Source organism: Xyrauchen texanus, chromosome 26, assembly GCF_025860055.1.
Source record: "Xyrauchen texanus isolate HMW12.3.18 chromosome 26, RBS_HiC_50CHRs, whole genome shotgun sequence".
Classification (NCBI taxonomy): domain Eukaryota; kingdom Metazoa; phylum Chordata; class Actinopteri; order Cypriniformes; family Catostomidae; genus Xyrauchen; species Xyrauchen texanus.
In genome coordinates, this window is record NC_068301.1 from 12,849,629 (window position 1) to 12,906,092 (window position 56,464).

At 38.7% G+C, this 56,464-nt stretch overlaps 1 protein-coding gene across 1 annotated transcript; it reads right to left on the minus strand.

Annotated features, from left to right (window-relative positions):
- Positions 1-6,405: 6,405 nt before the first annotated feature.
- On the minus strand, positions 6,406-23,220 carry LOC127619922 (catenin beta-1-like). Its single transcript, XM_052092954.1, has 16 exons — positions 23,044-23,220; positions 15,318-15,365; positions 14,654-14,878; positions 14,037-14,290; positions 13,328-13,566; positions 12,878-13,079; positions 10,645-10,789; positions 10,456-10,559; positions 10,025-10,363; positions 9,758-9,916; positions 8,399-8,518; positions 8,056-8,206; positions 7,810-7,931; positions 7,658-7,718; positions 7,329-7,562; positions 6,406-7,228 (listed from the first exon to the last, which is right to left on the minus strand). The coding sequence occupies exons 2-15, from the start codon at positions 15,328-15,330 to the stop codon at positions 7,357-7,359; spliced, it is 2,340 nt and encodes a 779-aa protein (XP_051948914.1). The 5' UTR covers positions 15,331-15,365; positions 23,044-23,220; the 3' UTR covers positions 6,406-7,228; positions 7,329-7,356.
- Positions 23,221-56,464: the final 33,244 nt, after the last annotated feature.

Genomic DNA, 56,464 nt, shown 5'->3' on the forward strand with positions numbered 1-56,464 from the left:
AGCGTGAGTGCGAGAGTGGCTATAAGTGCTTCTCCTGCTATAAACCCAGGTTGCCAGGCAACACTCCCCTTGCTCTTGTCAGACAGGCTGAATAAGCATGTGTATCACTTTGTGTGTTTATGGGGCTTTACGACCTTTTATACATTGGCAGCAAGCTTACACTTAACATTTAACTACAAACGAATGGTGAATTAGGACTAGGTTTGTTTAGTCAGCTAAATCACTCAAAACAGCTCGGCTGCCTCATAAGAACCATCAGAAAAGAGACTTTAACATTGTAGTTTGAATTAGAATCACAATATGTCTCTCTACTACACTTAATTGTATTTTCGAACACTGTAGCCTTTTATACAAGATTTTAACATTTTCTTTGCACACTTGCTACAATGATTCTAGAGCATTGTGGTTGGTTGCCAGGGCATTGCTATGTGGTTGCTAAAAGGATGTTTAATACTTAGTCCGCATCCACACTAATACGTTTTTGTTCCAAAATGCACTTATTTCGCTACGTCTAAACTCATCCACACTGGAACGGTATTGTGCTGAAATCTGACTCCCCGCCAGATTCTTAAGTCCAAAACATACTATACGCAAGTATGTGAATGAGGTCCCATCTGGCACCGCAAGCTCGATTTCACGCGTTGTTGCGTTCTGAAATGTGTCAGATTGCAATACATAACTTAAAGGTGCTGTAAGCAATTTTAGCCGTTCTACTTCCATGAAACAGAGCCATTGGATCAGCCACACCACCTCTTTCCAAAACTCTGCACTTTAAAGATACCAAATAAGCTTTATTGAGACCAACTTTGTACAGAAATGGCAGAAAAATTGCACCCTCAACTGATAACTGTTACGAGCAATATGGCATAAAAATGTCAGTAAGTCTCAATAATTAACTTCAACTACAACAATATAAGAACACGCAAAATGAGGGACAGGTCAAAAGCGTTAGAGACCACGGCCCGCAGATACAATTTTTGTTTATAAAGTCTAGAACTGTCACAGAAACAGGTGAGATATTTTACAACACTTATTTCAGTAATATAATAAATTTTTTTGCGTACCTTTCCATGAAAAAAAAAATGCTTACAGCACATTTAACGCAGCTATGCATTGCAGTCTCAACGTTGCCATTCAACGACCTTATTAACAGTTATCTTAGATTTTTACAGGAATGACAATGAAGCTGTAAGGGATAGACACACAGTCTTTTTAAGTTTAAGTGTTTTTGGATCATTCCGTGGACAAAACATTGGAAGAACATCTTTGCAAGACCATTGAGTAGACAAAAAACTCCAGACAACATGAGTTGAGAAAAATTTGAAGTGATCTAGGAGCTTTTTAAAGCTTTATACTGTGCATGCCATTGAAGAGATGTAAGTCTATCCCTCAGAGCCTCACTGTCATTCCCATTAAAAATGTCACTATGGCACTACCGGGAATAATGAACAATCTCCATAACATCATACTTTGAGAAACGATGATGTTAGGAAACTGAAAACAGAGGTTTTCAACTTAAACGGATTAGTTAAAATTAATATTTGTGCTTTTTTCGTGGCTTTTGCACTCTAAAGTGAATTAGAATGAACATTTATGCATTTGTCAGATGCTTATATCCAAAGCAACTCATGGTGTATTCAAGGTAACATTTTATCATTTGTGTTCCCTGGGAATCAAAGCCATGATCTTTGCATTACCAGTACCATGGTCTACCAGTTGAGCCACAGAACCCCCTAAAAACATTTCAGATCATATTTGTACTAGAATACCAAATCTTGATCCACAATAGCTCCTCCCACAGCTCATATAGCTCCAGAGGATGAAATCTGAACTGCAATAAACTATTCTCTACATTGACACTTCCCCTTGTCGTCTTCAAAGTGCCAGGGACTGACAGACACTAGATCATGCTCTGTCTATAAGCTTTGATCTCATAGACTCTCTCTCTCTCTCTCTCTTACACACACACACAGACGTCCACACAGGTGTGTTGCCTCGAGGTAAGAGAATATGTGGGAGGGAAGGTCAGTGAGTTCCTGGGCTGTCTCGCTCTCTCCCTATCTCCAGGGCAGATAAAATCTCCTGTACTTTACATTGCCATCCCTCTCTTGGAACAGACATTGTGACCATGTCTCATTGCAAACATGAGTGTGACATTCTACATTTCCAGAATTGACAATAACTTTGTACTGTATACACAGATCAGCCACAACAATAAAACTACCTGCCTAATATTGTGTAGCACCATCTCGTGCTGCCAAAACAGTGGCAACCCGCATCTCAGAATAGCATTCTGAGATTATGTTCTTCTCGCTACAATTGTACAGAGCGGTTATCTGAGTTACCGTAGACTTTGTCAGTTCGAACCAGTCATGCCATTCTCTGTTGACCTCTCTCATCAATAAGTAATTTCCATCATCAGAACTGGCCCACAATGGATGTTTTTGGCACCATTCTGAGTAAATTCTAGAGACTGCTGTGTGTGAAAATCCCAGGAGATCAGACCTCTGTGTTTAGGGCTATCCTTTTATGAAATATTGGAATATAATACACTTTATAATAAAAGTTACATTTTTCATATGTGAGGTATTGTTTATATTATAAAAATTCAAATTTAACTGGAACTAAAACTAAAAGGACTCAATAACGTTTGTCTCAGCCTCAGATACACTCAAAAATCTGAAGTTGCATGCTGTAACAATATATACTGTTAAACATTGATAATAATAATAATAATAATAATATTTCTGACACTTTCAGCTTTCCGTAAGATTCGCCTGGGGTTTTTAAGTGATTTTTGAAGTTAGCAGGATGTAAACAAGCTAAAATATGTGCTAATGAGAAAGAATAGTTGAAGATTTTCCCAGTGTTTGCTAGGTTTATGGCATGAACCAAACCAACCAGCTACAAGGTGAGAGGCATTACAAAGGTTGATTTTAAAGGAATAATACACCCAAAAATGAAAATTCTCTCATCGTTTACTCACCCTCATCCCAGATGTGTATAACTTTCTTCTGCTGAATACAAACAAAGATTTTAAGAAGAATGTCACAGCTCTGTAGGTGTATTTAACGCAAGTGAATGGTGGCCAGAACTTTGAAGTTCCAAAAAGCAAACAAAGGCAGTATAAAAGTAATCCATACCCAGATAGCAAAAAATGTCCGCACGGCTTCGTTTTGCCGCCGTCCCCAAGCTGTCGGCTATAGGTGCGTCTCACTGGCGGGGATGAAGCGTTTGCCGCCGAATTCGTCACGCCCATTATGACTTAAGTGGTTAAATCCATATGTTCTGAAGTGGTATGATAGGTGTGGGTGAGAAACACTGAATGGGATTTTTACTTCTGGAACCAGACTGTTGCGCTCAAGTCCTCCAACACATCTGTATATTACTTTTTATCTTGAGGGTCGTTTCTAAATATTGGGAACTTATTGCATCGGAATGGACAAAGTCATCCTTGTTTCCAATATCTAACCAAGGCACTTTTTCTTGCTTGCGAGCAAATACGCATGAGTGCTGGAGAGTCGGTATTTGGTTTTACCTATACTATAGAAAGGCAGGGATCATTACTTATATACACTCACTGAGCACTTTAATAGGAACAATTGTACACCTACTGTACTTGTAATGTAGATATTTGACAACTGCTATTAGTCAAGCTCAAGCACTAGTAATCCCAAATATGTGACTGTATTCTGAAAATAAGCCCCAAAAATCCCAACCATGGCTTCCCACATATATATGAGCGACTTTGAAAACACAAGCCCATAGTTGCTTCTATTAAGCAGACATGGCAACATTTTCCAAACTCACAAATAAGCCATTGTATATGTTGCCCTGCCCCCTGCCCAAACTGGGCAACTCCATCCACCTTCTTTCTATGTGAAGAGGGGGATGAGTGTGTTTTTGTGGAGGCGGTGAAGGCTGCTCAGCACAAAGAACTCTGGCAACACTTCAAACTGCAACCGCCATTTGGCAAGGCCTCTGTGAAAATTTTCTCTAAGACAAAAAAGAAAAAAAGAGAGAGAGAGAGAGAGAGTTGGAGACGTCCATAAAATTACCTACTTTGAACTGTGTGTTAAAATGCTGATGCATCCCAGCTAATTTAAAGGTATAACAATGTTCTATGCATTCAGATTTAAGCAAACAAAATGTGCACACAGGGCCATGAACTCAGTTATCTATACAATGATATACTCAAACATTGTTGTAATTATTGAGAGAAATCTTGAGATTGTTTTGCTATTGCTCACACTTAAATTGAGTGGTTTTAAAGTAATATTCCAGGTTCAGTACAAGGTATTCTCAATCAACAAAATCTGTGGCGTAATACTGTTTACCTCAAAAATTTTATTTGACTTGGCCCTATTTTTTTTTAAAGCTCAAATCTGGATTACAGTGAGGCACTAACAATGGAAGTATATTGGGCCATTCAGTAAATGTTAAAATACTCAGTTTCTAAAGTATAGCCGCAAGACATAAACAGTGTAGTAACTTGATTTTAGTGTGATAAAAATGCTTATTAACCTTTTGTGTGAAAAGTTATAGCCAATATTATAACTTTGTTTCCATGACGATGTTGTTAACAAACCCTAAAACGACTATAAAAAAAAAAAATCACAATTTATAAAATTTTACAGCTCAAATAATACACGAGTTCTAACAGAAGAATTAATGTAAGTGCTTTTATAAAAATTATAAGCTTCACATTTCTGCCTTTAAACCCTCCAAAAATGGTCTCCATTCACTTCCATTGTAAGGGCCTCACTGTAACTTCGAGGGGGGGAGAGAGATTTTCTCCACAATATGACATCCCCCCAATTCCCAATGCGTAGTGACTCGGCTCAATCCGGACGGCAGAGGACAAATCTCAGTTGCCTCGGTGTCTGAGACCTTCAAACCACCCATCTTATCACATGGCTTGTTGAGCGTAGACCTAGCACATGTGGCGTCCACGCACAACTCACCACGTGCCCCACCGAGAGTGAGAACCACATTATTGCGACCATGAAAAGGTTAACCCAACATGACTCTATCCACCCTAGCGACTGGGCCAATTGTTTGCATAGGAAGCCTAACTGGAGTCACTCAGCACCCCTGGATTCGAACTCATGACTCCAGGAGTGCTAGTCAGCGTCTTTACTTGCTGAGCTACCCAGGCCCCAATTTTTGCTTTTTTTAATGAAAAGGACGAGTCAAAATAATTTGTGGAAATCAACATTATGCCATAAATGCTGTCATAAGAGCTTAACTTGTATTGAACCCAGATTACTCCCCTAACAAGCCCCTAACCAATGTATTAATCTTTGGTGCATTATTCATCCTACATTTAGGATATGCCTTAATTTGCTTGACTTAAGAGAGGAGTTTGCCTTTCCAAGCAATCAGACTGACGATTTTCAACTGGCTGATGATAAAACAGGTGGAAAATCCCATAGATTTACACAGTGAAGGAGGGGCATGAGCCATATAGGAACCAGACATATTTTTTTTTATTTTAACCACCTAGCAGCCTACAACATAGCAACCATATACAAATAAAACAAAAAATGTATATAGCTTATCTCTGAAGTCAGAAGGACTGGCAACTAAGGACAGATGTGTCAACTGAAAGCACATTTAAAACAAAATTAATACATCATATCAGAACTGCCAGCCAGAGTTAATTAAATCCAACTGATCTGAAGCAGTCAAGCCAAAGACATCAATCTAGATAAAGGAACACTCTGATCTGAGGCTCATATGGATCCTATTATTAAAAAAGGGGGCTGATCAGTTAATGCACCCATATGTCTGCACACAAGCACAGATTTCATCTCCTGCCCTCATCCCCACACGCATTCAGTGAACGGAGATCCTCTCTACTCCCCCAAGGGTGATTCACCGAGACGGAATCTTCAACTTTGATTTCACACAGACATGTAAAAAGGTTCAGTGGCTGCAACACACACACACACACACACACACACACACACACACACACACACACACACACACACACACACACACACACACACACACACACACACACACACCACAGTGGAAATGAAGGACAGGTAGTAGAGAAAAGAAACTCAGCTTCAAGCTTGTATGCATCTTAAAACCACATTAGCACTACATTGCACTTACAGCCGATTCCCAGGTCATATTCAACCCATTCTCAATACCCAGTAAAAAATAAAACCCACCTCATTGGAATTTGGGGAACATAATTGTACTGCCTACATAGTTCTTACATTTTCATAAAACTGCAATACAGTAAAGAAACCATTACAAAAATATTTAAAATGTATTTTTAAAGAAAAAACTAAAATGGCTATGAAAAAAAATAAATAAAAAAGTCCCAATAAATATTTTCATGAAATTCAGGTTTAGGTATCACTCAAACACAGAATGGAATAAAAGTATTTTATTGATTAGATATGTCATTATCTATGTTCCCAAAATAAGCCGCACAGGCTAACAATGACGTTGCTTCAATAGAGACTATACCTCCAGATAGCATAGAAAAGATTTGTCTGTGTATACCTCATAAACCCCATCTACCCCCCCATCCACACCCTTTTTGGAACAATAGTGACACTGAAAAGCTTCTTTGCTCACCTTTAAGCATTTGTAAGAATGCATATACTTTTTACTCCCAACAACCACCATTTTAACAACGGATCATATAAAAAGCTACACATTGTTTCACTTTGTCAGATTACATAGGAAGTGAGATTAGTGTTATACACAAGCACATGATAAAGCTCCAGAAACCAAATGGAGGCATGTCAACTACAACTTAACACTACAGAAGGCATACAAAAACATGGAATACAAATTATTGGAAATAATAAAGATCTTCTTTTTTTCTTTTTTTTGAAATAGAGCTCAAGTCAGTACCATGAAAAGGATGATTTAGGGGCAAAAAAGTGAAAAAGAAAAAATGTGTAATAAAATGAAAGGCTAAAAGAATCATAGTTCCATTTTTAAAAAGATATTTTTCATGTGCACTCATCAGCATCTGCATCAAATCCATCTGTACTTGCATTTTTCCATCCAAGGCAAGAAACAAAAAGGGGTCGGAGCAATAAAAGGAGAAGACTTTCATTATTTCCTATAAGAAATATGCCTTTAGTCTGTGACAAGTGTGTTGTGTGTCAGGCATTTTCTGAAACACTAGTCCACCCTCTGGCAAACCTTCCACGACTCTTCAAATATCACAATGCAGATTCATTCAACAATACAGCTGTGGAGAAAAATGGGCATATCATTAATATACATCCAAGAGATCACCTTAACATAATGCAGTGAACATACAAGTACACAATTTTTGAATATTTCCTAACCTTCAATACTTTTACACTGTGTGAGTGTTTAGAGGTCTGTGTCGAACCAGGCCAGCTGATTTGAGTCTGTGGGTGGCAGGCCGTCCATCAGGTCCTGAGCGTGACCCAAGTCAGGCAGTCCCTCCACTGGATACTCTGCTCCAGGATGGTGGCCTACCATCTCATGTTCCAGGATGCCATCCATACCCAGACCATCATGACCATAGCCAGAGTGGAAAGAACGATAGCTAGGGTCTAAGAGACGTGAAATGAAAAATTGAGACTTGTGGGTTTTGAGTTGTGGGTTGAGATATTGAGGTCTACACTTTATTTCAAAATGAATCACTTACCATCTGGTCTGTATCCAAGAGGCTCTCCCTGAGCACCCATATCAAGACCTAGATCACCAGTCTAAAAGTGAAAAATAAAATGGTTTAATGGTTTAAGTTTAAATGAATATAGTATTAGTTTAGTGCCCAAGTGTGAGCACTATTATTCGTACCTCGTTCCAGGCCATAGGCTCTGTTCTGAAGAGAGAGCTGGTGAGTTCCACAGAAAGACGCTTCTTGTAGTCCTGAGGCTTATCCTCGGACATGCGGAACAGCACTGCTGCCGCATATGTGGCTACACAGAACAACATATCGAAGGTAGATTATTCATTTCAAAAGAACTACGATTTTTCAGGCATAATTCTTAATGTGGTGTAATGCTTTATGGTGTTTGTGGTCATTAGGGGGAAGTCACTCACCCACTCCCTCATTTCTAGAGTGCAGCAATTCTGTGAGAGGAGCTGTGGCTCCTTCTGCCTCAATGGCTTCCGCCGACTCCTTATCCTGAGCCAGCTCACAGAGAACTCCTGCGGCTACCCGCTGGATATTCTCAATGGGTGAATACAGCAGCTACAGAGAAAGACAAGAGACCGCACTTAGACGTTTATAAATAATCCCAGGGTATACATGATTAAAGATGCCCATGATATCTTTCATGTATATAGTCACAAGAGGATAGTCCATAAGTGGCAAGTGTGCATGCATCTAGACTCTGGACAAGACAGATGTGTGTGCACTTGTACAACTAAGTGTATATCGTACTTGCACAAACAGAGGAATGGTGTTGAGCCCCCTAATGACAATTCTGTTGTGTACATCTCTGGCCAGGATGTGAAGTGCTCCGGTGCAGCCTTCCACAATCTCCTCCATCCGAACTCCTTCCTGAATATTACAATCACACTATTAGTATAAAATACACATCTGGATTTCCACAATTACTACTAAATTTACAGTTTAAATGCAACTTATTGCACTTCAACAAGTATAATTTAGCTGTCCAGACAACATAAAAAGCCTTCAATATAAAGAGGAATAGTTCACCCTAAAATTTTAATTTGTCCATCATTTACTCACCCCCTCGTGTTTTTCCGAAACCATGTGACTAACCTTTAGTCATGGAACGCATGTTAGCACTTAAATGGTTTATTCCAGGGTTTTTGCAGAAAGCTGCATTCTGAAATGCCATGTAAATGAGAATGCCGATTTCCTTACACTATTTGAGGGATTAAGAGAAAACGGTTTAACACAGCTATGTTTTTCCCAGAGAACGCCGCTTAATGCGGCCGTGTAAACATAAGTCGTTTTGATGGGTCTTTGAAGAGTGCGAATGCATGGGAACAGACCGAATAACAAATGCTATAGGATGGAACCAGCAGGTCACGATGCAAAGAAACCAAAAACTGCAACAACTCTGGAAAAGAGAATGAAATAGCAAAGCTGCATACAGACCAAAACGCATGTGTACGTCGCATGTACGTCGCATGTAAACTGGAACACTGCTTTCTCGAAATAACCCATTTTCTGGTGTCCATATATACATAGTCATTGTTACTTCAGTCACCAATCTCTATTGAATTCTTCTGTCCATGCAACAATGAAAGTAAATGGTCACTGAGGGTAATATTTTGCACTCCATGAAAGAATATCATACAGATTCCAAACAAAATGCAAGTAAATGAAAAGAATCTTCATTTTGAGATGAACTATCCCTTTAAAAACCTAACGCACTCAAATTGTATTTAGCCCCAGGCTCTGTATTTAAGGCAATGGGGCGGTCATTAATATAGGAGATAAGTAAATAAGAACTGGGTCCAGGTCAGTTTTATGATCGGCAGACGGGTTATTCTCAGGGGAAGGAAGTTGGCTGGAGCACTCTCATTTAGAGGTGCATGGAGATGGTCAGGGTGGTGGCATTTGAGGAGATGGCATGTAGAAGGCTGGGCAATCTGGGGTTGTTTGATGGGAAGTGGGACAGATATTTGACCTTTTTGGAGGCCTTTTAAATTTTATATAATTTGGTTCCGCATTTTCTGTTATGCTCATTTAATTTGTTGAATAGAATCAATAAAAATTGTTAAAAAACCAAAAAAAAAAAAACAAAACCAACAGTGTTTTACTCACCACAAACTGTTGCTGTGTGCTGCCCATAGAAGTGCGTCTCTGGGTGTCCTGGTGTGCCCTCACCAGCAGCTGGACCAATCGGGGAATTGCACCTTGCTCTCGTAGTGGTGCATGATTGGCTGGGCAGAGTGCTAGATTACGGATGAGACCGACAGTGGCCTAAAAGAATGTGGAAAGAATTAGGCTAAAGCTATACATGCAAACATGAACTTCTCTTCAAAACAAACTGGGCTTTGGTTTTTGTGTATGAAATTGCATTACACTTACCTTAATCAGTGGCCAGTGTGAGGGTGGGTGCAGCAGTTTAACAACTACAGGCAGGCCATAGTGGAGACGGACCGCGTTCTGGGCCATCTCAGCATCTTGATGTCTGGAGGTAAGATGGCGCAGTGCACAGACAGCAGGCTCTGTGATATCTTCTCTGTCACCGGCTCTGAGAACAGTGCGGACCAGGGCTTCAATCCCACCCACTTGGCAAACCATCATCTTGTTCTTGTAGTTGTTACATGTGAGGTTGGACAGGATGCCAGCTGCACAGGTGACAACGTTAATGTCATCTGAAGCCAGAAGCTGAACCAGAGTGCCAAGAAGTCCCTCCATTCCTTCCTACAACACAAAAGGGAATATGGTCTTTAATAACAAAAACATACCATTTAAAATCTCAATTAAATTTACACCAGGCAACAAGCTTCATGTACCTGCTTGGTGGCAGCATCTGATAAATTTCTGAGTGTCCAAAGGCAGTTCTGTACCAGACGCTGGCTTTGATCAGTCAAGTGAAGGCCAAGAGCCTGCATACCACCTGAAACACCAGCCAGCAAGAGATTACACGGTGACATCACAGGTGCTTGAATACACACACAAAATCGTAACGTGGGTGTACGTACCAGCTTCAACAATGGCAGGTTTGTTACTAGAGCAGACAGACAGCACTTTGAGCACACGGCTTGTGGTCCAGAGCAGTTTCTCATACGTGTAGGCTCTCATGATGTTCACAAGAGCCTGAGGTCCTCCACTGGCCAGGATGATCAACTGAGGCAAGTGAGAAGGCAAATGAATAAAGGAGATCAATACAGTCCATTTGCACTCTTGCACTTAAAGCTGTCATTCTGAGAAACATCTTTTGACTGATAATGTATTTATTTTTGCAAGGTTTCTGAAGGTTTTATGAAGCTAAATTTAAGACTTGGACCTTTTATTGACAATACGTCAATATGTACTCTAAATGTAAATGTCTAGGTAGCACATGAATAGTCAGATTTATATCAACACTTCAAAGTTTAAAAATGCAATTTTCAATAGATCTCCATTACTTTAACTCATTTTACAAAAAGTATCTTAATCTTGAATACCTCTGCTCTCAAAACACCAGAATGTGGAAATAACTTTCACCTTCTGATCAGACCCACTGCATCAGCTATATTCCTCTACAACACAGCTGTGTCACTTACTGACAGTTGAAGCAGCACATACCACCACCTATACCGTATACTCTTCAATGAAAATTCAACAATCTTATGTAAGCTGTGTGGCACAGAAATTAGGCCTAGTCTTCACTCTAAAATAGTGATTTTGTATTAATTTTTTTAAATGAGGGATAAAAAAATAAAATAAAATAGCATTCATACTATTTGACATATCGGATCCTCACATATATTCCACAAGACGTAATAGTAGCTGAATTTACACACGATCCTGTTCAGAAGTTTACATTCCCTTGGTTTTTAATATGGCTTTCTTAATCAATTACTTTTTTTATAATTGTTCCAGAGTCCCTGCTTTGTCCTGAGAAGTGATGTCCACTTTTTTACCTTCCCTTTTCTCACCAATTTGGAATGCCCATTTCCCATTACTTCGTAGGTCCTCATGGTGGCACGGTTACTCCCCTAAATTCGGGTGGCGTAGGACAAGTCTCAGTTGCCTCCGCTACTGCATGCTACTCTCCGCGATCCACGATAACTTGCCACACAGCCCATTGAGTGCGAGAACCACTAATCGCAACCTCAAGGAGGTTACCCCATGTGATCCTCTCCTCCCTAGCAACCGGGCCAATTTGGTTGCTTAGGAGACCTGGCTGGAGTCACACTTCAGGGGTGGTAGTCAGCGGCAATACTCGCTGAGCTACACAGGCCCCCAATGTCCATTTTTTTTAAAAGAACACCCCCCCCCCAACTACTGTGCAATTTAGTTTCTCAGCATCTTATGCACATTTGAGGTCTTCAGTGGCTATATGATGAGATCCAGATTTTGACACTTGGAGCAATTGAGGGACTCATACACAACTATTACAAAAGGGGCAAACAATTATTGATGCACAAGAACCAAGGAGTGCAAACTTTTATTTACACACATCATCCTGTTCAAGAGTAAATCCTGTGTTATTCAGTTTTGAAGGGCAGTACTACATAAATATAATATATTATATGCTATTTGCATACATTCTTTTGTGTGGAAACTTATAAAAACAAAAGGGGTATGAAAACTTCTGGACTTTCATGAGATTTTTCATGATTTAACCACATTTTAGGTTTTTTTATTTCTTTTTTTTAAAATTTACAAATTCCATGTAGTCTATGCCTTTCATACGGTGTCATATTGCTTGTGTAATTATGAAATGACTTATGTCAGGTACACATTGTAACCCAAAATTCAAAATAAATCCCCCACATCAACATACAAGTGCTTATCCTATGTAAAAATTGCAGTGTATCTGTCTGAATGTAACATTGTTAATTGTAATTAACAGTGACAGAAAAATACTCGCTTGCATACAGCATTCACATGTTGCATGAAGAAATGGATTTGCTTCTTTCAGCTGGTTGTTGAAAACTAATACTTGCACTGACTGAATGGACAAAGACTGCGCATTAAGCATGAATCATTGCCATAGTAACCAGATACATTTGGGGATGTCTGGTCACCCTACTTAAATGCAATGAGAAAACAATCCCACATTTAATGCCATGACCTTATGAATTAAAGACTTGTTGCTCTGATTGAAGACCGATTTTTAAAAGCCTTAATATGCGGAAGGGCGAATTAAGATTTTAAGACCTGTGGAACCCTGTTTTCAAACAGATTAATGCAGTAAGTTTTTCCTCTAGTTCTGAACATTTATACCTTGCTCTCCTGGTTGCCATAAGCCAGGATCTGTAAGCAGTCTGTGGTAATGGCCAGAAATTTTACATTGGTCTTGTTGAGCAGGGCCACCATCTTCTGAAGGCCTCCAGCTAGACGAACAGCCATTTTTGCACCTTCCTGATGAAGCAGGAGGTTGTGCAGGGTGGTGATGGCGTAAAAAAGCACGCTGTCCACAGGAGACCTATGAATTGCAATGATCAAGAAACTTCGGTTTAATGGATAGCTGGTGAATGTTAACCTTTAGAACACAAAAAGAATTAAGCTAATAAAAGGGAAACTTCACATTTTAAGTGGTTTCAAAGACATCTTGTGAAAAAGCCCTCTCTCAAGAGCATCCGCTGCCATTAAACTCCATTTATAACCTACATTATACCATTTTAAGCAGAAAAGCCAAGTCAGTTGTCTCCAGAAGCATTTAAGCACCCTTACCCCAGCATCTTGACGAGGGCAGGGATTCCACCTGACTTAAAGATGGCGAGAAGGCCCTCTCTGTGGTGTGATAGGTTGTGCAAGGTGCCGGCAGTGCAGCGGGCAGTCTCTACGTCATTGGTGTTCTGCATGGTCCTCACGACGGCAGACACCATCTGTGGGGAGCGCATAATGGCGTGGCGAGAGGCCTCTTTCTTAGAGAGCTGGTGCACCATCACTGCGGCTTTGTTTACCACCACCTGTACAGGAAGACGAACAGTTGGTTACTAGTCCATTCAGCAGATCCTTTCCATTCGCAGTAGTTCTTCATTACTCTACTGTGAATGGTAATTACTTTAGGTATGGAATGAGACATTCAGAAATGGGGATCTTTCTCAACTACCCATGATCAATAGCCAGGCAACCACAAACTTTTGCAGTTACCATTCAATCACTTGAAATGATGAAAATCCACATTGAAGGTTTTGCTTTTGAAACATTCATTTCCATTTTTTGGCCACTACATTTCTAAAATGTATCTCAAAATACTAAGGTTCTGTATTGCTATAATCAATCTTTTAATCATAATAATTCTTCTGTTTTTAGCTTCAGCCAAACTTTTTCTGCACTGACTGCCCTACAAAAATAATTATATTCATGGATTAACACCTTGGGGAATAAACTAAAATATTTGTATATAAAAGATGTACTAGAATGATAACCTCCTAACCTGGTCCTCATCATTGAGAAGTTTAGTGAGCTCGGGGATGGCTCTGGTGGCCAGCTCAGCATCATCCTGGTAGTTTATGAGATTGACCACGGCATGTTTGAGCATCTGGGAAGGTTCAGCCAGCCTCTGTACGTTGGTTGGGTGCGTAGAGTCAAACTGAGTTGAAGCGATCTGCATGCCCTCATCAAGAGTCTCAGGAAACATGGCAGCACGGACACGCTGGGCACGGGTCATGGCATACTGCCCGTCAAGGTCTAAGAGGAGAAATCGTGATCAAGCACACAGGAAGTAAAAAAATGTCCACTACTGTACGGTTTACACAGAATGTCTGCTACTACTCAGGGATAGTTCTCCCAGATGCTTATCCACATGTCTGGAACACAAAAGTAGATTTCAGACAGCATGACAGCCTCAGTCACCTTTCACTTTTATTTTAAAGAAAAATCATGCAATATAAGTTGGGGACCAAGACTAACATACTGCCTAACATCTCATTTCGAGTTCCACCGATTAAAGAGTCCTACAGGTTCAATCATGAGGGTGAGTGAACAAATTAATTTTGGGGTGAACTAACGCTTTCCTCAAAGTTACATTTTAAAGCATAAACGGTCACATACCTGCCACCTGTTCAGGTGTGAAGGGCTGGTTAAAGCCTTGCTCCCACTCATAGAGAACAGGGTTGTCCAGATCTTCCTCCTCAGGGATGCCCTTCCCTGAGAGCGATGGTGCTGTGGTAGTGGCCCCAGAGTGGATACCTGAATCCAGGTAAGACTGCTGCTGCCAGTGACTTACAGCAGATTTTCGATCATGCTCCATGGCCATATCGAGCTCCATCAGGTCAGCTAAACAGGACACAAAGTAATTCAAAGTTGAATGTTGTACAGGACACCGCTACAGACCAGGGAAAAGTTTGATTTCTTAAGCTTGCCGTTAACTTCACAACTTCAAATGTTCCCTCAGTAAGCTACACCAATGCATTCTAGATGGTTTTGTTCCGCTTTCCAATTAAGTAATATAGTCTTGGCAACTGTATTAGAATTGAAAAACGGTAAGCAAGCCACCTCAAACTGTAACTCGGATAAAGCTACTCCAATTGACCAATTCTTAAACTTTTACATTTGCCCTCCCCCATCTTTTTAATTTTTGGTTATGCCATTCATTTATTTATTGGAATAGCATTTGGTAAATGACCCTGTTCATTATCAGTTCATCTGCATGCCTGTATCTGCGTCATTAGACAAGCATGTTGTAAACCTGACATGGACATTGAGAAATACTCACACTGGGTAGCCATCGTTGTCAATCCCTCAGCCCGAGCGATTTCCAAACCTGTATGTATATATAAAAAAAATAAATCCAATTAGGATTTTAAAAAATCTGTTCAAGCATGCCAGTCAAACATATTCAAGCATAGAACAGTTAAGAAAAAGATTGACTTAAACCCACTATATCATTTGGCTCAGACACCAGCTGTTTTTCAGCTAGAAAGAGGCTTTAATCTACATAATACAGACCCTAAAGGCAGTGTTAACTGTGGGAATCTCCCCTCATTTAGACTGCAGGGTGTCACGCAAGACGACGAGAGAGGGAGATGGGATGGTGAGTCATCATGGCAGTGCCAGTAAAAACATGCCGAGGAGATAGTCAGCCTCATTCATCCAAAGATGAAGAGAACACACAGCATCAAGCACCTCAAATTAAGTGATTAAAACCAAACAGCCAGAGTAGAATAAACCAGCAGAGCCTTTAACTTAATGAAATCAGATTTACTTGTTCCACCATTAGGAAGTCACATTTTCAACCAAAGTTGCTGACTAATATTCCAGGATGATGGAGACGGACCCAAATTACATGAAAAAAAAAAAAAAACAAACATCATCCACAAGCATGAAGCACAATTTGAGAAGCTTCAAATTTTAAGTCACATTTTTAGGTAATCAGTTTGTCATTAAAGCAGTATAATAGGAATGAGTTTAAAAATCACCAAGATTGTGCAGCTGAAAAATTATTTTCTGTCCAACTTCTTATTTATGGGGTGGGGGGCTTCTTCTGCAGTTCAGAGCACTGCAGCAACAGACGGACACCATAATTAGCAAGAAAATTACCAAAAAAACAACATATGTGCCCTAATTGGGTCACGCACACACACACACGGAATGGATTAGGGCTAAATAACCAGATAAGCACTTTCCCTGGATTTATGCATGCATTTATAAACCTACTTTCTGTGGAAGGCCAAATCAGTGGTGGAAATGACATTAATGTTTTTGAAACAAAAATGGCAACCTCCTTTGTCTAGCCAATGCCAATTCCATAGCTTACATTTTATGGATTGTAAATACAATACATATTTTAGGACTTAATGCATACATTTGGCAAAACTACAACTTGATGGAAATTACACCAAATAAATACGCTCACCAACCATTTTATTAAGAACACCTGTACACCTACTTTTTCATGCAATTATGTAATCAGCCAATCATGTGGCAGCAGCACAATGCATAAAATCAATCAGATATGGGTCAGAGCCTTCAGTTAATGCTCACATCAACCATCAGAATGAGGAAAAAATGTGATTGACCGTGGAATGATTGTTGGTGTCATACAGGTAAATTTGAGTATTTCTGTAACTTCTGATCTCCTGGGACATTCACACGCATTTTTCTAGAGTTTACGCAGTATTGTGCCAAAAACAGAAAGTGGAACCCGACGTGGTCTTCTGCCATTGTAGCTCATCCGCCTCAAGGTTTGACGTGTTGTCCGTTCTGAGATGCTATTCTTCTCATTAGAATTGTAAAGTGTTATAGGAGTTGTCAGATTGAACCAGTCTGGCAATTCGCTGTTGACCTCTCTCATTAACAAGGTGTTTCCACTGCATAACTGACGCTCACTGGACGTTTTGTTTTTGACACCATTCAGAGTAAACTAGAGACTGTTGTGCCTGAAAATCCAAGGAGATCAGCAGTTACAGAAATACTCGATCATGCCATGGTTAAAATCGTGGAGATAAATTTCTTCCCCTATTCTGATGGTTGTAAACAAACTGAAGGTCCTGATCCATATGTTTTATTTTATACACTGCACAGCTGCCACATGAGTGGCTTATTAGAAAAAAATAATAAATAAAATCACATGAATAATTAGGTGTACAGGTGTACCCAATTCAAACTCACAGAGCTACCCAGGCCCCCCTTTTGGAGGTATTTTTAGAAGATGATTGTCATCTTTATTGTTAGTAAACATGTTAATACAACTTTAAGTTGGGGCACAAGCTTAATAATCGGTTAAGAGCCAATGATTAATCGTTGCAATAACCGTAGAATAGACGAATAATCGTTCTAATAATTGATAATCAAAATAATCATTAGTTGCAGCCCTAGTGAACGCACAGAGCCTCGGGCTAGGGATGTCAGTTTATGGGGTTGAGTACATATTTAGAAGCGTGAAGAGATGACGCAATAAATGTAAAGCTCCCAAGCATCCAGAAGACAATATAAGTTACCTTAAGCTGGCTTAAAGCAGAGCAGAACCTTCCTGCACAAGCCTTTAGCGCACTGAGCAGCAATTAACTCACATAAATGATTCTTCCCCTTCCTCCCCTCAAAGAAATGAGTAAAAGCTGTTTAAATGATAAACAGCATCAGATTAAACCCTTCTCTCTAAACAGGCTAATTAATAGACCCCAGCTCACAGGCCTGAGGGGAAGTTTCACAGCACAGCATCTAGAAAGTGGGAAAACCACATAAACAAAACCTTGACAGAATCGGTCTTCCTGCCGCAATGGAGAACAACATCAGCCCTCACATCCTGCGGGCCTCACAAGACCTGATATACGTCACAATATCTAGGTTAAATGCACAGTACATGCTGCAACCAATCACTGTGGAAACTGAACTGCTAGCCTAGTTTCCAACTAAACTACCTATTCAGAAAGACAGTAAGCAGTATCAATGTGGTTAATCACAGCACAAACGTCATCCAAATGCTGATTTGGCGATGTGGAAAGGAAGAGAATCATGCAGCAGGGGAGATCAGTGCAAGATAGCATGTTCACAATTTGGACAAGTGTTACATATGCACTCCAGAGCTCTTCAGCCAAATTGCAACCCCCTGCAACTAGGTTAAGTGTTGGTTCTCAGCTGGATGAGCATCCTGGCAGTCTGAGAGCATAAATGGCTGACTGATTAAAACAAATATTCCAGGTTTAATAGCAAAGCTCAAATCGACAGCATTTAGCACAATGACGTCCAATTAAAATTAAAGATAAAAATCCACATTCGAATGCTAAATTGAGCACTGAAATTTTGGATGTGTGCCAATAACTGATGATGATGATTTGGCACAAGCTTACACAGAAAGAGACATAATGATTGAAAGGCACCCAGAGGTGGAGGTCTTCAGCAGTTGTGTCTTGACTATGCCTTGCGCTCTTATCAGAATCTCGCTGCATAAGCATGAGTGAAGTACATACAACTAAATTTAATGTAAAACACTGTGGTACCACCAGTATTATGAAGTTAGTCCGTGGTAGTACTATAGCTACTGTGCAAAACGAAGTTAACTAAGAACAATTTATTGGAAGTGCTTTTCTTGCTTTACTTAATATTCAAGCATATGAACAGACTATATCTTTTGACTTTACCATTTTATGCCAATTCGTTAACAGCCATACATGTTCTTTGCAAAAAATAATACAACAACGCTGATTGGTGTATATTAATTCACTTAATCTTCTTGTGGTCTTAAGACAACTTCAATGACAAAAAAAACAATCAGATGTCTTGTAGACTTTTCCCTCTACCAGGAATAATGTCTTTGGTAATTACAGTGGACAATTCACATTAAATTTCTCAACCCGGTTGACAAGTCAATTTAAGTCAAGTAAATTTATTTGTATAGCGCCTTTCACAACACACATCGTTTCAAAGCAGCTTTACAGATTATCAGCATTAACGGACGATAAAACTGTAATGTCTATAAAGTCGATTAATCATCATTGTGTAATTTAGATAAAATACGATTTTTAATAGCGTTTAAAAATAAATTATAATTGTATTAATAACCCCAGTGAGCAAGCTGTAGGCGACTGTGGCAAGGAACACAAAACTCCATAAGATGTAAATTAATGGAGAAAAATAACCTTGGGAGAAACCAGACTCACTGTGCGGGCCAGTTCCCCTCTGGCTAACATTATGAATGTAATGCAAATATTAATTATGTATAGGTAAAATCATGGTTTAAAATTATTAAACTAAGTGTTAAGGGTCAGTGATTAAACATTGATTGTGTTTGAACTGTAAGATTAATGACCAAAGTCTTTGAAGTCCATCTTGATTAATTGGAGAAGTTTACATAGATGCAATTGTCCTTGTTAATTGGCTGATGAAGGCTTTTGTTGGCAATAGTTAGTCTAAGCATTTCATTTCAAGAAATCCCCATCCACTGAAAAGGTCTCAGTGTAACCTTGATTTTTTTTTTTTTTTTTAATGAAAAGGAGGGACGACTTGAAATTATTTTGTGTGGTAATAAACATTATTCCACAAATGCTGTCAATTGAGCTCCAATTGTACTGAACCCAGAATATTCCTTTAACAGCTTGCCATAGAAATGCAGAATCCCTGTGTTATACATTTGGTACCTTACACTATTCCAAAGTGCTACTGTAAACAATTCTAAAATAACCATTTCCAACCTGCGACATTCCTTAATAAAAGCTGAATTCACATACAGGTAATTACAGGAAGCTTCACTTATGATAACATCCTGGAGTCAGCACTGGACATTCCAGTGTGTATGAGTGTCTGTATGAGACAAGATACAGCACTTCAAATGCTGGCCGGCACTAAAAGACTCCACTAGCGGGAAATGCAGCACTGTGAAGCCAAGCCAATGTTAATAAATTAGGCTTTTTATGGATGTATGTGAAGGGAGAGGGTCCAAATCGTGAGCAAACAGAGGTAGCTGTGGTAGTTTATGAACTAATGCATGTGCAACCCTCTACAGTGGTGAGTCTGACCTGGAATTAATTTACTAGAATGGCTCTTACCACACAAACACTAAGGGTAGTCAGACACAAAGACCCAGGGCTTTCCATGTGGCACCAGTTAGCATTATATACTGGATCTCAGGAGGTTAGTACTCAGACAAATCACCTGATTATGGAACATATTTGAAAACGGGAACTTTCAAAGTAAAACGCAGAAGGCAGCCTGATTAGCCCCCCCCTTAAATGGGTTTTAAAAGGTTTACTTGCTTTTTCCTGTTAACACAAAAGGAGATGATGCTGCATAGGGCAAGCAAGTTTCTTGATTTGAATAAGGTTTGTGAATCCACTTCCCATGCAGAGTACATTTACATTTATGCATTTGGCAGACGCTTTTATCCAAAGCGACTTACAGTGCACTTATTACAGGGACAATCCCCCGGAGCAACCTGCTCCGGGCCCAACAGTGGCATCTTGGTGGTGCTGGGGCTTGAACCCCCGACCTTATGGTCAGTAACCCTGAGCCTCAACCACTGAGCCACCACTGCCCCATCAGAGTAGCACCATATTAATTTGTCTCTTCAATGGGTTGTACCGTTTTAAGCATGTTAATCGTTCAGCTGATGAATTTTTAAAAACACATTCAGTAAACCAAAAACTCCATAAAAAGGTGCAAATTAGATTAGCTTTGAACAGTGCATGCCATTGAGGAGACATCCAAACGAATCAGTTTTCATTTAAGAACTCCCGTTTTCAGTTACCTAAATTTTCATTTTCCAAAGTGCAAAGAATAGTGTGCGTTTTCATAGGCCACCTCCATTTGCAGTTTCCTTATGTCAAAAAGGCACAGTTAACTTAGTGTATATAAACTTCTGACCTACTGGAATTGTGATGGTCATTTACAAGCGAAATATTATGTCTGTAAACAATTGTCGGGAAAAACGACTTGTGTTATGCACAAAGTATATGTCCCAAACGACTTGCCAAAAATATAATTTGCTATAATTAAATCTGTGGAGTGGTTGAAAAATGAGTTTTAATGACTTCACCCTAAGTGTATGTACACTTTTGACTTCAACTGTACAGGAGTGCCAAAACAAAATCTCTCTCTTGCATGTCATCAAGTGCATGGAGAACAAATGTTTTTAAGAATGATGTCATCACACACACAATTTTTTATTGATAAAAGGCCATTTGAACGGAAACAGGCAGAAGACATTTTTAAACATTTTCATTTTGTCGATAAACAAAAAAAAAAAAAAGTGCAAGAAGTGGATGGAAACTAGGTTATTGAGAAACAGCTATTTAAACTGAAAATGTATTGGTGTGGACATGGCCCATGTTAACCCCCTTACAGCATTGTGTTCATTTCAGTCAAAATATTTATACAAATTATGCTACTCTAAATTAGGCCTATTAGCCAATGTAAACCTAAGCAGTTACCTTGAATTAAATACTCTTTAAGCCATCTCATCTACAAAAAAAAAAAAAAAAAAAAGTATAGCTTCAACAATGAAACTGCTTCGTTGCTTTTGGTGTAGCTAGAGTCAACATGCACCTCAAATCCATATACTTTAAATAAACCATTGCACGTTTTCGCAACGCAATTTAAAGGTTCAAATTCATAAACGTATCAAGTTTTAAAAAGTTATTTCATTAAACATCTATGTTTTCTGAGTAGTATGGGAAAATGTGTTTTTAAACAGACTACTGTGGGTATTTCCCGCAAAGGTACGCAACCGCAGCATAACTCGGAGTCAGACGAGCCACAAACACACTCGTGGAAAAGTTTCGACCTCTTCAGTTTCCAGAGCGCACGCTGCAGTCGGACTTAAGCTCCGCCCACACTTGACGGAGAAACGCTGAACTGAAGTCAGTTGTGGTGCGTCTCTCAAGGTGGGCACATATGAATAAAGTGTGAGAAACAGCTGTTCTGGGAGCAAGGAGAAACCCGAGCCCCCCTGAACGCACGGAGGAATTCGGCCATCGGGAATGGGGCCTTTGTTTAGAGGAAGAGCAATGCTCAATAGTTTAAAAACCTTGAAGCAAACTTCCCTATCGAATGACACAATTATAGTCAAAATATATCTGACCAACTATAACATAAAAAATCTAGGAGACTTAGATTGCGTGTCCAAACACTCACAACTGTATAAACAAGTTCTGGATAACCACGTAGCAAAAGTATGGAGAGCACTGCTATTAGGCTCGGCAAAACATAAATTAACTAATACACTAGGAGTACTTTTAAATAAAATGACAAACATAATACAAGCAATTTACAAGAGTAGGCTTAAATTTAAATTAAGTTCGCAAATAAACTTAAACTCTAAACACATATTACAGCACCGTTTCAATTTAGAGTAAAGACATCTAAAATGTTTCTTCATTTTGGTTTATTGATTAAAAATGATTCATTTATGTCTGACACACATTTACCCTTGATTGTCTCTAATATTACAGACTACACGCAGTTAATGGGCTAAAATAATGTTTTTTTGGCAAATGCTCGTAAGAGACAAAATCAAATGTTTATCAGCTGGGAATTAATAAGTACTTGAACTACAAACTGTTGAAGTAGAGGAAAACTCAACCATAGATAATGTAGTTAAGATAAGTCAATGTAAGATGTTGGAACAAGATACTAATGTGGAAAATTACGTGGTATGGTGTAACATTTGACTAATATTCTAGATTATCTATTCTAGGTTCGCTGTTAGCGCGAACCACTGAACGGAATAAAAGGTAACGTTAGCTAACCGTTAGCCAATGTTTGCCAAGATGCTTTAAACAACAAGATTTAGTGTGTGCCGTGCACATACTTGCGATTTAGATAAACGCATTGGAAAACAAATAGCAAAAGCGTAAAACTAACGTACACTTTAATCAAAGGATGTTTAAATGTCCAGTTCGCAGAAAGTTGATCCAACCCCAAGTCTTACAACGAAAACCCTGGGAAAATCCTCCCGATGCTCCCATCAAACTACCTGGAGTTTCATCATTCCACATGCATAACCTTACCTGAAATTAAAACGGCGAATCCTTTTTTTTCTGGAGGGAGAAGCCTGACCAACGTCTCGATATCCCAATGGGAATTAAACAGCCAAACCAGCCGGTGAGACTCCCGGACGGGTAAGCTGTTGTCCTGCGTGTAGTTGGCCTAAACCTTCCGCTCTGCTGTTTATCTAGATTTTAAAATGGCGTTGATCAGACACAGTTCTTATACTAGGAATCCGGTTCATGTATCCTACCGCACCCAAAAAACTAGAGCACATTAGCGGCACAGCTTAGGATGAAGCCAATATTTATTACTGTAAGTACAATGCAAAAAGTTATAGAAAATATTTTGCTAGTATATTTAGATGACATTGTTTTAAGACTGTATTTTTTCTTTATGCGACACCGGGTATGTTGTGTGCGCGGAGCAATATGACAGATACAGGAAGGGCGAGGTGCGTCCATTAGGTTGGAATGTGGGTGTTTTGAATTGAATGTCGGGAGAAGCTAAAATACAAAGGTAACATTTGTTTACGGGATTCAGGATATGTTGTTTCTGCTGCAGGATGATTTCCAGGATAAATAGTCCCTTAGTTGCACAGCTGATTGTATTTCATAACTATATCGCTTGTAACACTTTTGCTCTCTATCATTTATTATTTGTTGAATCATTATCTAACAAGTTTGTTTCTGTCACTTTTCACTGTCTTAGTTTTGCTCATTAAAACTAACCTACTTCATAATCCATGACGTTACTTTTTGCAGTATTTTTGTTTGTTTTTTGTGGTTGATAAGAGGTGTCAAAACAATCTTTCAGCTGTTCAGTATTTTATTTTATATAAATAACTAAATTTAAAAAAATAATTTTCCTTTTAGTTGAACAAAAATTATGATTTTTTTTTGGTAACACTTTACAATAAGGTTTCATTTGTTAACATTTTTTAACATGAAATAACAATGAACAATACATCATTTTTAAAATCTTGATTAATGTTAATTTCAACATATAGTAATAGGCCTACATTTTTAATATCAAACGTCATATATATTAGCATTAGCTAATGCACAAAGAACTAACATGGACAATTGTATTTTTATTAACTAACATTAACAAAGATTACTAAATGCTGTTAACAATATTTAGTTAATTGTTTGTTCATTATAGGCCTACCTAATGCATTTGTTTTTTTTTTGTTTTTTTGACAAATTAAAGTTTTCCTCTACACTGGGGCAATAGTCAATTTTCAAATTGCAATTTAGCTTTGAAAATAATCCAATTTACTATTCACAGCAATTTATAAATCCGACATGGAAAACTGTACAAAAGGAATGAATGAATCAAAAAAGAATTCAATGTTATACAATTTTCCATATTTATTTTCTTTTATTAATCAGAGATAAACATTAAGTAACACTCCATCTAAATAACCAATAAAATGCTTAAAACAATAAAAACAGTATATATAAACGGTAAACAAGAAAAAAAGTTATCACACCCTTGTTTAGCATTTTTGTCCTAAAAAGTAAGCATTACATTTTTTTTTTAACAAACAATTTAATGCTGAAAAATGTCAGTAAATACACACACACAAACTTGTTTTTATATCATTGTGTGGACTGTCCATAGACTTTAATTAATTGTATAGATTTTTTACAGGTCAAACGATAATCTCTATCCCTAACCCTACCCCTAAACCTAAACCTCACAGAAACCTTTTAGCATTTTTACATAAAAAAAAAACATCATTTAGTACGTTTACTAAGCAATTACTCTCATGGGGACCGCTGGCTGGGCGATCTCAGGTTTTACTATCCATGTGGGGTCCCCACAAGTAAATATACATGTACACAGATGCGCCACACACACACGCACACGGGACATGTTGGTGCAGCTATCATTATGAGGACTCTCCACAGACATAATTATTTTTATACTGTATGAACTATAGATTTTATCCCTTTACTCTAACACAACTTCTAAACCTAAACCTCACAAAAAACTATCTGTATTTTTACATTTTCAAAAAAACATTGTCTAGTATGTTTTTTAAGTGGTTTGAATTATGGGGACACTAGAAATGTCTTCGTAAAACCACATTTATAGCATATTACCCTTGTAATTACCAGTTTGTAACTTAATGTTCTCATAAACCACCCAAACACACACACACACACACACACACACAGGCTACAGTAAATGACACATTTCAAAGGTATATTTTATACAGCCATATTTAACAGTGAATGGAAAATATTCATCGTATTAATAGGAAGGTTCAGACTTTATTAATAGCCAAAGAACTGGTTGTAGAACAATATTGAAAAAGGATGCATCTTACTAGATCCACACATTTTTGATATATTATAGTTTTATTACAGATGCATAGATACATAATTTGTGTTATTATTACATTATTAATACTGACCCAGAGGGCATGTAATATCCAGTATATGGTGAGTAAATGTATATGACTTTGGCTTATTCATTAATTTGACTTCCCAAATGGGTCAGACACTGCGTGTGTTTTCATTTCACCCTCCAATGGTAATTGTGTGTGCACATTTTGGGGAGTGGCTATAAGTGCATGTGAATGGTGGGAGTGCCCTTAACCAGTTAAAGTGCTTTGTGCCGCCTTTCATCAGGCCAACACCCATGACCTGGTCCCAAAACAGACAGGATATGTTATCTCTTATATTTTGGGCCTGTTGACCTTAATTAAAAACAACAAAAACACTGAAAATAAATTGAGTTAAGTGACGAATAGCATTAAATGATCAAAGTCAGGGTAGGTAATTACAGGATTGTAAGAATCATTCCAGTTTAAAAATCTAATCATTACCATAATTTGTTTTTAAATAAAATGAAAAAAATTATTTAAATTCGGTTGTATTAGCTGTAATAAAATTTTAAATATATAAATTAAATTGTACATACAGTTTCACAATAATTACGCTAGTGTCCATTTGTTTTTATTTCACTGTTAGGTGCTCCTCACACCCAGTTCATGTTGAGAGAAGAATGTCAGGTTTCAGGAAGTCAATGAAACTCAACCAGTCAGATTTTATTAACCATCTCCTGCAGTGCAATAGCTGCCAACACACCATTCCCCAATAGAGACAGCAAAATTCACTGACCTATACAGAATCTGTTTGGAAGTTAATAAAACATGTCTGTCTTTATCCTCAACACTACTTTCACAAACAGATTTAAAACAAGATCTTAGAGATATATTTTCTTTGTTACATCTTACAATTTTGCCTCTGGGATTTTAAGGCAACGCACAACAACAGTTTGGATTGGAATGGATCTTTTTTCTTTTTTTCCTTTTCAGGATTAAACTAAAATTATCAAATTAATTTAGGATCCTCATCAATTTAATTATAATCTACAATTCTAAATCAAATAATTGTGTCAGTTCTAAATCAAATAATTGTGTAAGTAAATGCCATGACAAAAAGCAGCATTAATTTTCACTTTATATGCAATAGATTATAGTAATTGCTGCAACAACATACATAAACCTAAAACAAACTAATTTGTTTATAATAAAGTGACTTAAAAGTCAAATCATGTAAATACATTATTTGTGTACCTCTAAAGATATAAGATATATTTAAGTATTTAAGACAAATGATATATACTGTACAATATACAATGTTATTAAATGTTAAAGAGAAGTATTATCACAGACTGACATGTATTTATTCTCATATATTCTTTTACATAATACAGATTACACAGCTACGCATCAACACCTCAGTCTGTAGAGGAAATCAGTGAGACAGAGGCCTTTGTAATGAGGATTAGCTACCAAAGATTGATTGCAGATGCTCTACAAAAAAAAGAAAAGAAAATTATCCATATTTATGTCATTCTTGTTTCACCTTATATCGCATTTACATTATGAACAAACCTTTTCACAAATCATCTTAATACTGCCTCCATATCTTGGTGTGCTTTCAAAAAAACAGATTTTTTTTTGTAGAGATCCCCTTAAAAACCAGAGCACACCTAGAAGAAAATCAATCGACTCTCATCTTGTCACCTTAAAAGGTGGAAATGCTGTGTGCGTGTAAGCAGTTGAACAAATGCACAGCATTAGCCGCCTCGTATTGCAGCTTTGAGCATCCTCTATTTTACTAATCTCTTAGATGCAGTTGGTACAAACATCACTCTAATGTAACATTACATCATCTGCACACGTTCACCCAATGTAGGGAATTTTAATGAGAAAATAAATGGAGTTTGGACTAAAATCTCTCTCTCTCCCTCCCTCTCTTTTCTTGCATGTATCAGAATATTCTGCAACTAAGCAGAGATTCTTGATGTAGGTGAAAATTTTATGCACTATGGAGACACTATGCTTTCTTTTCTAACTGATTTCAGTTATGCACTGCTTGACTGCTCCCCTATGGTCCTTTCCTGTCACTTTCTTCTCTCATCCTCTCCTCTGATCTCATTTATTCCTTCTGCTCTTGCTCCATTATTCTTTTGCTCATCCTCAGTATGCAGACATTGACAAACATATATTTACTGTTCTCTCTAAATAAGGACATACCACAAACGTCTAATATTTTTACATATAGCTAATTACTAGACTAACCCTAACACCCTAACCCTTCCTCTTTTTAAAATAATAATAATAATAAACAGTATTTGCGCAATTTAAGAATCGATTTTCCGTGCAATTCAGGACATCCCTGGATGTCCCCAAAGAGAGGTTTTGTTAGTTTTAGCTCACTTTTAAACTCAAAGGCTCTCAAAAAAGTCATCCTAAATATATAAGTCTTATGTCTTTACATCACATGCAAACTCTGTCAGGATCCATTATGATGATCTAAATTCAATTGATTTGTCATTTTTGATTTCTTAAGCACAAACTGCATTCCAAAAAATATTGCATATCCGTTGAACTTTTAAGTGTGTAATCTGTTGAGTGTGATTCTGGATGAGGCATTTTCATGACTGATTTCTAACCCATATTGCAAAACATAAGGAATGAGCAATTATTTCAACCAGAACCAGAAAAGTCAAAAAGAATTAGAGCAAAGTCTTACCCAAAGCCATTTGCAACTTCCTCCACTCTTGATGGATCAGACTGAAAATTAGTAAACTTGTTAAAATTATCTTTTTAGTACACAATCAACAAATGACAGAGGGTTCTTCGCTTTCACTGTTCGAATCCATTTCTGATTTCATCTCTCATTTCTCCTGGGATAGAAGGGGCATATGTGTGCTCCAGGAGGGGTGGGTTGGTGGGGGTGTCACCCTGAAATTTTAAGCCTGGTTTTCTAAACTCTTTTTGTGGGGGAAAGACACCACAATCTGGGCCTCTTCTCCACAGGAGCCATTAGGCATGGTTTGGTGGCCAGGATGAAAAGAGTACAAGGACTTATTTTTTTGTGCTCTTCGGCAAATAGCCGAATCCTAGAGCTTTGGTTATTTTTCGAGACGTGAAGGGGTTTCGGTTGGCATCACAGCTCTTCAAATAAACAGCGGGACATTTGGCCAGAAAAGTATGGAGGATTGTGCTTAAATAGGAGTCTGTGCGAAAGTGTATATGTATATCTACATAATTTTTTATTCAGAGGTCTCTTTTCATTATGTTTGTCGTCACATAGGCACAAACTCAAAATTCGTACTCTCCCCAGATCCATAATAGTAGGCCTCTTACTGTGTGTTTTACATTGTGTTTTGTGTTGCTCTAAAACAACCTTTATAATTGAAAAAATAATAATAATAATTCTTCCATATCACAGAAATGCAAATAAAAAAATGCTCAGTTTGCTCTTTCTGTTACCAGACAAAAACAGAACATATGAATGAAATCTACATCTTTATACATCAGTATAACCCACATTTATGGCACTATTTGAGATGAATAGTTAGAAACAGAAGAATTGAAAAATTGTTAGGAAGGTTTGAACAACAGGAACCGAATTTCAGAGTAATCAAATATGGGTGATATACATATGTGACACAGTGTAGCATTCGCTGTGTCTAAGTCAACATTTGTGGCTCCTTGACCCATAATAAACAGTCTTGCACAGCAAATACATTAGAAATGACACACTTTTAGTAGTGTAGGCTTTATGCAATTTACAGTAAATCTTGTCTTCACACCCTGTGGTTTTGTGAAATATATCTTCTTACCAGTGAAACTTGTAATGAATTGACATGCTTGTCTGTTTTTTCTCACTGCAATAAGTCATAAACGGTTATGTAGGCCTAAGTAATTAAAAGCATACAAGAATTAATTTCCAGGAAGAGTTTTGGTAAATGAGGGTAAATGTGCACAAGGAAGAGACTGTAAAAGCTGTTTTCAAAAACAAAGCTAACTAAAACCCACAGAAAATGTTTTTGGAGACAAAATTCTCTCAATTTCGCATCCTTGTCCACATCTATTATCATATTCTTGCAGGATCAATTCAAGAAAAAAAGCAATGTTCGTAAAAATATGTCTATGTATATATCTGTCATCGTATACTGACTTTGTTACCAATAAAAAGGTCTTCTCCCTCTGAGCACCATCTACACATGTACACATGATGTATTTGTTACAATGGAGATGTCATTTGTATGGCTCTCACAAAACTTGTCTATATGCGTCTAGATATTTTCCTTCATTATTTGAGAAATAGGACATCATCCTGGCTGTGACAGATGCGGTGCTTTGCACTATTTATGGACTCTAATAAAGGACGGATGTATTTTTACAACTCTTCTTCTTGGAAAAAGCAAATAAAACCTAAATATTTCTGAGCTGCACAATGTATGAGTTGTATCACATGTACATAGCATATGATTCAAGCTGCACAAAAAACATGGCATACAGTATAAGAAGGACACATATACGCACAGGTTTGTATTACCTTTTATGTATCTAAAGGCTTACTCCAAAGATCAGAGAGCTTGCATGGAATGCTAAACAGATTATATTGGGAATTATCCATCACTGTTTAATGTGTGTATTGATTAAAGACAGCAGGGGGGTAAAACTAAAAACTGATAACACACGCATAAACACACAGTCCTCGCACACACTTATACATATTGATATGCTGTCGTCTCAACCTGCTTGTTTCTGTGTACACACACATGATTTCTTAGATTGTTTATCTTGCTGGACTGACAACCTTTATAGCGTCAGCTTTGGCAGAAAAATGAGTGGAAAATAGGTGAGAATTTATGTTGATGCCTTTTCAAATTTCGTTCTTCTCTTTAAGAATATCCCAATTAGCTTCTAAGATGTCCTTGAACACAACAACATTTGCCTCATTGTATATCAAAAGAGACACAACATCCATTTTGCTGTCTGACGTAATAGATGAACAACAGAAAATAGGCACTACGTTAATGTTTAGCATGGGACTATTCAAATAGAGCTGCGTTTTTAAATGAATCTTAAATTGTATATTTCAAACGGATTGCATAACCGGTGGTCAGTTTTTTATGTTTTTTTTTTTTTAGTAATTGGATTACATTTACTGACTTTCAAATAAGTTAATTACTTTTAATTACATTACTTGGGTTAGACATATTTCTAAAATTATATTATGTAAAATTATGTATGTGTAGAATACATCTAAAACATTAATTAGGTTAATATGGTTGCATTTTGTGCATGCCATATAGGAGCAATCAAATTTACCTTCACATTGCAAAATGTTTCAGGTGAAATACAATCATCTCAACAGGAATCTCTGCGATCTGGAATTTTGTGCAATGGACTTCTGGAGGGGAAAAATTTCTCATCGCGCATTTCACGTGGAGTTTAGGTTTGGTAAACTTTGAAAAACAAATTTTCCACGTTGACCAAGGAAGTTGCTTGGTTTGGCAGTGACCTCTGTGTGGGCGGTGCTTCGTACACAGTCACACTGAATATTCATGATGGAAAAGGATACAATTTTAGCAGCGAGTTTCTTTTTAACTTCACTCCCCCAGAAAAGAAATGCAGCATTAAAAAGAGTCTGCTTAGCAATTCTTTTTTTTGCTGGTTTCACATATGCTTCACATCCACCCATACCTTCTTCACCCATGGATAGGTAAATGTGCTATTATTTTTACATACATAACATAATTTGTACGCAGTTTAGCAAAAAAACTAAACTTTTTCTGTGAAGTGTTTTAGAAAGTAACTTAAAAGTAATTACAATTGCAATAACTTTTTCTGTTGAAGTAATCAGTAAAGAAAGTAATTGTAATTAGTCATTTGTAATTATTTACTTTTTTAAGTATCTTACCCAACACTGCCTGTGGTACAAATTGAGCAAAATTACTTTAATTATTCTGCTGGTAATTATATTTCAAATTAAAGGCTTTGTGTCTTTTGCATGCCACCACAGTTTCAGTCTCCCCTGTGCATCTGTAATAGGGTAGTTAATCGCCCGAAAAAAACCAAACAGTTTCTGATTCGCTAGAACATTCATTTGATGTGGGATCTAGTGCATGATTCAGAGCTGTATAGGCATAGTACAGTGTGTGCTTTCATTTCAGATGTTCACAAATGAGGGAATTGTAGAGACCCAAGTTATAATATTTATGAATGTAGAATTTATATATATTTGCAAAGACTCAATATTGCCTATGTAGCAATGTATTAGATGAAATTCTCTTAGAATTTTGGATTCGGGTTATCTTTTTCTTTTTTCATTTCTAGGCTTATTCAAAATGGTTTTATTAGGTTTGAATTAGGAGGATATCTAAACCAATTATAATGGAAGTGATTAAAAACTATCTCAGATATACTCTGTCCACAAGCATTCAAATGATTCCAGAGGTGCTCTCTGTCAAACAGAAATGGAGGACGTCAAGTGGAAGATAATGCCATTTTTGAAGATAAACACCAATTTATTCCTTTGAAATATAAAATGTTCAGTTTTATCACACACTTCTAAAAATGCTTTTAAATGTATGCTTTGTCTTGTAAATTGACGAGCAATTTTAGAACAATGTACAATAGAACAATACACAGTTTCAAACAAGGCAAAATTATGCACATTATGTATGTGCATTAAAATCTGTAATTATATATTGTGTAAAAATTTTATTTGTATATTTAAAGCACAAATCATATATGCAGTGTTCCTGAATATTTTAAACAAATTCTTAATAGTGGCCATTTTCAGTTTCATATGGGAGTACATACAGCGAATGGGTGTAATAGAAAGTAGATATGAAACAATCAGTTAAAAGATACGTATTTATTAACTGCAGTAAATTATACATCTCATGTGTAAACAAAGTAACCATGAAAAACAGTAACAGAAAATCTTAACAGAAATTAGCTTTTTAAAACCACATTTGAGCTCTGAAAGCAAACAGGGTTTAAGGTGGTATAATTTTCTGACACAGACCAAAAAATTATTGTTATATGGAAATAAAATAATAAATTGATCAACAGCAAATCAGAAATCCCATTGAAATTACTGGACTGAAATTATGTTGTTCTGAATGAGATCAACAGCTTAATACGCGTAGCTCCTATTTAGGCCTATGTTTGAGTGAATCTGTCTAATTCCAGTGTTCACATCCTTTTACAAGGGATAATAACCATCAAGTTGTCTTTCATCTAATAACACATTGCACTTCTCACCTAATCTACTAAAGCTCTGTAATCATCCTAAACGGATATACTGCAACATGCACTGAAACAACCCATTTATGCCCTCGCTGGTTCTAAATCTACAACAGTGCTAAGATATTAAAACGCATTAATCACAATTTGCAATCACCAATGCAGTAACAATCTGTTAGGTTAAGATTCCCTTTTATACATTATCTCATCAGTTACTTCTGAAATGCATTTTTCCCTTGTGTTTTCAGTTTTTAGATCATAGATTTGAGTTTATGCAATTTCAAATAATTAGCCTGCATTCAAACCCATATTCTAATTCTCTGATTAGGTGGTAAATCAATTTAAATCTGATTTAGTTGCTGGTAGACCCACGCTGACTATTATGGCATTTTGAGCATTGATTACTGCCAAACCAAACATCACGACCTCTTCACTATGACTGAGCATGGATTTGAAGTCAACACTAGCACAAAGAAGAATTTAAAAGCCATGAATACCAGTTATGACCAAATATTTAGAAGAAACATTTCTAAAACCAACCTTCACACCTAAAATTTCACATACCTCCACAGACATTCTTCTCCTGTGCAGAAATATATCTTATTCCCAGCTAGTTTTCATATGGATGAACATTTTGCTTGTTGATTAACTCAGACTGGAAACTCCATGCTTGATTTATGTTTAGATGCCAAAGGAGAGAAAAATATGTTTAAGAAAACTTACAGAAAATGAATAAGGAGACTAAGAGCATGTTGAGTCCTCTGTGGCTTTGTTAGAAGAAAGTGAGGCTGGTTCACTGAAGATTTAGCTTTTCTTTCTTGAAATAAGTGGCAGCAGGAGCTCCAAGGCCCCCCAACTGTGCACAGCATGAACTTGGAGTTGGGAAAGCCAAAGACGGACTTGCTTAGCACAGAGAATGATAGAGCATTCATTTAATATTACTTTAAAAGAAATACAAATAAAAAGATCTGTCTCTGAAATATTTAGGCCAACTCAATATTTCATGCCAACCAATACGGGAGTTAGCCATTATACCACAGGAACAGTCCTAAAGATAAAGACACAACCACATCATTTTATAAACAATATTTCATACCCTTTATAATCGACAATTCAATTATCAAAAGGCAATGTGATCTCAAATACCAGTACATTAAATAATGCACTATAGTGCATCTAACAGTACATTTGAAAAGTAGCACTGACAGTAAAAAGTAAAGTGATGACTAACAGTTGAATTAGGTCAATATCCCAAAAATCTAAATAAAACCCAAAATCAACCTTAATATTTCATATTGGGGGGGTCTTTAGTGGCTTTCTGTTAAGCTTTGACTGATATTAAACTTTACAGGTCAAGGTGATTTGTGTGGTAACACTTTTTACAGTATCTGTTATGCACAGAGTTGGGAGGGTTACTTTTAATATGTATTCCACTACAGATTACAGAATAAATGGTGTAAAATGTATTTTGTAGCGTATTCCGATTACTCAAGGTCAGCAATGTATTCTAAATACTCTGGATTACTTCTTCAGCACTGGTAGATTGATTCACTTGTTTTGACTATAAAAACTCTGCCAGTACAGTAAGACAAAATACACATGTTAAAAATACAATCTCTGAAAAACATAAATATTGTATACAGTGCTGCTTCTAAAAAAAAGAAGGTAAGCCAAATGTATCTTGTTTTAAGGATTTAAGTGTTTTTGTCAAGTTTTCCTATAAAATGATCTAAACAGTCTTAAAATGTCATTTATTTACTTGTCAAGCAACATGAGATAGGATATTTTTTATTTTTTTTTAAGATAAATCTGACAAAATATGACTTAAAACAAGAAAAAAAAAAGATTTGCCAATGGGGTACGCAAAATAAACTTGTTTTTCCTTTAAATTAGTTTATTTTGCTTACACCGTTGGCATTTTTTTTTCTTGTTCTAGGCATAAATATTACAAAATGTGATTAGATTTCTCTCAAAACAACATTAAAATTTAATGTTAGATTGCTTTACAAGCAAATAAACAACTTTTTAAGAATGTTAAGATATATTTACTTGAAAACAAGACAAAACTACTTATAAATAACCATTTTAAGTGTGCCCTAATATGAAAAGTCTTACTAGAGAAAAAAATAAATATGATCCAAGGTGGATTTTCTGGATAATAATATGATCGTGCCTGTTAACATGTTCATGTAAAATGGCTAGAAATAGCATTTTTAGCTTAGCATAAAGCTAAATGTTCACATACCAATTTACACAATGTTTATTTCTAATCTGCTGCTCCTAACTTACTTCAGACTTAATTCTCTGTCAGCTCATATAAATATAACACATCTTAAGAAAGTGTTTCACAGGGGGCCTGGGTGGCTCAGCAAGTAAAGATACTGACTACCACACCTGGAGGATCCAGGGCTTGCTCAGTGACTCCAGTCAGGCTTCCCTGGGTAGAGTCACGTTGGGTTAACCTCCTCGTGGTCACTATAATGTGGTTCTCGCTCTCGGTGGGGCACGTGGCAAGTTGTGTTTGGATAGTGGGATGCCTCTACACGTACTGGTCATACCTGACTTATCTACGGAGGCAACTGAGATTGAGGCGAGTCACTACGCCATCACAAGGACTTATAGCGCATTGGAATTGGGTATGCCCTTTGGATCATATCATTTAGATAAATGTTTTCCAACTAAATAGACTAGGCTAGATATTAAACGAAACAATAAAATGCTAAGTAATCTCTTCAGTAGTCAAAATCATTATTTAATATAACTATTCTGATTACCAATTATTTAAATTGTAACTGTAGTTGAATACAGTTACTATTATTTTGTATTTTAAATACATTATTCCATTACATGTATACTGTAACTCCCCAACCCTGGTTGCACATTACATGCTACTACTATTAGTGACTGTAATGACTACTGCTATATAGCATAATGACTATAACTTTAACATGTAACATCTACTAATGTGGTAACATTTAAAATAATCTGGCTTAAAGGGATAGTTCACCCAAAAATGAAAATTCACTCCTCAATTACTCACCCTCATGCCATCCAAGATGAGTCTGACTTTCTTTTTTCTGCTGAACACAAATGAAGAATATATATCTGCTCTGTAGGTCCATTCAATGCAAGTGCATGATGCCCAGAAATAAAAATAAAAAAACGTATAAAAAGTTCTGGCACCATTCACGTGCATTGGACCTGTAGCGGACCTCGTCTCACACCACAAAGGAATCACTGTCACCTCTGTCTTTTGAGGACCACGTCTGCAGTTTATTAAAGACAGGACAGGAATTACACATACACACACCCTCAGTTCTGCAATCTTTCTGTCTTGCTCAAGTCCATAGCTGTTCTGAACTAGAGCAACATCCAATTGGTGAAACAGTACGAAATCGGAATGACGTCACTTCTCTTTTTTTTAAAGCAAAAATATTATTTTAAAACAACTGCATATGCATGTTCTTCCCGTTCTCTTATAAAGATAATGTATACAGAACAAGAGAAATACACAATAAAAACATTTTCACTTAAACGATCTTAAAGTTTGTTGGAATGGTCACAAAAAAGTACACTACATTCTCCCCTACTAAATTTCATAAAACTTTAAGGCTGTAGGTGATTTATTTTCCTTTATAGGGGAAACCTGACTCCAGTCATTCAAATGAATAGCAAAGATACTTTGCTTGGTAGAAATATGCCCTTATACATATAACCATACACCTCCAAATAAAGTACTTCTCAAATCCTATTAAAGCTCTCTAATCACTTGACCAGCATCACTTGACATGGCAACTGATTCTGCTTGAACACTCTGGCTGCTCACAGACTCTTGGATAATTTCCTAATTTCTGTTGCTTGCTCGATCTTGCTCTAACTCAGATATACTGTTCTCACCATCAATGGAATGCTCACTGTCAGAGTTCATATCATCTGAATCATGTTTGTCTCCAGAACTTCCAGTGTGTTCACTTATTTGTCTAGTAGAAAGAACCATTTATTTTGTTTAACTTGCAGAGACTGAATTCTTAGACTCTGTGAACTACTTTGGTCTTCTGTCTGACATTTTTCCTCTTCCGAGACAACATATAAGACTGTAGATTCAACTTCTGGTTCTTCCACAGGAAGAAAATTGACTGGAAGGAGGAAGTTACGATGGACTACATTACAGATCTTTGTGGTTGGGTTCTTAACCCAGTAGATGGGCAATGATGGATCTTTCCATATTACTACATGAACTGCTGAGTTCCACGCATCTGCTAATTTCCCTTTCCCTCTTTGCTTTTTGTTTGCCAGGAGTACATGGTCTCCGACATCCAGTGGGGTACCCTTGGATCTTTTGTTGTACTCATGCATCTGCTCCCTCTGGGCATCAGTAGTGTTGACTTTAGCAATATGCACAGTTTGTCTGAGGTCTTTCTGCATACATCTGACATACTCATGTAGGTCAGAACATCATTGTTTCTGAGGGCCCTTCCAAACATGACATCTATAGGTAACCTGGAAATTCTTCCAGACGTTAAGTAGAACGGCACAAACCCTGTTGTTTCATGAGTAGTACAATAATAGGAAAATGTGATTGTCTGAATTATCTATGGCCATCTCTCCTTCGCTCGAGGAGGCAAAGAGCAGATCATATTGCCAAGTGTGTGATTAAATCTTTCAGTCTGCCCATTACCCATAGGATGGTGTGGCTTGATATTGGGCCTTTTGTACACCAGACACTAGCAATAACTCAGCAATCAATTTCAAGTCAAGTCAAGTCAAGTGGTTTTTATTGTCGTTTCAACCATATACAGTTAGTACAGTACACAGCAAAATTAGACAACGTTCCTCCAGGACCATGGTGCTACATAAAAACAACAAAGGACCAACACAGGACCACATGAGACAACACAATGAAATAAAATACCTATATAAAATGCCTATATATACCTATATACCTATATAAAGTGCACGTGCAAACATGTGCAAAGTACGGGACAGTACAACAAATTACTGACAATGACCAGGACAATAGACACAGCGCCGACCAGTACTCAGTAGTGCAAAAAGATGACAGTTTCTAAAAATGTAAACATAACATACTATGAGATAGTGTTCTATGCACATAGCAGTTATTGAGGTAGCAGACAGTTATAAAGTGACAGTAATTAAAGTGCAACTCAGGACACGTGTGTGTGTGTGTCAAACCAGTCTCTGAGTATTGAGGAGTCTGATGGCTTGGGGAAGAAGCTGTTACACAGTCTGGCCGTGATGGCCCGAATGCTTGGTACCTCTTGCCAGACGGCAAGAGGGTAAAGAGTTTGTGTGAGGGTGTGTGGGGTCAGTCCACAATGCTGGTTGCTTTATGGATACAGTGTTTTTTGTAAATGTCTTTGATGGAGGGAAGAGAGACCCCAATGATCTTCTCAGCTGTCCTCACTATCCTCTGCAGAGCTTTGCGGTCCGAAACGGTGCAAGTCCCAAACCAGGCAGTGATGCAGCTGCTCAGGATGCTCTCAATAGTCCCTCTATAGAATGTAGTGAGGATGGGGGGTGGGAGATGTTCTTTCCTCAGCCTTCGAAGAAAGTAGAGAAATTTGCTCTGAAAGTTGGCACCTTTGTCCAAATGTATTCTCTGTGGAAAGCCATACACACAGAAAACATTATTCCACAATTTTTGAGCCACTACCTTGGCTGTCTGGTTAGGACAGAGGAATGCATGGGCCAGTTTTGTGAAATGGTCTGTTATAACAAGCACATCAACACTCTCCCCATGTGTTCCCTCTGCTGACCAGAAGTCTATGCATAAAAGCTTGAGTGGTCTGCTTGTTCTGATGGACTCAATTGGGTCTCTGGCCTCAGGTTCCTGAGTCTTTCCAACCACAAATCGTTTGCAGTGTGAGACATACTTTTTGACATCTGTATCCATACCGGACCAGAAAAACCTCTGACCTGCTCTGTCCCTGATGACCTACATCATCATGGGTTCCTCTTAGAGCAGCAGTTCTCAATGAGTATGGAAGTACAAGCTGATTCTTAATTTTATCGACCCGGTCCTTGGACCTGCGGTACAAAATTCCATCCTTTACTTCAAGAATTTAACCATTGTTTCCACAGTTGCATTACTGATGCAGTCTCGTTATCTCTCTCCCAACGTGATGGTCACAATGGGACACAGCTTGGGACACAATCGGATTGCCTTCTTGTTTCATTCTTATCTCTTCCACAGAGAAAACTGGAAGAGTGCTAGCACATCAACAGATACAATTTTGGCTCTGAATTAGATTGATATTATGGATCGGACAGCTGGTCTCCCAATCTACACAAGACTCAAAGACAACTTTTCACTCCTTCATTGCTATCTAGACTCAAGTTTTCAACTTCAGAACCTTTCACACTGTTTTTACCCATTCGAATCTGTACATTCACTGACAAACAGAATGTTTCCTGGATAGACTCAAAGGTCACATGCTTATCTTTGGCCTCTAGGGCATCACAGAACTCCAACGCTCTGGCAAAAGGTTGTTGGCTCAAAAGATCTGCAGGGACATTCTGAGTACCAGGTATGTATCTCAGGTCAAAATCAAAAGGGTCGAGTTTAGATACTCATCTTTGCTCGCAGGCATCTAATTTTGGCTTTGACATTATATATGTTAGGGGATTGTGGGCAGTTTATCACAAACTGCCCACTTCAGTGCATAGAACTCTAACCTATGAGCAGGGTAACAGGACTGGGATCTTGAAAGGGCCTTACTTATGAAAGCTACTGGTCTAGGCTTCTTCTTACCTTCTGGAATCTGACTTAGGACTCCACCTAAACCATTCATGGACATGTCGGTAGATAGGAGAGGCCTTTTGTAATCTGGGTGAGCAAGAATAACAATGTGAGCAAGTGCATGTTTTATCTTCTCCACTGCCATGTCACATTCCACAGTCCAGTCCTCAGGATTTAAATGCCTAGGTTTTGAAATTAAGAGAGTGCCTGGTCCACATTTCCTCCTAACCTTCTGTCCAGCAGTCAATTTAAACAGTGGGTTTGCTAGATCCGAGATTCCCTCAATGAAATGGGAATAATAATTTGTCATTCCTAGAAAGATTTCATTCTTGTTGGTGAGTCTTTCCATCTGCTTTCATTAGATCTGTGGGCTTGATCTCACTGATTGCTGACACTTTTGTTGGATCAGTCATTATCCCACTCTCAGTTACAATATATCCTAAAATCTTGACAGTTTTTCTCAAGAAGTAACACTTTTTTGTGCCAATTTCAGGTTATGCTCTTTAAATCGGGAATACACCATCTCAAGGCGGAATATTTGTGGTCTTCTTCATGGATTAGAATATTATAGAAGCCCGATGTTTAATCCATATTGCTAAAAGAACAGTTTCCTCCTAATGCCACAAGTGAATCCACTTGATGTGGTAATTGTTATGCATCTTTCTCCGTTCTTTTGTTTAGCCACCTAAAGTCTGTGCATATTCTTAACTCTCCAGAAGGTTTCCATACTAAGACTAAGGGTGAGGCCCATTCACTGTTAGATTTTCGGATGATACCACGCTCCTCCATCTCATTCATTGTCTTCCTTAATTTCTGGTAGTAGGCTGGTGGGACCCTTCGTTAAGGTAAACGGAACGGCTTCTCATCCTGGAGTCATATCCGATGAACAGTGTTCTTTACTTCTCCACAATCTAACTCGTCACGAGAGAAAGTACCTTCATATCTCACTATAAGGTCAGCCAGCTGTCTCTTCCAGTAATCACTAACTTCACAAGAAGTTATCAACTTCAGTCAGTCCCAATTCCCACAATTTCACTGTGTAATCCATCTGCCTATCACTTCCCCTGTTAAACTCATGAACTTGAACAGCGGATACTCTTTGCTTCCTTCTGTGAGGTCTATTTCTTATAGTGCCAGGCATGGATTCACTTGAGCTATTTTTGTGTTACGCCGTAACACAACAGGCCGATCGAGCATATTGATCACTCTCATAGGAATCTACTTGTTGCCCTACAGTGCGAGCTATCGTTATATATCTCGGTGCTGAATGGAAAGATGAGGGTTCAAGCATTACAGTGCTTCCAACAGACAAAGGCACTTCCTCTTTTAACCTTCTCCAGACCAAATGCTCATGTAGTGGCTCCTGTGTCACACATTGTATCAGAACAACCGTGCCAACTCTCTGTGGTATCTTGTCTCCATGCCAACGGTCAACATAAGAGAGTACACTCAGGAGGGGTTCATGACTATTCTTTTGAACTGGCTGAGATGCACTTTTTCAAGACCACTCGGTTTTCTTCACCTGCTGAGTTACATGTCTTATGACATGTGATCCAACTATCATGTCATCTGTTTGGCCTGGAACCACTAGAAATTTAATTGTCATTTTGCATTTGAACATATCCACATTCAACTTCTATGTGCACTTCGGCTTTGTCTCGTTCCCTCCACACCCAGTAAGAACTTTTTTGTGGGTTTGCTCGAGTCTGCGCAGATCAAATTACATTCTTTAAGGCAGCATTCAGCTCATTCACTTAATGTGCAGGTTACAGATCTGCTATCCACGAGGGCTAATAATTCTACCTTTCCTTCGACCAAAGCTGGAGCATAGAACAGGTCATCTTCGTCATTAATTCTCTGGTAAGTAGATTTTGAAGTCGCACGTTGGGACTTTGCTGAAACATACATATCTCGCTTGCACTGTCTGACTTTCAACACAGATGGTCACTAGCTGTTGCATAAACATACAATGGATTTTCTAGGGTCTTTAATTGTAGGGTGCCTGCGCTGTTCCCCATGCAGTGCAGGCTTTCTAGTTTAAAAAACGCTCAGACTCAGTGGCTTCCATGGCTGTTACTTGTTTCACTTGTTTTCTTTCAGGTCATTCAAAACCTCTTTGTCCTGACTTGTAACACCTAAAACACAGCCCCTCCTTAAAGAAGTGAGTTTTTGTTGAATGATCACAAGCCTTACATATTTTACAGGGGCCTGAAGAGTCCCCAGACGAGACTTTAACCTGTTCCTTCTGCTCCTTTCCCTTTTGTGAGATAAGGAACTGTTCCAGAAGAGACACTGCTCTATTGAGGAGGGCTGAATCCAAACCACTTGGCTGATTACTGCCAGTGACCTGTTGTTGTGTCATGCACTAGGCACTGAGGGGTTTTTATTACCCTTTTTCACTCTATCTACTCTTACAGACGGCTTGTCTCTGTGGTGACTGTCAATTAGTGCTTGAACTTCACATGCATTCCAACGTTCTTGCGGTTTGCTTCGAAGGGCTGTGTACAGACTAGGTTCAGGGCAATGTCTTACGAACATCATTATCACTTTGTTGTCTTTCCTTGTCTTTCCTTTTCTTTTTAGCCACTCATCAGCTCGATGGCTTTGTTAAGTCTGATCCAGTACTCTAAGCCACTCTCTGACTGCTTTGGTAAGGTCTCTGTGACAGTGCGGAGCGCAGGGCCAGGTCGTGATTACTATACACGAGAGGGATAAAGGCCGACTGCAGATGGTGGTGCGTTAGAGAGAGTGATTGTTTACGGGCAGCTGACCATCATGTGTGTGTTTAAGTTTTTCATTAAACTATTATTTATATTGTCAAGCCGGTTCTCGCCTCCTCCTTTCCCTTAATCCCTTTACAGTGTCATTAAAGTCTCTCAAAGTTGTTGTGGAGGAAATTGTATCTCCCAAATGTTGTCTCAGAATCGAAAAGGAATTTTGCTATTTATGCCTTGTATATTTCTGCTGCTAGTTGAATGGCATACAGGAGTATCTACCGTACTTTGCTCTAGCATACTATTCAACTGAGCCCCCCTCCCCATTCCAGTAGAATACCCATGTGAACTAGAAATGCCCCCAGTACTCAAACAGGTGTTACATTTGCAGTATTAACATTTGCATACAACATTTGTTCTTGTGTTTTGTTGTGTGTAAACCTGTAACTTTTCATATTTAAGTCACACTGCTTATCAACCCCCAAGGTTCTGCTACTGGCAATCTGCGAGAGCTGATCTCCTTGATCCGGTTCACGGCACCAATTTTGAAGTGGACCTTGTCTCACACCACAAAGGAATCACCAACACCACTGTCTTTGGTGGACCACATCTGCAGTTTGAAGGGTGAGGGTCAAAATCCCTTGGCTCTTCAGATATATCAATACATATATATATCCTTTTATATCAATATCTATCTATATTCTGTTGCTTAACTTCTTTAATAAAGTGATGAATTAACTATATGCATGATCACATAATCAATTCTATTTTCTTATGCATAACTGAAATATACTTTGAATCATATGTGTGTTGGAATGTTAACTAGTGTCTTTTAAGGAACATTCCAGAGTCTCTCTCTCTGTCCTGCCCGTAGTCTGAAGGTCCTTTGGGGATAAGCTTAGCTGTGATGAGAAGGGGCAGGGAGAATGTTAAACATATGTTCTGTGTTTGATCGTTACTTTTATATGATTAAGTATCTGGTTTAAAGTCCTATGCAATACTACCTGAATAGTAGAAGTGTGATTTTCTCTTATTATTTCTTTAGGGAAGAAAGGTATGTTATTTCTACCCCTCTCCTCTGCCTGAGGAGTGAAAATTTTATCTCTCTTGTTTTGGCTTAAATGACCTGATAATGTGTGCTCTGGCTCTCCTGTGCCCAGAGAAAAACTGTTGTTCGTCAGTGTTTTGTGTGTGCGTTTGACCTTCTACCTAGGTTTTGCACCCAGGGAGGCACACCAGGCCGACTCGAAGACGCCCGTGATCATCTGTGAGGTCACTTCAGATGTAAATCTCGGGCTCTGACGACAAGTGCGCTGATTAATGTTGATAGGCCGCATAGCTCTCTATATGTTGTGACTTTATGTTCTTTTAGCCAATCAGGAGTAAAATAATGGAATGTACGTCCTTGCAAATGGTATAATTGATGTAAGATTTTGTGTAAGGTATGAGTTAGCTTTCGATCTCCTCGTGAGACTTTGCCAAAAGCTCTACCAATTTCACTGCAAACTATTCTTCAGTAAATTTTGGATTATTTAATTGAACTTCTTGACTCCTGGTTTTCTTTCTCCATATCTGGTCTGGGTCATAACTGTTATACTCCTAACAAGTTTATTAAAGACAGGACAGGAATTACACATACACACAACTTCTGCAATCTCTCTGTCTCACTCAAGTCCATAGCTGTTCTGAACTAGAGCAACATCCAATTGGTGAAACAGCATGTAAGCAGCATGACGTCACTTCTCTTTTTTTAAAGCAAAATTATTATTTAAAACAACTGCATATGCATGTTCTTCCCGTTCTCTTATAAAGATAATTTATACAGAATAACAGAAATACACAAGAAAAACATTTTCACTTAAATCAACTTAAAGTTTGTTGGAATGGTCACAAAAGTCCGAGCTGAGATATTTTTCTAAAAATCTTTGTTTGTGTTCTACGGAATGAAGAAAGTACTGTGTACAATATAATAGAAAAGCTATTTCACTGTAGCACATGGTCAGACTGTCACATTCTATCTCAGACTGAAAGGGGCAATGAAAGGACCAGTGCAGTTTACACACCGGCTAAACCAACATGAACAAAAGCGCACGCACACACACACACACACACACACACACGTTGTGTTTCCATGTTTTATGGGGACTTTCCATAGACATAATGGTTTTTATACTGTACAAACTTTATATTCTATCCCCTAAACCTAACCCTACCCCTACCCCTAAACCTAAACCTCACAGAAAACTTTCTGCATTTTTACATTTTCAAAAAACATAATTTAGTTTTCCTCATGGGGACCAACAAAATGTCCCCACAAGGTCAAAAATTTCGGGTTTTACTATCCTTATGGGGACATTTGGTCCCCACAAAGTGATAAATACACGCTCACACATATACACACACACACACACACACACACACACACACACACACACACAGTCTACAGTGTGCATCCTTGTGTTTGGAACCTAATATCATGTTAATGACCCTGTGCCCAAAGGCTGCCATGAGTGGCCGATCGCTAGCTTTAGAATGAGTGGATTAGGGAAATGCTGTGGTCTCAGTGCTCTGCTAAAGAAGAGCAGGGTCTCAGGACTAAAGGCTTTACCCTGCACACACAAAACCAGACCGGCAATCTCTCTTTCGGCTGTCACTTTGACTCACTGTTGTACAGCTCCACAAAGCTCCGCACCCTCTCCTCACAAAGGAGTCTCTCTTGTTTTCTTTCTCCCTGTAGCGGACGCTCCTGCTTTTGTCCTCCTCTAGCTTCCTTTTTGTTTTCTTTTGTCAGTGAGTCTTTAGATTTTCATTCTTTCTTTGTTAGTTATTGATGTTTTGTACTATATTATGGCCTGTTGCAATATTCATTGCAACGTTACCAAGAAATAATTGTTAATGAGGTAAGTTTCCTCTTTACTTAAATGTGTAAAAAAGTTTTACCCGTAAAGAAGTGAATAGTATTTTTGAAAAATATAATTAAAGTCATGTACACTCACATGAGATGAAGACTCCAGTCATATCAGTAGCCTAATAAAAGCTGATTTATTTTACATGGAGCTGGGCTGCCTCATGGGAGCCACCATGTTTTAATCACAAAACAAATTATTTTATTTTTAGTTAAAAAATGTTAACTGATTCACACATCTAAATAATCTCCTAAATGTAAATCCTCTAGCTTGATTAAGTTTTGTTTTTTGAATCTCATAAAGCTGATTGGCTAGTTCTCACTGACATTTATGTTTTCATAAAAATGAAACAGGTCTCGGTTAATGCAAATTAGCCCTGAATCTAGAGACATATTTATTTTAATAATGCGCTTCAGTAAGAGACATAGGGACCCCAGACAACAGTTTCTTGGCTGTCTGTTATGCCATATGGTTCGATGTATCAAGCTGTCAGTCTTTCTAATGGTAATTTGTTAACCACCTAAAAGAGCTACATACATAGCTTGAAACGAGATAAAAAGTAATACATGGCGCATTTAAATGCACAATCGGTAAGCACGCCTATTTCAACAGGCTATTTATGGCTGTACGAAGACACAGGAAACCAACAATATTGGCCTTTCTTTGGTGACTACTCTCATATGTTTTTAAAAAAGCTGTCTTTGTTGTATCTGCTCAGTTTATTGCAAAGGTTAAAGAATTGTCAAATGTCTTGTGGACTGTATCTTAAAATATCTATGCTGAATTCAGAAGTGATAATTTCCTTTATTGAACAAAAGTAATTGCACTTCATGTAAGTGGTGATACAAATTATATTTAATGTTATTATGACAACAAGAGGACCATAAGAGGAATACTCATATTTTTATATGTAGAATTATCATGCAAATAAGGCAGAATATATTGAATATTGAACAGACAACTGTTTGCTTGTACAGAAAATATTTACTCACCTTCATGTTGTTCCAGACTCATATAACTTAATTTTTTCTTTGGAACACAAATTAGATTTTAGGTAGACAATTTTTCACTATTCACTTTCATTGCATCTTTCATCTTTTTTCCTCACGATAAAAGTGAATGGTGACTGAGGTTAATATTCTGCCTAAAATCCCATTTTGTGTTCCATTTACAATGGCAAAGCCTAATGGATTTGCTGTGAGGTTAAGTAAATGATGACGGGGTTTCCCTTTTAAGCCATAACCAGGAATATGAATAGTAAATGTTTACTGCATACTGCAATATTTGTATATTGGAAGTTCGTTGGAAAATCTTTTGCATTTGCAAAGTAGGGTTGCCACATCGACAAAACAATTTCTATTGCTTGATCCAAGAGATGACTTCAGTAGATATTCGGGTATGTTCGTGCGCGCATGTGTGTGTATGATAGACAGGGACACTGTCTCTTATGTTTCATTATCATTCCTGTTGCAGACTCACCATGAAAGAGCAAAAATCCAGAGATTTATGAGGCAGCTTACCCCCCGCAGAGCACATCATCAATGTTCTGTGTTAACCGGACCAACACACACACACACACACACACACACACACACACACACACACACACACACACACACACACACACGCACACGCACACGCACACACACACACACACACACACACACACATGTTGGTCTACCTATCATTATGAGGACTTTCCATAGACATAATGACTTTTATACTGTACAAACTATAGATTCTATCCTCTAAACCTAACACAACCCCTAAACCTAACCCTCACAGAAAACCTTCTGCATTTTTACATTTTCAATAAAACATTGTTTAGTATGATTTTTAAGCGATTTGAATTATGGGGACACTAGAAATGTCCTCATAAATCACATTTATAGCATAATACCCTTTTTTACAAATTACTAATTTGTAACTTACAAAATTGTCCTCGTAAATCACAAAAACACGCACACACACACACACACACACACACACACACAAACACAAACACACACTGTGCCTTGCTTCGCCCTCATATATACCCAAACCTTCACTTTAGCAAAGATACAGATGCTGTATGATGTTTACACACTGACAGAAAGACAGTGCTGTGATGGTATAGTGAACACTAAATTAAGGCTCAAAATATTCACAAGTGTAAACTGTCACCAAATTGTCAAACTGGATGAATGTGTGTGCAAATGCAATTGTTCGTTTTTCAAATAAAACACATATCAAAGCCTGGTTTCCTGCTGTGCAAGCTAGTTACACTGAGCAGAAAATTAGATGACTTTTTCACAGTCTATACTCTCTTTTCACGACACACATAAATGTACAGTCACATTTTTCATAAATAATTGTGTGTGCAATTTGAGTGACAGTGTAAGCACAGGCAGTACAAATACTAATTAAGTTCCACAGCAGGGGGCGGAGCTGTACCAGCGATTACTTTTGACAAAGAGGAAATTAAACTTACTGCACAAAAACAAAATTTGCATATTTATTCAGAGAGATATGCTATAGATGATTGGGAGAGGACTGTTAAGTGAGGGCTTCGTTTGCCTTAGGAAAATCGCTTTCTGCAAAACAAGTCATTTTATGAAATATAACAAAAAATGTTATATGAAAGCTATTATTTAAATAATTCTGTGGGTATCTCCTTTTCCAACTATTATTTGCAATGGAATATAGATAGTTTTTGATTCTCAAGATTAATATTCTTATTGAAATCCAACTTTTCCAAAATATTTAGGCGATCACAGCATATGCTTTTATGTGCAATAAAGGGTTTACTTAATTCCAAAAGTATCTGTATCCACATGATACACACACACACACACAAGCATGCATGCACGCACGCACGCACGCACGGATGTATGCATGCATATTTAAATAATTTATTTATGTCCAGGACAGGACACAAATATTAGAGGTACAAAACAGAATAGTCAACCCATGGACCAGTTACATCAGTTCTCTTATGATTATGTTCACTTGACATTGCGTCATGCTGACACATATGGGAAAATCCTTTTACGACGACCTAGTTGACACCTTTCTACAATAACGCCAATTCTAAGATTGGCTATGGTGTTTAAGCCCTGCCCTTTTAGGCACAAACTGTCCGGTATACAAGTGGGCATGCAAACACCATTCCTCAGAATTTTCTTCCTTCAAGACTATGGACATCAGTTGAACCAGTTGAAACTGGAGAAACCACTTCCACTGAAATCTACTCAAACAATGTTGGGTCCCATTGAGGCAGATTCCGCCATCGTACTGTTAGGTCTCTTACACATGAGTCATCTCCAGAGCTGGCTCAAGCATCTGGTTCTGCGGCACGCATGGCATCAGGGGTGCAATCACATTGCCGTAACTTGCTACTGTCCAGCTGATCTAGCACCATGGACATCTCCAGCCTTTTACCGTCAGGGTGTTATGCTGGGTCAGGTTTTCAAGCAGAAAGTAGTGACCACGGACACATTCAACGCAGGCTGAGGTGTGTTGTGACAGACGTCTTCCCTTTGGCACCTGGACAGGTGCAAAGAAGGCATGGCACATCAACTGCCTGGAACTGTTAGCTGTTTTTCTATCCCTGAAGGCTTTTAATTCTGAGATACAGAATCACCATGTACTTAAATCGCTGGGGCAGAATTAATTCGCAGTCAATGGTAAGCCTGGTACAGCGCCTCCTCTTGAGGAGACATATGTCCCAGGACGTCTGAATTATGGTGTGGATCTGTTGTCATGTGAAGGAGCAATGCCAGGCAAATGGAGACTTCATCCTCAGACTGTCATGAGGATTTGGGAAATATTTGGCAAAACGGAGATCGATCTATTTGCCTTCACAGAGAATGCCCACTGTACCCGCTTATACTCCAAGTCCCAAGCTCTGCAGGAGTGGACACAATGGCCCACAAATGGCCTGCAAAAAGGAAATATGCATTTCCCCCAGTGTGCCTCCATCACTCTGTCATATGCAAAGTCAGAGAGGACAAAGAATCTATTATATTTGTTGTGCCAAAGTGGCCCAATCAGTCCTGGTTTTCCGCTGGTTGTCCTAGAAATACAGCTGAGGAGGGATCTCCTCTCTCAAGCGCAGGGCACAATCTGACATCTTCAGCCCAAGCTGTGGAACTTGCATGTGTGGCCCCTAAATGGAGCATATTAAACGTGCCAGACTCAGTCGGTTGTGAACACAATTTTACAGGCTAGAGCACAGTCTACCTGCACTTTTATGCACTGAAATGGAATGGAATGTGTATGGAGTGGTGGTGGTGGTGTAGTGGACTAAAGCACATCACTGGTAATCAGAAGGTTGCTGGTTCGATCCCCACAGCCACTACCATTGTGTCCTTGAGCAAGACACTTAATCCAAGTTGCTCCGGGGGAATTGTCCCTGTAATAAGTGCACTGTAAGTCGCTTTGGATAAAAGCGTCTGCCAAATGCATAAATGTAAATGTAAATGTAAATGTGTTCAATAATTGGTGCTCAACGCTCAAAGTTTATGAAGCGACTATATCTGTGTAACAAGCAGCTGAACATGGCTCCTCTATAGGCAAACATTATTTGATCACAAAGTTCCATATTGGAACAAGGCAGCTAAATCCCCCTCGCCCGGCTACAGTCCTGACTTGGGACCTAACTTTGGTCTTAAAAGTGCTCGCGGGGCCCCTCTTTAAGCATCTGGACTCTGTTGAATTGCATGTGGTTTATTTTAAGACCGCATTACTGTTGGCTATGGCCTCAATAAAATGGGTCGATGATTTGCCAGCACTATCAGTTAACAACTCGTGTCTGGAGTTTGGTCCGGGTCTCTCAAAAGCCACCATCAAGCAAAAGACTTTCTCATTGGATCATTGATGCGATCACCATGGCTTATGAATCACAGGGTGCGAATTGCCTATTGGTGTTAGAGCACATACAACTAGAGGCGTGGCCTCTTCATGGACATGGACGAACGATGTGTCCTTACAAGACATGCTTTGCAGCAGTTTGGTCTTCTCAATCCAGGACTGCGACGCCATGTTCTTTCAAGTATTACGTTTCGGTATCACTCTTTATGAGGGTTATGTTGTGTAGTGTAGCATGATGGGACTCTGTTTCCCCATATGTGTCAGCATGACGCAGTGTCAATTGAACTGAATTGTAACTGAATGTCTTGGTTATGTACTGTATGTAACCTTGGTTCCCTGAGATGAAGGAAACGAGACATTGCATTAGCTGGCCACAATACAGGTGCGAGCGATGCGCTTTTGTCCCTCAGACAGAAACTTCTGAGGAATAGTGTTTATGCGCCCACTTATATACCAGACAGCTTTGCGTCTAAAATGCTGGGCTTAAACACCATAACCAATCTTAGAATTGCCATTACTGTAGAAGGGTTTCAACTAGGTCGTCGGAAAAGGATTTTCCCATATGCGTCAGCATGATGCAATGTCTCGTTCCCTTCATCTCAGGGAACCGAGGTTACATATGTAACGGAGACGATTACCAGACTACACATCACAGCATAGCAATTCATCAGGTATGCAAGTAACAACATCTCTGCCATATATCAGAATCAGAATGAGCTTTATTGCCAATAAAGTGTTTTGGTGTGTGTCTGTGTGGGTTGCTCTCTCTCCTAGCTGGCATCCGGCTCACTCTTATAAACCGTCTCCACTCTCACTGCAATGACAAACAGCTGTTAGAGAAAATCATTGCCAGGTGATGATCCTTACCCTTCTCATCTCCTTATTTTGCTCTCCATTCACAAGCCGGCACTCAACCACGCCCCCACCACCACATACCCCCATCACCCGACTCAGGGCAGGGAGCCATCCGGCCTGCCCAGTGCACCCCCCATTTCTGGAGAGAAAGTCCGGTCTATGGGCCACCTTGAACTTAAAAGGCTGAAGAGCCAGACACCAACGTGTTATCTGCGTGTTGATATCCTTCATGCGATGGAGTCACTGGAGCAGGGTCCAAAAGTAGTCCAAACAGAGGGTGAAAGCCTTTCCCAGGAGGTAGTACCGAAGGGTGAGGACCGCTCACTTGATGTTTCTCAATGGTGCTGTAGACCACCTGGGACAACACGGCTCCCAATCCCCTGTCTGATGTGTCAGTCTGTACAACAAAAGGGAGAGAAAAATCAGGAGCATTTAGCAATGGCCAACCACAAATGCAGCTTTCACCTGCATAAAAGCCTGGTAGCATGGCTCAGACTACTGGACCAGGTCTGGGGCTCCCTTTTTAGTGGTCAGTGGGCTGGTGACTTCCAAATAATTAGGCACAAACCCCCAGTCTCACAGGTCTCAGGCTTATAATTGCTGCCGCAACCGCTGCAGTCTTATCAATTTGGGGTTCCACCCAAGAGGTTAATACGACCGAAAAGGGGCGAGAACACGTCTGAGAATTCTATTTGCAACTGGGCCACATCCGTGATTTGCGACAGTGAGAGGTGGTCTCCACAAGTGACCAGGGTGCTGCAATTGGTTTTTAAATGCACCTCTGGCCCTAGCTCCTCCCTCTCTGGTACCACCATCACCAAAGCCATGGGGAACACCTCCCTCCACGGTTTTAAGAAGTTGAGGTGGTAAATTTGCCATGTAAATTTACACTTGTCCAAATTTATTTAATACCCAATAATTAGTACAGCTCGCATAGTGTGCATGACATAAAAGTAGTGCCTTGATCAGTGAGGATTTTTTCAGTATGCCCAATTGGGAGGTAATTCTAAAGAGAGCCTCTGCAACACTACATGCTGAGATTTTGCGCAAAGACACTGCTTTTGGATATCGCGTTGCTTAGTCCACCAGAACCAACACAAAGCGATGCCCACGTGCCGCCTGCTCTAATGGCCCGACGAGGTCCATTCCAATTATTTCAAAGAGGACCTCAATCAAAGTCGCTCTTAGTATGGCCGGTGGATTCACCAGCTGACATTCACGGCATGCCGCACACTATCTGCTAGCATTCCCGCGAATGCCCGGCCAATAGAAACGAGCCATTAGACGGTTCAGTGGCTTTTTCTGAAGTTACCTGCCATCGGATTATAATGAGCCATCTGGAATAGCATTTCCAGATGGTTCTGTGGTATCAATAACTGGGTTGTATCTTCCTTTGTCTGAGTGTCCTGCATCACTCGATTCAGCCGGTCATTTATAATAGAAAAGTACGGATAGGCGAGTGCAATTGGGCAATTTGCAATTGAGTGCAACCACTGTTGCACTGACAAACAGCTGTTAGAGACAATAATTGCCAGGTGATGATCCTTACCATTGTCATCTCCTGATTTCACTCTCCATTCACAAGCCAGCGCTCAACCACGCCCCCACCAACACAATGTCCTAAGCTGCCAAATACAAATACCAATAGTTTGTACCTATAACTCAGTTCTGATATGATGTCCAGGAGCGGTTGATATTTAATGACTTTAGTCGTAAAAGCTGCCTCTAAGCTAGGGTCAAAGATGCTGCCTCTAGCATGGCCTCGAAAACAAACACATGTTTGGACTCTTCATTAACCGCATCAGAACATCACAACATCAGGAGTATTGGCAGAAAGATGAGAAAAAGGAGTTATTTTTGTAAAGACCAAACATGGAAGAATTAACTCAAGAGTGCTTATACATTCATACTGAGGGTGGAAAATATTTTGTTACGTCTTTTACTATAAGGTAAATTATCCTGTCATGACATGACAGTCCTTTGTATGCATTACAGCCATTCTAGACATGTGAAAATGCACACGCACACACACACACACACACACACACACACACGCGTGTTTTTATGAATGGTTTATGAGGACTTTCCACAGACATAGTGGTTTTTATACTGAACTAACTACATTTGCTGTCCCCTACCCCTCACTGAGACCTTTTGGCATATTTAGATTTTCAAAAAACATTGTTTATTATATATTTAAGCCATTTGAATTACGGGGATAACTTGAGGTGTCCTCATATAGCATAATACCCTCATAATTACCAGTGTGTAACATAAAAAGTTTCCTTCTTAACCGCATATACCAAAACACACACACACACACACACACACACACACACACACACACACACACACACACACACACACATACACAAACACACTAAAGCCTATCAGGTGACTCACCTTAGATAGCAGTAAGGCCATGCATGAGGTGAGGGGAGAGAATGACCTCAATGGATGAAAGAATTAGTCATCTGAGTGAGTAACCCACTCACACACACTCTCTTTCGCCCTCTCTCTCTCTTTCACACACAAGCACAAAAAGTTGTTGTACTTGCTTGTTTTGATTATTGGGGGGGTTACCCCTACGTCCCTACTGGAATCTTCACCCCTGTACACACATACAGGAGACCACGAGGAGACAATTTTTGTTTTTATCTTGAATTTTGTGTGTATGTGAGTGTGTGAAGGCCATTTCAGGGTTTATATGAGTATTAGTGTCTGAGAGATGTGTGTAGGTGTATTGTTTATGATGGTGAAAGATGGAGACAGAATGTTTATGTGCGTGCGTGAGCAAAAGTGTGTTCAGGCTTGTCAATGCTGAGTAATGCGTAGTGTGTGAGCAGGTGAGTGTGCTCACATTTAAAAAATGAAAAGAGAGTTGGCATTGGCCTAGTTATAAATTCTACAATACTTTGGGGTGTGTATTGTGTGCGCGTATGCCAGCTTTGTGTCTTTCTATAAAAGTCGCTTCGTTGTATTTCATACATTGTTTATGATGCTTTCAGATTTAATGTCAACAGATATTATCCCTCTATTAAATCTGACTGCTTCAAAACCCACTATGAGGACAGTAGGATACCGCCATCTGACGGCAGCTCTGCAAAAAACCCAAACATTAAAATGGCATAAATGATGCCTTTGAGGGGCACTTCAAAGGAGAAACTATCAAAGCAGCCTTGGTGTAGGGTCGTTCCAAGCAGAAGTTCCAATAATAATAATAAAAAAATAAATAAAAATGACTTAAGAGTTTTCCAAATAGTAATTTTAAGCCCTAGGGGGGTGGGTATGCTGTCCTTTTCTGCATATTGCGGCACCGTTTTTTGCGTTATGCATAACGCGGTGGCTCATTTTAGCTGATCGTGGCCCATTCGGCCCATTTCGCGGCCAAACCCACCGGCCAGTTCAGTTCTCCCAATGGCCCGTCCGCCCCAGATCAGGCCCAAAGTGCGTCGGCCCACCGGAAAATGCCCGTTATGCCAGATTACCAGTTCAGCCCTGGCCCTATACCCTTCAGCCATACACTAGCGGATTTAGGTATAGGCGACATGGGCAAGAGCCCAGGGCGGCATCTTGCCGGCAATGCCTGGGGCGGCGCGGGGTGGAATTTTGGAATGGTGACATTTGTGCAATCAGTTTTCTATCGCTCATTTGCATGTCACGTCAATGATATCATGTCACCGTGTGAGACTGTGGGTCAATTAATGTTGTCGGAGTGGGCGCCCTGATTCTATTTTTTTTTTTGTAAGCTAGGAAGGCTACTACCTGGGAAGTTCTCCCACTCAGAAATATGAGATGGGGAGGGGGGTGGGGGTTGTTCAGGTCTAACCACTGGAAGCCCGAGGTAGGGGAAGCGGGGAAATCTATCAAATAGCACACCTCTAACTTTGTACAGTACTAATGAAAATAAGCCACACTACAAAACGTTACAAAATAAAACTCAATTCATTTATAATACCGTGAATATATAGTTTAACAGACATATTGTTGCATTTTTTTCTGGTTTGTGTGAAATCGTTAAGAATAATATAAAACAGACAGTCTGTGCACCCCCCCCAGTTGAATTGGTTTAGTCTTGATTGGTTAACAGTGGTTATTATTGATGCTCGAGAGCCAAATCAAAACAAATGGATAAGAAAAGGTTTAAGCCATCAGGTGCCCAGTTTAGTTCTCTTCTTTATAAGTGTGTTATTCTATTTGTGTCTTTGTGTGATATAGGATTTGTGCAATTTAGTTTTATTTGTGTGTTTTTTGTTAGCAATAGTGTATTAGTGTAATAATTCGATCCTCTTTTTTATTTGTATCTATATACTACAATTTGTTTCTATTTGTCTTTGTTACTTCTTATTTTTGATATTTATGAGTATTTTGTATATATTTTAATATGTATATAGTAGTAAATGTTTTGATAATTTGTGTTGTTCCAAATGTCTGAAAACTGTCTGTTGCCCAGGGCGCCATACAATCTAAAACCGCCACTGCAGCCATACCAAGTTGAACCAGACATTCTTTTATTTACTTATACTTATTTATAACCTCTGTGGCATTATCAAAAGAGAGAGCATAACGTCAACTAGCGAGTTACGACAGTAAGTCACAGTTTGCGGATATTAGTCTCACCACAAACAATTTATACAATATATTATTTGATCATAATATGCATAACTATATACTATTTATTAAAAACAGGTTTACATAAAACCGACTTTTGTGTTGATAATAATATTTAAAAAAAAATTCAGTTCAGTGTTCTATAACAAAGCCAGATAAGTCACTATTCTTTTTTTAAATGGCTTACTCAAAAGTAATACTGGATTTAGAGGGTGACAAATCAGCAGACGCAAAAGGGCAACAATGGCAAATATACCAGGGGACTACATATAAGGCACTTGACTCACTGGATGGTATCACTGTCAGATTCAGCAGTGGCACAGGAATAATTATTTAATAATATCTCAGAAAGCATTGATAAAGGAGCAGTCAGTAACTTCAAAAGGACCCGTTTAAGGTGCAGGAGCTTTATTCAAAGAGTGCAGCACAACTGGGCAAACAGGATACAGTCTTTAGAATAGTTCATTAGTTGAACATAGGCATGTCCACAGGAGATTCTCTAGAGTCAACTCAGCAATCATCCATAAGAGCCATCAAGGTAATTTCAGGAACCAGTAGGTGAAGACATAAACCAAAACTCATGACAGGTAAGTATTCACTGGCTAGTATCATCAACAGCTCCTTGGATTAGAACAGAACTCAGGACAGGTAAGCATAACATTTCTTCAGAAGAAGGGATAACAAAAATCTCAAATGAGGAAACACAAAGAGAAATGCACACTCAGGCTAGGTATAAACTCAGTCCCTTTGCCCACAACTGAATCACAGTGAGGACAGTCTGTCTCCATGAGAGCTGACTCTGTTTGGGATCGGCCCAGACAGAAAACGCAGCTCTCATTCTTGTCTAATGGCGGGATGTGTCTCTCGCACAAGGAACAGTTACGGAACGACATTTTGAAAAAGACGCGAACATGTAAGTGATTCTTTTAGATATTATATATATAATTTATATCACACAAATACAACTGCTTTTTAAAAGGATACTCTACACCTGCCGACACGCTGCAGAGAATCAGAATGCTGAGGTCCGTTCACCAGTGAAGAATCAAGCAGTGAGGTGGAGAGATGTTCGCTGGTGCACTGCAGGGGAGCGGAGTGTCTTCTCGCTGCCGTGATGATTCCATCTGCTGACTCATGTGTATGGACGGCGAAAGGTAGAGGGCTTAGAGA

Bases quoted from the DNA above. Each gene is read 5' to 3' on its own strand.
- LOC127619922 (XM_052092954.1), bottom strand. The intron at 14,291-14,653 runs GTATGTGACCGT...TTCTCCTCTTAG, and splicing joins CACACCTGAACAGGTGGCAG to ACCTTGACGGGCAGTATGCC. The intron at 13,080-13,327 runs GTAAGGGTGCTT...TGCAATTCATAG, and splicing joins GCCCTCGTCAAGATGCTGGG to GTCTCCTGTGGACAGCGTGC.